The sequence below is a fragment of the Sinohyriopsis cumingii genome, chromosome 19 (assembly GCF_028554795.1).
Source record: "Sinohyriopsis cumingii isolate HCF-2022 chromosome 19, ASM2855479v2, whole genome shotgun sequence".
In the NCBI taxonomy this organism is placed as follows: Eukaryota; Metazoa; Mollusca; class Bivalvia; order Unionida; family Unionidae; genus Sinohyriopsis; species Sinohyriopsis cumingii.
In genome coordinates this window covers 41,048,077-41,119,945 of record NC_142979.1, presented here as the reverse complement: position 1 = coordinate 41,119,945, position 71,869 = coordinate 41,048,077, and the positions used below count along the sequence as shown (strand labels likewise).

Below are 71,869 nucleotides of genomic sequence, written 5' to 3'. Positions count from 1 at the left end.
GGGACATCCGTGAAATAAGCAACCGTTAAACTCGTACACGATCTTGGGGTTTTCTAAGTCCCAACCATCGACCGAATGCGTTCCAATGGTCTTTTCGCCCCCTCCATTGCGGGCATGCTGAATCCATTTGTCTTCCTTGTCGCACAAGTAATGTAACCAGCGTAGGGCTTTCACCGAGTATTGACGTTTGACATAGTTGGTTGTTTGAAGACTGATGACAACCATGGTGTTTTCAGGCATGAATCATTGCCGGTACACTAAGGAACACGCTTTGGCAATGGTGCAAGCTTCTTTCAAAGGATCGACCCCTCCATGTTCCATGAACAGTTCTCGAAATTTTCCACAGCATCGCCGTAAAATGTCCACATCGGAACGACAATACTTTAACATTTCTTCCTGAAAGTTGAAAGGGTCGGAGGCATGGGCCTGGTACCAAGCGTAGAAAGCTTCTCGTTGTTCGCTACGCATGTTGTTGGGATCATAATAGTGAGCCTCAGGCAAATGGGGTAGAACGGTATGTTGATTGGCTTCCGTACTGAAAAAGTGTGGAAAGTACCCTTTAGCCATTTCTGTCATTCCAAACGTTTTAGGCATTCGACTCAAAGGCATGGCCAAATAGCTCATCGAATCTTTAAACTGCACTTGTCCCACTTGCATGAAAATGATTTTGGCTCCGTTCAAAGTGACTTTAGGACGCTCGGTAGCATGTTCCGTATAGTATCTCAAAAGAAACTGTCAATCGTATCCCGAGAAATTGTAAGTCATCACCGTGGCATGACGATGACAATCTCCGTAACGTTCGATGTCCTCCTGGCTCCATGTCTTGTCGATGGGGTCTAAGACCCATTTGGCAAAATCGTCTAGCGTCTTTGGTCCTCGAAAGATTTTTTCATGCCCTCCAGGAATTTTGCTGCAGTGAGGGCAATGACTGAAAATAGGTTCTTGAATGCACTTCTCGCACGCTCGATGAGCCACGTAGAAATTAGGAATGTGAATGCCAGTTTCTTGCATGCATTCAAAATCGAAAAGATGAAATTGCCTTTCTTCTTGTGACCGTCCTCTTTCTCTGGTTGGGATTGGTATTTTTGCACGTAGCATTGGTGTTCGAACTCGACGATGTGGTGACAAATGTGACATTTTTTCTTTCTTCGACAAACGTATGCCTTAGTATTATAGGTAAGTATGCCTTGTCCACACGTAGGGCACAATCTCAGGAGTTGACAAGCACATTTCTTCTGTGAACCTTGTGTCTTCAAATGTTGTTGGTAACAGGCAGGGCTGACAAACGTGCGCAGACAAGCAGGACAATACACTCGTTCTTGCCCTTCGTTCAGACAGGGTTGAGAGGCCAAACATCCTGAGCATTTCGATCCACAATGCTTGTGTTGCTCTCGATTGTTATAGCCATAGTCACATTTCTCACAGTAATAACTGTATCCCAGGAATGGGGTGATACTGGTAATGGTATCGAAATGTTCATCATGATGACAGAGGTGAAGGTATTTTCCATCCTTAAAGTCTTTCACTCGAAACAACAGAGGCCCGCGCACTTCTTGAGGGTGCACTTTCAAGGTGTAGCGTGGAGCTAGGACATCTTGCAATTTTTGCATTTCAGGAATGCCACAGGGTGTGTCTTTGGGCAAGCCGGCTTGTTGTAACAGGAGTTCTGCTTCGTTTCGTTCTTTGGCTCGGTCTGATTGTTGAATAGTTTTCCAGGCTCTTTTCCATTCTGCCGTGTCGTTTTTGTTAGCATAGGTTCGTCCCACCACGATAGCCCTGGCTAAGTACATCTGGTCTTAAGAATTGTGAATTTGGACGAGGTTCTTGTTGGTGCTGCGAAGACCGTTCACCAATAACACCTTATTGCGTTGTCTATTCCCCTGAGGAGGAGAGCCGTGGGTAATGTCCAGTGTGGCTTTTCCATCGGTGATGTCAAACTGGTCATTAGATTGTTGCACGTGTTGAATCTTGTCCATGACTTTGGAAGCGGTCAATTCTGCAGGTCTGCTAAACTCGATCCAAACTGGGGATTTCAGGCCGTCGTGTTGTATGGAAAGTCTCAAGCGATCGTCTTCTTTGCGTTGACATTGTCGCTTGAGTGAGGTAAGCAAAGAATCCCACATCTCGGTAATGAACCCTTCTGCTTTCTTTAACGGTACTTCGGACTTGAAATGTTTAAACTTCACTGTGTATTTGTAAGCCATGGTTCTAAATTTTCTAGAGGGACGCTTTTCCGTCCCTCGAATGGAATAGTATTTTTCAGGGTTGACTAAGGGTGGTGAAAATTGTTTGGAGGAAAACTCTCTGGGTTTGTATTCTGGTTCACTCATGTCCTCTTCAAAATCACTGACATGAATTTGTGCCAAGACTTCAGCTCTGGTACGAGGCGATAGATCACGTTTCTGCCTTTTAATTTCTTCTTCTTTCTTCTCAAATGAATTGGATCATTTGATCTTGAGTGCAAAACGTCAAATGACTAAAATTTAAACACCATGGGCTACTTTATAGTCATGGCAGACCAACGTATATAAAGGGTATGTGTCTTGTCCTTTCACTATTCATTTCACTCTCAAACCGAGCACAACGATGGAAGAGACTACACAAATCGAACGTTTCATCAGTGTTGCGAGGGGTCATTAAAAATTTTTCTTCAGACCAGTCGTCAGACTACTCTCCTTCCTTTCGAGATAAAAGTCAAGATACTTGCTATATCTGTCAGAAGAAAGGGCATTAGTCTCCAGAGTGTCCAGACCGTCAAAAAAGCAAAACAGGGGCTAAAAGAGACAAAAGTCAAGATACCTGTTATCATTGTCAAGAAAAAGGACATTGGTCTCCAGATTGCCCTAAGAAACAACAGGAGCAAGAAGAAGAAGAGGAAAGTGATAGAGAGGAAGAAGATAAGGAAGAAAGCACACAGGTGAAGAAAAAGAAACAGGAGAAAAAAAGAAGGGAAGAAAGTGAGGAGGAAGAGGAGAAAAAGACTGTGACGGTGAAGAAATTTAAAAAACAGAGAGAGTGAACAAAGAGACAGAAGAAGTCTATGAACTTTTTAAAGTGCTATGTTGTGAATTGTGAATTGGATTGTAAATATTTATAAAAGAATAAATTAGGTATAAAAGGTAAGTGTCTTTGGGTTTCGATTTTAAAATAAGAACCTACACTCACACACTCCATCATTCACACGTACTATAGGGGTAAAATGGGGCTTTTTTGAGTTATTGGCAATTGAAAGACTATCTTTTTTCGATAGACATGGGTGGCCCTGAAAAGGGCTTTTGGGGGTAGGGGTGAGTTTAAACAATCAACTTTAACTGCCTTAAGCCTTTGCCACGGCCAAGGCCTATTTCTGGACTGCGTGCTGCTGCTGATGATGATGATCTGGTTGAAATCACTAAGGGTGGTACGGTAGGCTTTGTCACAGAGTTGGAGTGTTTAGCTCGGGAAGGTCGTATTCTCTTCGGTCGTAATAAAGAAGTCTGATACATTTGTTTCAGACTTCTTAACTCCTCTAAAATGTCTAACAGTACCGTGACCGTTTGACTTTCACACCCTTGTTTCTTTGCTGCTGCTGCTGCTTCTTCTTCTTGTTTTTTTTTTACCTCTTCTTCTTGTTGTTGCTGTAGGAGAAAAGCTTGTTCTGCTTCCTTTTGCTGTTGTATAAATTTCTCCAATTCTTCTTTCTGTCTCTGTCTAAAATTCTCCACGTGTGGTAGAGAAGGAGAAGGTGATGAAGGTTCTGGAACAAAATTCTTGCGAAGTAAGAAATCAACAAAATCCCAATTCACCTCTTCTGAAAGTAAGTCCGGGTTCCCTTGGGTAGTCTCCACGGCTGGTGCACCCCAATTTATCGTTTTCTGAGTTTCCGTCATGTTGAAAAACTGCCGCATGGATTGACTGCGCACAGGTGCTAGCGAATCTATATAGGACATGTGACGTCACAGACTGCTCTCTTCGGATTGGACATGGGCTGACTGAATTTTGTAACGCGTGTTTGGATTGGTCAATGAACTCAATCTGTTTCAATCCTTCCTCTCCCTATAAATAAGCACAGTTCAGTGCATTCCTTCACCTGTTCTCGGCACCCCAACATGTGGACCGACGTGCAATCATCAACTCTTGTGTCTTCCATGATGTTCCGGACGGACATACCAATGTATGTCCGATCCAAGTGGACAGTTGTCCATAGGACAGACACCAGCCTATGGATACGTAGGATATATGTGGAGAGGCAAGGATGCCTCAAGAGAGTTTTAGTATATGGCGCAGATTGAGAAGAAGAAGATCTCACAGATGCCCTTTATGTTAATATTAAGGGTATATTAACATAAAACCAAAGGCCCTTTTTCAGGGCCACTCATAGGTCTCGAAAAGAACTTGATTTTCATTGCCTACCCCTTTTTTTAAAAAATGTCTGTTGTCTATAGTGTGTGTGTGTGTGTGTGTTCTATCCCTCTCCCCTGTTCCATTTCCATAGACCCATAAAGTCGGGACCGTATTAAAATAGGGTCCCGACCCTGTTCCATTTCCCCTTGATGCTAAACAGACCCACGATTTATTCCCATGTTCAATTTCCCTTGACACTAAACAGGCCCACTCTGTTAAATTTCCTTTGACGCTAAACAGGCCCAAGATTATTTTTTTACCCATGTTAAATTCCCTTGACGCTAAACAGGCCCACGATTTTTCTCCATGTTAAATTTACATAGGTGCTAAACAGGCCCATGGTGGTTTTTAATGCTAATTCCCATTGACGCCAAACAGCCCCACTTCACTACTCACCAATTTAATAATTTTGACCCAACATATTTAGTTCATATTTTCCGTGCGTCTAAGTAAATCCATCAGATCGTTGTTGGAACATCTAAGTAAATCCATCAGATCACTGTTGGAACATGCAAGAAGTTGATAAATAAGACAAACGTCGAGAAAAGGAAAACAAATGAAGATATGACCATTTACTCCATTGGATGCGTCACTCGAACTTTTCTTATCTCATCTCCATTAATGACGCAAGAAAATTTAAAAGGAAGATTCAGGGACAGCTGATGCAGTAATGCTTGCTTGGATGGGATGTCAAGGTTTGTATTTAGAATCTGGCGCAGGTCGTCACCAAAAACAGAAAACCCCAGATGAATATTACTCTCGAATCAGAAATTTAATTTCTGGACACAAGAGAGTTGTGAGTTTGAGTCACCACGTTTTGGGCAAGAATTGTCGTTTCCTTGGCGCTCAGCATTTAGAGATAAGTGTGAGGATTGGTCGGCCTGACGTCAAACTGATGTGACTGGATGGATCATATGCCTTATGTCTGCAGCATGATGCCTCAGTGCTAGACTTCTCTGTAAAGTGCCACACTGCAGACATTGTAACAATGCGACTGAATTTTTTACACGCTACGTTAAAATCCAAATCACACACACACGTTTTACCTGACATCGACTTTCTTTAGTCGTGGAGAGATCAGACTTTCCTCTGTACTCCATTCTGTACATGTGATTGTTCTTCACAAGTTCGTTCTATCTAAATTGTAAAGACTCATTTTGTCCCAGAAAGGGATACATTAGCACATCGTGAGCAATTCTTCAGTTACAGAAAAATTATGCCCGGGGAGAGCATCCTTTTGACATGGACTGCGTAAAATTGATACTTGTAAAAGATACGTTTTATTTATTTACTTGTTAGGTCTTCTTCTGGTTTTTCCAAGACGATGAGCATGCTTTATTGAACGCACATATGCAAACACACACAGAGTAGTTTCTAAGTAGTAATGTGGCCCCAACTTACATCACTTCTTTTTACAAAGTCACGGAATAGCCATGTTTCGCCAGACCCTGAGAGCTTTGATAGTGCCCGTAACATTAGGGATAGGAAGAGTTATGTTTAAGTTGCAGTTCTAAGGAGTTGCGATCATAGAGGGTGGTGGGTAACCAACCACTCACAACCCAATTAGAGACACTGTGTGTACATGAGATATATTGGGAGCCATCATACCTAAGGGTCTAAGGAGGTGGATAGCAATCGATCACCAGCAATATGCCCATTTAGAGACACATTGCGTCTAGCATCAGAGGAACACAACACATGTGCATGTATGCCTTAGGGACAGGCAGCAAAGAATGAAAGGAAATGCTTCAGGTTCTATTACGCGGTACATGTCCAGTGAGAGAATGCGAGATAAGGCTGCTGAATTGCTTGAAATGCGGGACAGACACCACGCCCATCCACATCAGTATTCATTTTGTAGTGTCCATCAGACTGACAAACTTCAAAGCATTGAACTAAAGGCCAGATGACAATTTAGGAAGGTCCATTTTACCGACATATATAGTAAAGCTCATCCTAGCGTCAGGTCAAGCAGAGTGAAAAGAGTCTCTATTAAAGTAGAGCTTGACAAAAGCATATTCCTGCCAAAAAAGAGAAAAGCCAGGTACCACATAGTACACAGTAGCACATAAAGGTTGCCATCACGGGCTGACCCCCGTCTGAAACAACCATCAAAAATTTTCTATTTAGAGAGTTTCTATGTATCAGAGACACCATAGTCAAGGGATTGACAGGTCACAAAGATCAGATACGATGATATGCAAGAGGCAGTGCTGGCCGCCGGAGCAGAATAGCCAACCCTAGTTACCGGGCCCCACAGTAGTAGTCCCCACCATCAAATCTTCTAAACTACGAGCCAGGAGGAAAGTTGCTAAGGCCGCAAAGGACACGTCCTCCAATTTCAGATAGATGTTCCACACCAATGCAAATTCATCCGCTAGCTCTCATACATTAAGATAGTCGTGACGTAAAGGATAAAGTCGTGCTCCACTATCACGCTACGATACCACCTAGACATCAGCTAGAAGCCAATCTGTCTAAGCTGCTCAAAACCATAACCTCATGCGTAGACAAAAACAGGAGATTGGAAAGAAGTGTGTCAAATTAAACCTTCATAATGATGGAAAAGAAAACAGAGAAGGAAGCCGGCCTTTTATAGGCTAGCCGAGCAGAAGTGGCACTGTTAGCTGATGATCTTGAAGAACCAGTCACCAAGGTCGTAGCTGTGATCGAGGAGCGATTGGGAAATTTACATTCAGGGGCTCAGACTGTCAGTAAGGTTCAAGGAACTAAAAATATACATTTCGCAGCACCTCTCAGTTCAAGGTAAAGGCAAATCACCCATGGCCAGCTGGATTCCCAAAAGGCAGCCATAACTGCAGAAAACTGAGACACTTAATGCTTTGAGCTGTCCTAAACACCTTATCTCCTCCTAATGACCATCATCCAGAGCAGAGGTGGGCAAACTTTCCAGTGCAAGTGCCGCATACACAAATGTACACCATTGTCGCAGGCCACATTTTTCATTAGTAAAATAATTAATATTTGAAAAAGCAAAAACAAAAGGTTTTTCTAAATATCATCATAATTAATTTTCAGTTGTTAATATGTTGTTAATATTTTAAAACTTAAACTTCAAAAGAAGCACATTTATTTGATAAACAGTAACATAAACAGAGTCAGTGCGAATGATGACTTGTTCTTAGGCTGCAAGAAAACCCTTGGCAAGCTACATGAAAGCCCTTGGCGGGCCGCATGCGGCCCGCTGGCCGTAGTTTGCCCACCCCTGATATAGAGCTTACCAGGAGGTACATTGGTAAAAAAGTAAAGCGACCATTATCTCACAGTGGCCGAAAGACATGGTGCATAGTTTTACAACGAGCTACCTCCAGCTGACTTACTGACCTTTTATGCTGATGAGAAGACCCTGTGAGGTAGATGGGTAGTTTCCAGTAAGTACGGCTTGCTGCTCTTTTTGCGAAAAATCCATTGTGTTGTGGCCCATTACCTACACCTTCAGGGGACTTATCTAAATGGTATATGACGGGCTGGCGAAGGCTTTCTCATCGGATGAGTATAACGAAAAGATCCAGCAATCATATCAGATCAGCGGTGTGGCGATTCCCACCCTTCTACTCACCAGGCTTGCATAAATTCAACACCAGGGACCGCATATCGAGACAAGCTCCCAGGGTGGTTTACCCAGCCGGTGCGCAGGTGCTGCGCATAGGACGTGGATGACGTCGACCAGCCTTATGCTACTAAGCAGGGTCATCTCTCTGTTCGCTGAACCCACTCCATGCGCCGATACCCCTTTTTAAAAAATCAACAGCTCCTGGGCGTACTGGTACCAAAACAGCCACTCGGTCATAAATTTGTTAAGACATTATATGATGCCCTGGACTTGGTTGACACCATACTCACTGAAACTGCAAGCTGACATTCTGCCTGACCACAAACTGTGAAACCATGCCATTAAACTCCCACCCGATATTGACCTTCAGCAGTCTGGGACACACGAGTGAACCTCTTTAAAGAGTGTAACAGTCTCGGTGGCTTCCTTGTTGGTTAAGGGCTTGGTAACCATGTAGAGGCTGGCAACATCCATCACGGTCTGTGCGTACATCTACCCTGCATCCAACCTTTTTGTGCAGAAGGCATAATACGTCAGCCTTGTGTACCTCATTCGGGGGTTGAGAAGCTAAATCTTCAGGGTGACTATGGTAGACGGACGCAAGACTGCCCTCCATGACTCCAGCCTGATAATCCGCCTTCATACGGTCCACGCAGTCGACTGCAAACTTGGCCTTCATACTGACCAGAACATGCATGCGGTCGCTGATTGTCTTTAGGTCGGGTGCGGGTCCATATAAGGCTTATGCCTGTTCAACATTTCTCAGCTGAACGAGTATGACCGGTGGTGCGGTAACAAACGACGACCTTGATTATTCAGATTGCGCTCTTGTTTACTTGCTAGACCCACATAAAGGATTTCAGGATGCTTTATCTGAAGAGTTTACTCTACATAGTATTGCATTTTAACGAATTAAAGAATATAATCCACATATATAACAAGTTCAATGGTAAATGTGTATGCTTCGGGAAACGGGACATGCAACAGAACATGCCTTTACGAATACTGTAATTCGCATCTTCTCCTGTTACTTGTTGGTCTCAGTGCATGACCATGTCTTAAATGCGGAAATGGAGTAAAATCACTTAACCAGTTTTGCCGACCATGCAGATATGTTTGCGAGTATTCTCGTGCGTGCTGACGAAGATTTGCTAACGCAACAAATATGGATCCTGTTGATGTATAATTACCCGACAACACTGAGGAAAAGTCGATATCCTCAGATACCTAACAAGAATATTAATGACTCGAGCAAATGTTTGTCGGTCCATTTATGGTTTCAAGATTTGGACCATAATCATCATCCATATGATTGATACTACACATACCGGTAATTGGTAACAGCCATATCAAAAGAACCCTTCAGCCGACGGTAGCTGCACAGCCATGAGAAATACTGGTAAATGTATAAAATATACATCAATGTGTGCAGTCAAATTTATTTGATGATAATTGCAGCTTTTAATAAATATGTGATATCAGCCCCTCACCTGAAAATCAATATCATCACGGCTGAAGGACTGATTTATCGGCCTACTTACACATTTGCAATAGCAAACCGAATGATATACCGAGCACTCATAGTATACTTGTCTAAATAAAAAGCCAAATGAAACAAATTTATTTCAAAGTTTAATAAAGAAATTTCAATAGCTTGTCATAATTCATACGTGCATCTTATCAATTTTGGTGTTATTTTTGTTCATTTCATTTACAGCATGTGCTTTTAACAATAACTATACAATATAGGTCTGTATAAAAAGTATACATTCTGCAACTGGTATGTAATTTTTCAAGATAGAGTTTCATAATTTATTTAAATTTTCACGCAAAACTAATAAGTTTATTTTTTCCGTCATTTATATTAAACATGTAATTCCGAATAACATATTTGGTTGCAGATCTTTTGTCAAGATATTTGCTAGTACCGTGTTAATTTTACTTGTTTATTGAAACAATCTCCTAGTCAACATTTTCCCTCGTGAATAGACTAACGGAACTAATCCGGAGGCATGGTCTTGCAATTTCTCTTGAAAGAGTGCAACCAATGAATATTCCAAATTGTGTCATTATTTCAAGTCGTCGTCCAACGTCACGTTTCTTACATTGGCCTAGTGCATGATCAGAAATGGTTGTAGGATGAATTAGTGCTGCTGAATTAGACTGATGCTGCCAAACTGCGGAAGTTCAGTTTGATGTAGTTTAGTTTATATTTTTACATCATGCGTTTTCTAATTTAATTTTTTTATATCACCCATGGTGATATGGTGAAAAGACGTGTGGTGCTAGGGTCAGCAACAAATAACAGTGATAGTCGTCCAACCACAGGGGCTCGTTATAAAGAAAATCAAGGGATGGGGGTGTTATATTTTTACAGGTTAGAACCCCCATGCCTTGATTTTCTTTGTAATGAGCCCCTGAGGTCCAACTGGAAACAGATGCAAATATGTTTCCATAAATGTAAATACATCAATGTGCCATTTCAGTGGAGTGAATGTAGAGAATATGCTACACTTATTTTGGGAATGCATGTATATACAAGATTTATTTGGAATGCTTTCGGTTTTTCTCCAAGAAATAATACAGATTTCAGTGTAAATTTATTTAATGTTCTTTTGTTGTGCAAATAAATGACAACGATCTGGGTAATTTCATATTAATTTCAGCAAACATTCTATTTATGCATACAAGATTGCTGAAAACTTCCTTCCATTTAAGTTATTCACTGGACTCTGTGATCAATGCAACATAGATAAAATCACTGGTTTCCATCAAAATAAAGTAAGCAGGATTGAAAATACATGGAAGCCTCTCAAAGCTAAACACTCTAAATCCTTAGAATAAAATGACTTCTTTCAAAATATTTCTTTCTCCCCATCTTATGTCAACTTATTGTAGTTTAGAAATAGGATACATCTCTCTCTCATACAAAATAAGTGGAATCCATGTATAATGATGTACACATTTAAAAACTACTTATGTACTGAAGTTATATAACCTTGTTTATACGAGTACTTTTTCTTCCACAAAATAAATAAATGAACAAGAAGAAAATCCTTGTAGTCGATCACTATGGCTGCCAATGACACCATGTATTGTTATGCATATGTATATTGTGTTTAATTTTTTATCATTATAGACTATAAGGGTCATTTTGTAATCAACATATTACATCGATAACTTTTGTCTAGAATGTAAATTCTATATTAAGATAATTATTACATGTACTTGTAGGTAAACATGTTTATGTGGATTTGAGTTCAGGTCATTGGTTTTCCCCTCAGGAATTCCAGGACTACATGATGTTGATCATGTTCTTTACTAAAGTTTAAGTAAAAGACCTGACCTTGTTTATAATGTAGATTGTTCTGCAAATGAGCTTTTGACTCTCATCCTGGTCCTCTTATTGTGTCATAGATTTTTATATAAAGGTTCTGTTTACTTCAGAATTACTCCATATTTTAACATCAGTCTTAGTGGAATCAACTTAAGTTGTGTTGAGTTATAATTTGATTGGATATATTTATTTAAATTATTCATTGGAATTAAAAACTGCTCATTGATTTCGTAGTAAATTACTTTTGGATTGTTGTCAGTTCATTCAAGGACATTTTGGGTTATATCATTGTGATATATCAAGACTGTTCGCAACATTAGCATATTTAAGGCTCTTGCACATCAGCACATTCCAGATTTGAACTCATTTGGAACACTAATGGAATTCATTCAGAAAACTCCAGTGTATCCCCCAGGGGTGTAAAACTGAGGGTAAAAAAAAAAAACTTGTCAGAACTGGGGGTCAAATAAAAAATATGGGGGTCAAAAATGTACTGATAAATTTTCATCTGACTTGTACTTTTTCAGTTTGTAATAGGATACTGCAAGTTGCACAACATATTCTCTCTCTCTCTCTCGCTCTAAACATACAAACAAACCAACAAGCACAATTAACAAACAAATGCATTGTCCATTCAAAGAATAATTTTACTAGTTCATTTTTCTTTTAAAGTCATACTTTTGACAGTCTCCTTATAATCTTTTTGAAGCAACATTATAGACCAACACATTACATACAAGCCAATACAAAAAGCCTAATAAATCTTTTTAACCAAATGGCAGATAATTTTGTGCCCGAGACCGCTCCGGTGGCCTTGTGGTTAGAGCGTCCGCCTCGGATGCGGGAGGTCATGGGTTCGATCACTGGGCGAGTCATACCAAAGACTTACAAAAATTGTGCTAACAGGGGACTAGATTGGCGCTCAGCATTAAGAGGTTAGTGTTAGGATTGGTCAGCCTGGTGTCAGGATAATGTGACTGGGTCGGACATGATGCTACATGTCTGCGGCATGATGCCCCAGTGCTAGACATTACTATAAACTTGGTTACTAGAAATACCGAAACACACTGAAAAACCGAAATACTCACCAAAATACACATGCATTTACATGTTCTCTCTGTATATATCAGTTTCCATGCACAAATTATTATTTGTTTTTGTTTGAATAATAATAACAAAAAGCAAAATAAAATATGATTTATGTGATTTTGATACGAATTATTTACTTTTTTCCTATTTATAACACTATTCATGTAATGATGTCACTTGGTCGTACTTGATTCGACCGACCTATCCATCCCGGTGATTAAACTTGTTATGGAATGATCACAGGTGCTCGACGTGAGCTTGATGTTAAGAAAAAAATAATAATCTAAAGAAAAAAAATCATACAGAGTGACAAAAATACCTTAATATATAAGAGAGAGGGTCCTATGTCAGAACGGGTCATGGGGGTAATCTAAGGTATTTTTGTCACTCTGTATGATTTTTTTCTTTTAGATTATTATTTTTTTCTTGACATCAAGCTCGCATCGAGCACCTGTGGGAACGAACAGTCGTTATCATACCACCTTGTTCGGGAACGATCAACCTGTCCAAGAAAGTACGACCATTTGACGCGTGCTATAACTAGGAAAAAGTAAATAATTCGTATTAAAATCACATAAATCATATTTTATTTTGCTTATATTATTATACAAACAAAAACAAATAATAATTTGTGTGGATACCGATATATACAGAGAGAACATTTAAATACATGTGTATTTCTGTTTTTCAGTGTATTTCGGTGTTTCTAGTAACCCCTATAAACTGTCACACTGCGGACATCGTAGCGATATGACTGAAAAATTGTTACAGCTACGTTAAAAATCCGAATCATACACACATTTACTGCCTGTCATAAATGTGTACTATCATCGGTTTCATTGTACTTCGTCCTTGAACAAATTTATAAAACAATCAAGGAGGCTAATGATTCATCTTGTTTCTAATAAGTTACACTTGAACTTTACAATCTTTCTTTTATAGCAGCAAAGTTAAAAACCAACAAAATCTGTAATGACCTCCGACTGTAATCCAAATAAACGCATTTGTCTCGGCATGTTTACTGATTTCTTTGTTGTGAAAGAATGTCTTGGGTTATAATGTGTTCTCCAGATACCTTGTGGCGAACGAGGGCAGATTTTTAAACATTCTTAAACCCTGTCACGAATTATTCACTTTTTCAGTCTTCGCAATCACGCGATCATAAGTCACACCGGAATTAATGCTAATGGATGTGCAGTATTCCAGTCAAGGGAATTATTTTATCCATTTTTCATTAAAGTTAGATACACAGTTACTCTTTTGTGTTCTGCTTCTTTCACTTTCTTCGCTAATGATTCTTAGTACACAACGTTTTAATCTGGAGAGCACTTTCTAGTTCAACAAGCATTGAGGTTAAACATTGCTGAGCTAAATGGAAATCGCGTGAGAGCTTGCGATATTAGGGGAAGCTACTCCGTCATAACACTGTCTATGCTAGTTTGGTTCCTTATTAGGTATCTTCTCTGCATGGCACTCATGTATACGAATAGAGATTAGAGGAGCGCAACACAGGGAGTAAACGTTATGTTGGCACCCTATGACTCCGTTCCAGCAGATGCTGGTAAGGAGTTGGAGATTTCACCCTGTTTTTCGTCCTAAGTAAGTAAACATGAAGCCGTGTCAAACATGCCCTATTATTTTCAAGCTTTCTTTGACTTTCTCCCATGTGAACAGACTCCCGACTGGCAAGTTTTTCTGTGACTTTATATTTTCTGCCATTTACTCGCCATAGTCTTGAACGCTTATGATGGAATATAGTCGGCTGTAACTTAGTTAATGAAAGAATATATCCTAGTAAAAAGTGATATATATGGACAGTAACTAGAGTAGTGTACAGAATATAGATTTATATTTTTTTCTTTTAATGGTTTTAATGTTAGCATTTTAAAAATATTTTACAAGAAGACGATGCACATTTTAATTTTATCCAAAATATTGTTGATTTTACTTGAATAAATGTTTTGTGCCTACATGTTATTCGAGCATTCAGCTGTCTTGATCTTGGTCGTAATCACATTTAAAAATGACTACAATTTCCCTTTCAGCGTATTTTACCAGCATTTCTTTTGCAGCCCTCCCCCACTCCCAACGCACCTATAAGTACTTTTGTGACAGTCTTTTTTGAAACAGCACATAATACCATTGAAGTTTACCAAATGTTTGAACATCAACGAGACAACATTGACAAAAGGTCTGACATACCTAGATAGTTTATTAAAAGTAGACAGCATTGACAAAAGGTTTAACTTAGATGGCTTACTTAATATTCCACCACAATGCCAAAATGTCATGCTTAGATGGCTTATTTAATATTCCACCACACTTACAAAATGGACCTCTCCAGTGGCCGAGTGGTTAGAGCGTCTGCCCAGGATGCAGGAGGTCATGGGTTCGAACCCCAGCTGAGTCATACCAAAGACTTCTAAAAATGGTACTAACAGCTACCTCGCTAGGCACTCAGCATTAAATGGTTTTATTGTTAGGACTGGTCAGCCTGGTGTCAAGATAATGTGACTGGGTGGGACATCATGCTACATGTCTGCAGCAAGATGCCCCAGTGCTAAACATCACTTTAAGCTGCCACACTGCAGACATCATAGTGATAAGACTGGAAAATTTTTAAAGCTACATTAAAAATCTAAATCACACACACACACACACACACACACACTGACAAAATGTCTTGGCTTGCTTAATATTCCACCTCACTGACAAAATGTCCAACTTAGGTGGCTTATGTAATTTTCCACCACACTGACAAAATGTCCAACTTAGGTGGCTTATGTAATTTTCCACCACACTGACAAAATGTCCAACTCAATGGCTTTTAATATTCCACCACACTGACAAAAGGTCCAACTTAATGGCTGACTTAATATTCCACTACACCGACAAAAGTCAGACTTGGATGGCTTACTTAATATTCCACCACACTGACAAAATTTCTTAGATGGCTAGCTTAATATTCCACCACACTGACAATAAAGTCTTCATTATTATTATTATTATTATTACTATTATATTCCAACACACTGACAAAATGTCCAGCTTAATGGCTTAATATTCCACCACACTGACAAAATGTCCAACTTAATGGCTTAATATTCCACCACACTGACAAAAGTCAGATGGCTTACTTAATATTCCACCACACTGACAAAAGTCAGATGGCTTACTTAATATTCCACCACAGACAAAATATCCAATTTAGGTGGCTTACTTAGTTGTCCACTACACTGACAATAAAGTCTTTATTATTATTATTATTATTATTGATATTATTATTATTATTATTATTATTATTATTATATTCTACCATATTGACAAAATGTTTGAATTAGAAAGCTTATATACCAATAATTTCCCATTTGTTCCTTCATATACTGTTAAGCCTGTCTGTAAAAGACACCACTGTACATGATACAGATAGAGAGGTGTGCTTTATGTGAAGGTTGCTTTAAATGATGGAACTTTGACTGCAAGCATATACTTAACCAAATTTTCATTGTCTGATGATATAAGTAACATCATTCAGATTCAGAAACTGAATTATAAAAATTATCCATTGAATACAGTCAAACTGTATATATATTCTTGTACAAATAGACATCATCCATTTATTTTGGGACAGGTGACCTTGTATAAAGCATATATAACTTGTGCACAATGGGTCTAATACATAGATTGCAGCATACGTGAAGGTGCAAGTTAATGTAGTGAAGGACTGCTGAAAAATTAATGAAGGTATTGACATTGTCATTGTTTAAACTTTTTTCAGTTTTTCAAGCAAGTAGTACATCTTTCAGTTGAAAACAAGAAGGCATATCACATTTATGATGATTACACTGAAACTGAATTTAAAGATAAAACTAAATCACACATTTGACTTGAAAAAACTTGTTTAACTGGTATTTATTTCTTACTTTTGCCAGCAGATGGCAATATGAATATTTTAATTTACTGAAATTTCATTGTATTGTTATTTAGAGTGTACTGAGAATTTTTTTAATAAAGAAAATTGAACAAAATATATGACTTCTTAAAAGTTGCTAATTTCATAAAGTTCATTCAAAATTTCTGGTCACTAATTGCTGTTTTTGATCATAAAACAGCTATATACATGTACAATGGTTTCATTTGCCAATTTTGATTGTCATTTTATTAATGTTCAGCTTTAAGTGACCTTGTATTTTGCATTTTCTGTCTGAAAAAAAGGGACCTATGCATGTCTCTGTTATAAGCAGACCATGGGTTAACAAGGTACAGTATAAAAAGGGAGCTTTTTATTATGATTCTTGAAAATGTCCTTGAAGTAGATCTGTCTTTAATGGACAGGTGTCACTGTACAGGTATTTTTAGCCATGATAAATTATCAGATTTGTTAGAATAAAGATTAATTATTATAGATATCTCTTTCTCATTCAATGCCTAATGTCCGCTTCATTCAACATGTACTAGCATGCATAAGAAAAGTACAAATACATGTATTAGATAAAATTAATCAGGAAACATTAGAAATACCAAAACAACCTAACCATATCTGATGTTCAAAAGTGTTTTTTTTCTTCTCAATAACATTTAGAGTCATGTAGAAGATAGATCACTATTGAAGAACATTTTTTTTGTTTTGTTGTTCAGGAGTGAGTAGTTTAGAAATATTTGTAGATGAATTGCACAAAACACATTAAACAGTTGATTTCTGTAATTTTAACAATATTAATTCAGGATTCATTGTAGACATGACCCATGGTTGTCATTGCTGGTGCATGAAAGTTCTCTCTGGGGCACATAAAAACCCATGAAAATAAGTTTACAGTTATCTTTAGACAGAATCCAATGCGTCCCAAGCTTCTGAATACAGTGCCAAAAAATTATAAGACGATCAGTTTCATTGGCTGAGAAAAATGTCTTATTGATTTTGATTAGTTTGGGCACCAATCAAGAGCTCATGGTGGGTCATTGATAGAAAATGTAAACCATGAAGATGAAAATCTTAAACAGAAATAGTATTGCATTTGCTTCGTAAAAAAGTGCAGGGAGGAAAAAGTGTTGACTCAAATGTGCAGAATAAATGGTAGAATGAATGGTTACTCAAGCATGATGAATTCAGCTCCACAAATTGAAGGATTTAGATAAGGAATTTATAATGATCACATGTGATTGAGTCATGGATTTATTAATTTCTGCAATAAGTATTAACTTTTCTGGCATTTTCTTTTCTGGCATTATATATTCTTAATCAGTTGCTGAATCAGACTTCTGCAGTTGGCTACAGTTCCTATTTCAAATAAAGTAACTATGTACTGAACATTCGACATAATTTTAAGCAGACAAGGAAATATAGGGATGGATGGTTTAGGGAACTTGTGCAAGGTACCTGGCATCGTCAGCTTTTATTGGGTCAGTTTTATCCACTCCCATTTTGTCCAGTTTCCCTACCCCTTCTCTCACCCCCATTTTTGTCAACAATAAAATAACTTTTGAAAAATTGTTTTATTGTATTACTGCTGGGAGGTGGGGGTGGCATCCAAACTGGCAAGATAAACTTTTTATCTAAAAATCGCATACCCATCCATGGTAAAGGAAATTGCAGAAACCTTGTAGTCTGCCTTTGCATTGACTAATAAAGCATACAATACCAGAAAATTAAATATTCATTGCAGAAATTAATAAATTCACAATGCAAGTGCCTGTGATACTGATATGTGTTTGAATTTCTTCACTAAACTTAAAACTAGAAGGATATTTGCAATTCTTTCCTTTTCTTTTTCTCCAATTGTCATCACTTTATTTTGACAAGGGAGACTCCATTCGGTCTGACTTCTGTCATTTCCAGAATGAGGTCTGATAATACTGTTGGTACTGTATAATACTGTTGGTACTGTATAATACTGTTGATACTGTATAATAATGTTGGCACTATATAATACTGTTGGTACTGTATAATACTGTTGGTACAGTATAATACTGTTGGTACTGTATAATAATGTTGGTACTGTATAATACTGTTGGTACCATATAATATACTGTTGGTACCGTTTAATACTGTTGGTACTGTATAATACTGTTGGTACTGTATAATAATGTTGGTACTGTATAATACTGTTGGTACCGTGTAATACTGTTGGTACTGTATAATACTGTTGGTACTGTATAATACTGTTGGTACCATATAATACTGTTGGTACTGTATAATACTGTTGGTACTGTATAATGGTACTGTATAATACTGTTGGTACTGTATAATACAGTTGGTACCATATAATACTGTTGGTACTGTATAATACTGTTGGTACTGTATAATGGTACTGTATAATACTGTTGGTACTGTATAATACAGTTGGTACCATATAATACTGTTGGTATTGTATAATACTGTTGGTACTGTATAATACTGTTGGTACTGGTACTGTATAATACTGTTGGTACTGTATAATACTGTACAATAGTCATGAAAATGTAACTTGTTTCAGATATTTCAAGCAAGGCTGCAGCATGATCTGGCTAGGAAAAAGTTGCCAGGAGCTGTACAGTATGGAGGATCTTGAAGACTTTGTTCTTCGAGCATTGCTAATATGCACAGGTATGCAATCTGATCACAGGTGCAGATTATTGTTACATCATGGAGAATTATTCTCCATTGTTCTGGCAGTAAGGACAGTTGATTTGTTTGTGTAGATTTTATATGATCAAAATTACTTTGTTAAACTTAGACATAGAGGAGATCTTATATTGAAAAAATGTACTTATAATACCATGTACTATTTACTTTTAATAATGGTATCTAGTACTATTCCTTTTCAAATGTGCAGTAATTTTCAAAAAACATGCAAACTAATAATATAATTCAACAACAGTTTCCTTTGTCCTTACCTCTAAAAGCGAATTTTCTTCCTTATCAGCAATTAAAGGATTATTTTTTTATTAAAATTTTGTCAACTAAGATAATGTACTCATTGTCCTGCTTGCTGACTATATTATAAACAGACAAACAGTAGCAAATGACATGGGAGGACAACCCTACCCAGACTGAATGGCTGTCTTTACAAAAGTTACTGGGGCCCCGAGTGGCCGAGTGGTCTAAAGCGCTCTTCGTTACGGATCACTGCCATCTCACCTCTGTCTGCGGCGGTTCGAGTCTAAGATTCAGCCAATGTGGGCATGTGAGAAAGCTTGCCAGTAGCTTCTCGTGGGTCGGTGGTTCTTTCCGGGGTTTTCCGGGTTCTTCCTCCACCATTAATACTGGCCGCCATGTATAGCCTATCGTGCTGAAAAATGGCGTTAAACCCCACAACAACAACAACAACAAAAGTTACTTGGTCCAAAGTGAATCCATCTTTAGGATCCAATACACAAACGTTTCTTGTAACATTATTATTTTTGATAAGGTGGAATATAATAATAGTAAAAATAAAAATAATAATAATAATAATAATAATAATAATAATAATAATGAAGATTTGTAGCTCCTATTGAGTAATTAGTTTTAAAAATAGTAATTTACTGTAAATGTGATCAGCAGTAATTAGTTTTCTCATGTTAATTTAATGTAAAAATTGATTTGGAATGTACTAGAATACTTAAAGACTTTTCTAACTATTCTGATTTTAGCTGCACATTTGGATATCAGTCTGTTCATCTTTTATCCTTTTGTCCATTATCCTTTTATTTGCTGCATGATAACTTCTGTTGTGCATCACCTTCTTTCACTAGACTTACAAGGCAAGGTCTTTGTGATGAAAGAAAGAAGTCTATCAGTTGTGGAGTCAGAAGATCAAGGATAAAGATCACTGTGACTAAACAAGGATGGTTTCCACAGAATGACATCAAACACGAACTTTGCACATAAGTTAGGTTGCAATCTGCTTACTTCTGGCACAGTGACAAGTGTGAGGTGAAGTTGTTTACGTTTGCAGCATGCACAGTGGAGAGAAGATGCGAGTTTCATGTTCTGAATTTTCTTTACATGTTGTAGTTGTGGCAAACATGCAAGATATAAGGACAAAGCTGTTGATCAAAAGTGGCTGCTCCCTTGTGTGAAAGGATCAACCTGAACTAGGTGAAAGTAACTAACTTTATCAGTTATTCAAATAGGGAAAATGAATTTGGCAAAGTTGGCAATACCATTTTCTCAAAGTTCAATGAATACAAAAGCTATAAAAAGTATTTTAAAAAATTACCAGCTCCATTTTTTTACAATTTACTTCTGAAGTCCAGAAAGTGAAAATGACCAAGTGAATATCTGCATTATTTTGATGGGTGCAAATCTGAAGAAAGGCCAAGCTGTATACTCTTTAACTCAAATTACATCCATCAATTGTACATTAAAATACAAGGAATTAAAAGCTCCTTAATAATATATAAAATATTCAAGGTCTTTAAATAGCCAAGAAAACCAGTGAGGAAAAGCAGAGAAATTCTTTTTCTTGAAAAATTAAACCATATGCAGAGTGTGAAACTAGAGTGCACCCTTAAGGAAAAAATATCAGTGTTGGAGTCCGAGGACCAGAGGTCAAGGTCACTGACTTTAATAAGTGATGGTTTCTGCACAAAATTTTTAGTTCATGACCATGACCATTACCTAAGTTTGTGGATTACTTAAATGTGGGTAAGAAAGAAATATTTTGATTTTGGGAATAATATTTTTAAAGTTCAGTATTAATGAATGAAAGAAAAGATGTTTATTTTGCATAATAACTTTAAATCTAGACCTTTTTGATTTGGGGGTCAAAGGCCAAAGTCATTGTGGCTCAGGATTTTCCTTGACCAAACATGGAGGATGGCTTGCACTTGTGTTAGTAAAGAACATGTAGATTCTGTAGTCGGGGGCCCCGAGTGGCCGAGTGGTCTAAAGCGCTTTCCGTTACGGATCACTGCCATCTCACCTCTGTCTGCGTAGGTTCGAGTCTCGGATTCAGCCAATGTGGGTATGAGAGAAAGCTAGCCAGTAGCTTCTCGAGGGTCGGTGGTTCTTTCTGGTGTTTTCCCGGGTTCTTCCTCCACCATTAATACTGGCCGCCATGTATAGCCTATCGTGTGCTGAAAAATGGCGTTACAACAACCACAATAGATTCTGTAGTCAGAAGGTCAGAGGTCATGTTCTTGGTTAGTTTAATAAGAAAAAATTTGTTTCTGCACAGTAAATTTGGTTCATTACCTTGACCAGAAATCCATGCTCTCCTAGTGCTTACATGGAGGATTATTAAACACTGGGTTGTTTTATTATATGTAAGGCAGAGTGTATCATGTTATTATGATATTTGTTTATTCATCTGTTTTCTGTTTTGTTTCTTGATAATAACTAGACTTTTCTTGCAAGAACCATTATGAAACTTTGTAATGGCTTGCATGTATGATAAGGAAGAAGCCTATAAATTTTGGGGTCAGACAGTCGAAGATCAACTTCAGGCCATTAACAGGTATACATTTTTCAACTTTTCAGAAAACAGAAACCAAATCAGCATGATTGGCATGGCAAAGCTGATCTTAATCTTCCCCATCAGCATCACGTCAACCAACTCTGTACATGGCATAAAATAGCTCAGATTCATGATTTTCAACTCAATCAGTAATATATCCTGAACAAAATTTGAGAGATTTTTTTGGTACATGTCAGTGACAGTTGGTTCCCAAGTATAACTTTAATGCAATGGAATGTGGACAATCAAAGAACGCAGTTTGCATAATCATGAAAAGTGCTTGAATATTAGAAGTTGCCATGAAAAGTGCTAAAATTTGAGGTTGACTTTATACTGGAAAAGTTCTTGAAAGTTAGTTGTTGCCATGAAAAGTGCTCAAATTTGAGGTTGACTCTATACTGGAAAAGTTCTTGAAAATTAGTTGTTGCCATGAAAAGTGCTCAAATTTGAGGTTGACTCTATATGGGAAAAGTGCCTAAAAGTGCTCAGTAGTCTCTAAATAGTGCTAGAATTTAGAAATAAATTCATTTAGTTGGATAATATTGAATTTCTGATATGGCTGACTTGCTTATTCACTTCTCATTGTGTCACTTGTGTGCTTGTTAGTACTCAGCCTCATTGGAATCCTAACCATGTCATGATGCTTATATTTGTAGGCGCTGTGTTGGCTGTCTGTCAAGGTCTGTATAAAAGGCATTGGTCAAGAACTTTGTGGTATGGGAAGTTTATTTTCAGGCATGATTTCCACAAGTGCTATATAAGTGTAAGGGGTCCAGTTGATAATAAAGAGATACAAGTACATGTTGAGTTTATCAAAAGGAAATAATTTACATTGGATCAATGGATGTAAGTGCTCTGAGGTTCATTGATGAGTGAAAAACACAAAATAAATAAAATATTGATAATACAAATGAATTTATAATATTGTTCGCTTAAACATGAGAGACTCTGGTGGGAGTAAAAAAATCTCCAGCAATTAAGACTGCAAACTTCCAAACTGATGTAGATGAAATGGCTTCTTCCCCATATCCCATTTGCCCCAAATGTCCCAGCTACAGTGTATTCACTTAGGCCTGGTTCTGCAAAAATATTTCAGAAATCTAAGAAGAGATCTTAATTCCAAAAAATTTGGACTTTACACATCATAATCAACATTCTTCCTAACTTTTGACACACTGTTAATAACAGTACTTGAAAATTAAATTTGGCTCCTTGAAAAGTTCTTGAATTTCATGTCGAGATATCTGTGTGAACCGTTCATCCAGGACATTCCTGATGTTCCACAAAACCAATAACTATGAAAGTATTTGGTAAACATATGCAAACAGCTTGGAGAAAATGGGCAGTCACTCGTGCACAATGTAGTCCAAAACTTAACACATTAACCCCTGGAGGTTTTTGTCATTTTCGCCTGAAAATCGAGTAGGAAAAACATTTTGAAAGCTATTTCTGAATAGATCCAAAAACATCAAATCCCCGGTGATCTTTCAATAACATACTGTCTAGTTGTGTTAGAAACATCGTTTTTGATTGGCTATTTGACTCTCACATTAGCAGAAGGGTAAAAGTTGGATTTCTTTTTTATTTTTTTTTTATTTTTTTTTTTTGCTGGATGGAGCCATTATTTTTGTATCGAGACCACTCTTTATTCCAAATGCACATCTTATCCTACTTTTTGCAAAGGCTCATCTGTCTTTGCAGTTCATACTGGCTTGCCTTAGATCTGAGACCAAAAAGTCTAAAATCTGGACACAAAATTGGATTCTGACCACAGGCAAATTTTGGGTAGAAAAAAGTCGGGTCAAGAAAATGAGGTTTTTTGATTGGTATTTTGTAGCGCAACTAGATATTCCAGATTGTTTGGTATCATTGTAGAGCTATGTCTGTCTACCTTTCTATAATACCACCACTTTAGCGTATCATGCATGACCATGATGCTACAGAGCTCGGCAGTAGGCTACTACCTCCTGCCCCATTAAGTCGTCGCTAGGGGTTAATGTGTTAATAGCAAACCCAGCTGATGCAAATCTGTTTCTGTTCTAGAGTTGTCAGCTTGTGCATACAGTATGAAATTTTACATTCTTGAAACCACTATAAATAATGAGGCAGAAAATTGGGATAAAAGTAAGTACTTCTCTTCAATCACACATTTGCCCCACAACCAGTCATGTGAAAACGTTTATTGCTATCTCAAAATAAAATGGCTTTTTGCCCATGAAAACTTTGCACTGTGAGCTGTGTTCAAGACCCCATGCAAGACCATTGAAACATATTGGTCAGTTATCTCTGGAGTCAACCTTGCCCTACAAATGGCATTCAAGTTGACAAAACTATTTTATAACATATATTGAACAAAACGGAGGATTGCAGAGATAGGGGTTTTTAATTCATTTGGTACAGGAGTCGTTGATATATTTGAATCAAATTCATGAGTTCAATTCATGTTTGTGAGAATTTTTGTTTGGAATTATTCACTTACTGAATTCATTTATTCATAAAAGTTTTATAGACTTGTTATTTTTATGAATTTCATTCTAAATATCTGTATCTACTCTTTATTTTGGCAGGATATTAGAAACATCCAACAACCTTAATTATTTAAAGTTTTTCCAATAAAAGTACAGCAGACAAAAATGGCTTCAGTCCAACAGGGAGATACATTAGAGGAACGCCTGAAAGACCTAGGCTATAAGAACTGGCTGAAAGCAGGAATGTGTTTGATTCGTGTAAAGGAAGGACTTGAAACTTTTGTGGATGCAGAGAGTAAGATGCTGCATCAAGACATCTTGACCAATTGTATGCCATGTGGACAGTGCACTCAAGATGGAGTCAAACGTAAAAATAAACAAAAACTGTGTCCTTCTTGTGACTCCTTTAAAGATGAGATTAAGGATCGGCACAGATATTCAAGTCCTAACTGGGACAACACAGATGTAAAGAAATGGCCACAAGACCACTGGTCAGTGTCCAAGTGTTTTATGAATCCAGGACAGTCTGGAAACCATTCAACATCAGATACAGACATTAGTGGACTTCTTAATTTTATTATAAATTACAAGAAGTTGCAGGATACAAAGTATGGTGATATTCAAAATAACGCAGTTACAGTGAGTTATTCTCTTTCTCTTTCCTAATCCTCATCATCCATCAATCCATCCATGTTGCTATATTGCTTTATAAGATGGGGACCGCATTATCTATCATTTTCAGATTCATGTGTCGTTGAACAAATTTTGATGGATGTTGTGGGCTGTCCATGGGGTCTTGATAGAACGGCTATATTTGGATGGACCTTATGGGCTATGTCTATGGGATCTTGATAGAAATGCTATATTTGGATGGACCTTGTGGGCTATGTCTATGGGGTCTTGATAGAAGGGATGGACCTTGTGGACTATGTCTATGGGGTCTTGATAGAAAGGATGGACCTTGTGGGCTATGTCTATGGGGTCTTGATAGAAAGGATGGACCTTGTGGGCTATGTGTATGGGGTCTTGATAGAAATGCTATATTTGGATGGACCTTGTGGGCTATGTCTATGGGGTCTTGATAGAAAGGATGGACCTTGTGGACTATGTCTATGGGGTCTTGATAGAAAGGATGGACCTTGTGGGCTATGTATGTAGGGTCTTGATAGAAATGTTATATTTGGATGGACCTTGTGGGCTATGTGTCTTTGGAGTCTTGATAGAAAGGTCCGACCCAATGTATCACCCAGAGGTGTAAAATTGAGGGTAAATAAAACCCCTGGGGGTCAAATAAAAAATGGGGGGGTCAAAAATGTGCTTACAAATTTTCATCTTACTCGTACTTTTTCAGCTTGAAGCAGGTTACTGTAACCTGCACAACATATTCTCTTTCTAAACATACAGTGGTTTAATTTCTACTTAATCACGCCAAGAAATGGGCCAGTTTTGGTCAAAAATCTCGTCCAAAGTGACTGCTTGTGGGACTACCATGTGGTCAGCTGAGTATATAAAAGAGATGGAAGGATTTAAAAGCAGCTTTTCTGACTGTGTTGTATGATTAATCGTATGAGATTGTTTTCTATTTTAGGATGAAACTAAACTCATTTCCATTTTCTAGGTCAGTTTAAGATGGCTTTGAAATGTGTCATACATTTCTAGCCACATTTATGTGTAAATTTTACAGTCTATATATTAAAATATATGGCTATAAAATGTTTACTAAAGAAACTTTTACAAGTATTATGACACTGGTAGATATAAAATCCTGTAAAAAAATACTTTGGGGGCCCCGAGTGGCCGAGTGGTCTAAAGTGCTCACCGTTACGGATCACTGCCATCTCACCTCTGTCTGCGTTGGTTCGAGTCTCGGATTCGGCTAATGTGGTTATGTGAGAAAGCTTGCCAGTAGCTTCTCGTGGGTCGGTGGTTCTTTTCGGGTTTTTCCCGGGTTCTTCCTCCACCATTAATACTGGCCGCCATGTATAGCCTATCTTGTGCTGAAAAATGGCGTTAAACCCTATTAAAAAAAAACAAAAAAACTTTGTATCTTGTTTTAATATGGGCAGACCAGGCATTCTCTACTTTCCAGTATAGTCTTTTATGATCTAAAACATCAAAGAAAGATGTTTCTAAATTTGTAATAAGGATGTAGCAGGACCATAATCTATAAATTAACTTTCTTACACTATTACAATAAGATCAAATGAGTGCAAAAAAATAGATTTCAGGCAAGTCTATTAGAGATTAACAAAAATCAAGAGCTTTACAAGTATAGTAAATTTACGTCATGCACTACATCGACAATTATTAATGATGTATGAAAATGCAAGTTGATTTGCTTACACAGTCACCGAATGAGTGCCTTTGGGTTTTAAATAAAATTATTTTTCTGCCTTGACACTAAACCTGTAAGCTTGCTGAATCAGTGGCTTAACGCCTACATATTTTGACTCTGAGACTTTCATTGATTTGCTTCATGAATTACAACTTAATGAACACAGCCACCAGCAAGCTGAAAAGCCCAATTAAAAGATTTACACCCTCTACATGAATTCAGCTGCTGGAGATAACACTGCATGTCTGCAGCACACTTTGTACTTTTTAGGTAGTATGGTGGGGCTACAATTAGGTGTATGGCAGTTTTCAGTTGACGTGAAGTTATAGTGGGACCACTACGGGTGTGGCGATAAAACGGTGTGTATGAAGTGCACTTTGTACTCATTAAGAATATGTGGTGGGGTTAGGAATATTTGTATGGTGATCTGTGACTTAACATAAAGTTGTAACAGGACCAATACAGGTGGGGGGAGAACACTGCATGTATGCAGCACACTTTGTAACCATTAAAGACATGCAGCTGAACATGAAATTTTAGCAGGACCGATTCAACTTTATGGCCTGTGGAGAACACTCCATCCATTATGGTCTTTTTGAAAGTTAAATATATGATGAAAGGGTTCGTGTTTACTATCAGACACTTTATACCTTTCAACTTGAACTACAGGTTCGTGAAATCAGAAACCATCTCATACATAGTGGACATGTACAACTTTCGGAAGCTGATTTGAAGTCTTACACAGGTGACATGCTAAAGCTCTTGACGGATGAGAAACCTGATGGACAGCTTAAAGGAAACCAAGAAGCAAAGAGGGCATGTTTACAGATTCAGGAGGTTTGTATTCACAATTGGCATTCATCTAGAATAAGATCATATGAAATCATCAATAAATTTTGCATCCAAATTGCATTACATATTTTATATCATGCTTTTTTGGCTGGTTATATTATGATAACACACACACACATTCCCCCTCCTAATCTGTAGAAATTCACCAAACTTTGCAGATATTTTGCACAAGTAATATCCATCAATGGCGGGCATATAGTATTTGGACCCCTCCATCTGGGCCCTGAGAGGGAGTCGATTATCCAGTATACAAACATTGAACTTACAATGAATCTTTATTTTTCTTGATCAAACATTATACACGCAGTAAGATCAATGGACAGTAGGTCATCACACAGTTTTGATGCTGAGCTTTGATGTTATTTGAGCAGTTGTTTTAAAATAAATATTACCACTGAATAAAATGTTTATTGCTGTCACGAAATTCAAACACTATTATTATATTAGTGATATTCGCGAGTTCAAACCCCAGCATGGTCATACCAAAGACTTCTAAAAATGGTACTTGCAGCTTCATCGCTTGGTTCTCAGCATTAAGAGGTTAGTGCCAGGACTGGTTGGCCTGGTGACTTAATTATGTGACTGGCTCCAATATGATGCTACATGTGTGTTGCAATATGCCCCAGTGCTAGACATCACTATAAACTGGCATACCTCCAAAAATAAAAAAATAGACATTGAGAAAACTGCTGGGGAGTAGGGAACTGGGCTGTTTAATGACTGAATCATCATTTTATAATCATGTTGATAATAATTGTTAATAGCGCACTTTTTCTAATGAAGTTGTTCGTTATTCTGTCAATAACATTTATTTTCAAAATGTCCAACATGTGAACGATCGTTCCAACTAGTCTCAACAACCATCACTTGTACGCAAAAACATCTGTGTAATATGTCACTGCTTTTTATTTTGTTGATTGGTCTGGTTCCTGGAGTGGTCGGGAGACAAAGGAGCAGGGAACTAGACCAACTGTTGATACACCAACAAGATTCTTTTTTGTGTGAAAAACTAGTGACATTTATTTCATGTGACAATTGTCAATGTTGAAACTCAATTTTTGTATTTTTCAGTTGGTACAATATTGATGTCATGATTTCATTAGCAGTAATAGTGAAACTTCTTATCATCTTTGAGGATATCTTTAAGTACCAGTTCAGGAATTCTCTGAAACTTGCTTGTCCACAATGGTCCATATCTGTGAAACCAAGCTTATTTTTAATACAAAGTATTCATTTCGCTCGGATGCTTTGTTATCTTCGATCACAGTAATGAATGAGTCTGTTAATTTAAGGTAGTTTATATTGCATACACAATAACATATATAACAGTGTTCGATTGATCAACTGAAGTGAGTTCACCCGACATATGACCGGGACCACTAGATTTTAAGTATGTAGGATTTGCGTACCTCTTAACTTTTCTTTTATTCCACCTCCTTTATTTAATTCAAAAGACATAATTAGCATCATAATACAAAGGAGGCCAGCTTTTAATTCACTGGAACAATTAACACAAATACTTCCACAAGTCATTTAACAAAATGCGGTTGGCACTTAATTAGGTTCTTAGAGAAACATTTGCAGACATAGCTGTTATGGTAGATTTACACATTTTATGTTTAAATACACATTGCATTTAATTTATGATGATTACACTTAAGTGGAACTGAAAGATGGAATTAAAACATAAATTTCACTTAATGCAAAATATTTAATTGGCATTTCAATATTAATGTAGTGCCTACACTAGGCATGACATTTTCATTGATCCAAATTTCCTTGATTATCTTTAATTACAATTTACTAAGAATGTCGTTTGGAAAGAATATGTTGTATTTCTAATATGCAGATTACAGATAGACATATAATTATCATATATCTGTGTGCTATTTGCACTGATGGCAAGAAAACAAAAATACTTTGAAACAGGCTACCTGTTGGTTGTCAGTGACTTTTACTCAACATTTTTTCCATTTAATGGTGACTCCATTTAACTCATTATAGCCACATGGTGCTTTATTTTGCGTGGCATGAATGCTCTGAAAAAATCTTATTTCACCGCTCCCTCGATAACTCGCGCCAGGATAACTCGCGATCTCGCTTATAACGTAGTGTACGTCTTGGCTCCCGATTTTTTCCAGAGAAAATGTATTTAAAATATCTTTGAAATATGCTGAACATGAAAAAATTACGATAAGAATTGATAAATTAAACCTTGATACATTGCTCGTTTTATCATCGAAAATGGTGATTAATGTCCATAAAAATATAATCCATATTTTGAAATTTGGAAGTTCTAAAGAAGAATTAATTTCAGAGATCTCCAAAACGCTTAATTACGCGTATTTGGATGCCAATTTTTGATTTGGGACGCAGAAAATCACTGAGGCGGGAGTCCTCCATACGCATGTAATAGGTGCGCGGGAAAATTCAAAGATTTGCTGGTCCTGTTTCAGCCACCTGCTTTGTGGGAAAATGTGTTGATCAGTTAACTGTGCTGATATTTACAATGACAGAATTCAGTGACTGAAAGACTCTTTGATGTACTGTTGCCATTTTATAAGAGTACATTAAAAAAAAAAAAGAACATGATGCAACAGCTAGGTGGCTAGTTCAAAGGCTTTGACTAGCGGCTGAGTGAGAAAATGTACTGATATTTAGTGATTGAATTCAGAGGCAGAAAGACTCAGTTTTAAAATCCTAGCGAGACCTCTGTTTAAAGATATCATATATTATGTAAGTTTTTATGATAAATAGTTGTCAGTATACTGTAAATAAACAGTCTGGTAAAATAGCGATCAATGAAAACTTCTGGTAAATGCTAACAGGTGGCAACAGAGAATGAAATAAACACCAATTAAACGTATTCCTGTGTGAAAGTCACGTTCTAATCCTTTAATTCCGTTTCAGTGTAAACATTATAATCACAATATATTCTGTTCATTGAAAACATGAAAAGAGTCAATCGACCATCACATTGAAACCCGTGAGTACTTCTGTGAGAACCTAATTACATGTACATGCCAGCTTTGTTTTGATCAACAACTTGGGGAAGTGTTTGTTGCATTAAAAAAAAATCGATTACAAGAGACCTCGGGTGCTGGATTAAGGGTCTTGGAGCTGCCTTTGACATAAAGCAAAACAGTAACAGAGACAACGACGATGATAGTGACTTCGAATGTTTCAGTGAAACTGATGTCATTAATGCCGAGGCTGTTTGGGAGAAATTCGTACAAATTCATGGTCCTGAGGTGGGCGTTTCTCTTGATGATATGGAGGAGTGGATTTGTGCTGACAGTGATTGCTCCGCAGCCGAATACATGTCAGATGAAACTATAATTATTTCTGTAGCGAACAAATTTGCAGCAGAAGACGATTCTAACTGGAGTAACACAAGTGTTGAAAGTGATGCAGACGCAGATGTTGCACCCCCACCCCTCTGCACAGGAAGCAGTCAAATATTTTGATATTGCCATAAGGTGGCTGGAGACCCAAAATGTTGACTACGTAAAGCTCGTGCAGTTGAGAAATCTGAGGGATTTTGCTCGGCGGCAGAGAAACCAAGGAGTAACACACCAAAAATAACTGATTTTTTCAAAAAGTGAATTGATATTTGTCAAGCGTGGCACAAACGGCAAGTATTAAGTTGTTCTAATTTACGTTGTTTTAAATTTGTAGACCAATTAAATATGTTAGTACTGATTAACCCTTGTTTTTTTTGTTTTCCATTTTACTTCTATCACATTCAAATCTATTTATCTATCTATCGTTCGATCGACACTGTTTCTCAAAAAGAGTCGATCTTTTGTATATAAAAAAACGTCTAATTTGGATTAAACAATAAAACTAGAATGTATCCTATTCAACATAAACATTAGTGACGTAGTACACAATGTGTGAAGTGGTACACATGTTAGCTCCAATAATCCGATATATTTCATAACTTTAAAAAGTATTGTCATCATCACTATCAGTAGCCAGTAATTGGCAAACTAAATCGTAATGAACCATGCCAGGAATCAGACATTTTGGGTTTTCTAGGTAGCTCATATTTTAAACACGCTTTTGTAAAACTTCCTTCATGGAAGGTTCAAATTATACCATAATAATGTGTGTTCCTGGGCACCCTGTGCCAATTAAATTTGGTTTAACAACCATAAATGTATTGCTTGAAGAACCCAGATGTGTAAACATTTGCCTACCCGAAAAACAGATAAGTCACTTTTATGTAATTTGCAAGTGTCTGTCATGTCATGTGAATCAGTTATGTTACTTGTAAGTAATTTACAAGTATGTGACCTGTCATGTGAATCACTTATGTTACTTGTGTAAAATTTGAAAGTATGTGACCTGTCTTTATGGTATCACGGTACCAATTGTTTTTCCATATACCTCAATGCTAATGTTTTGTGAAATAAATATACTTTCTGTCCTACTTTGGCATGCATGTCACACGCTGTCATATAGAACAATGCTAGATTGTCAATTTGACAATGACATAACCAGGTACTCCATTGCATTTAAGAGAGATAACTCTACTGGAACTAGACAGGGGTAAGAGTTATCTAGTCACAACAAGCACATTTTCAGTCATGTGTACCATATTTTAAAAAAATCATAAAAAATACAAAATATGATCTAGATAGAAATTAACACAAACTCACATGTTGCCAAGAGGCTCAACTTTTTTTTAAGCCAAACAGAAAGTACAAGTCTTACATAATGCACCAATCACAGCTAGTTTTGTTCTTTAATTCTGAATACAATGTTCCATACACCTTAAGCTCCGCCCACCTGGACTTGCGCAATTGGTACCGTTATACCTATAGTAAACCTTAATTTTTCCAATAATCTGTGAAATAGTTTGGGACTGTATAAGTAACAAATATACTTAGTCTCACTTGTGAAAAACAATTTGATGAGGTACTAACCTATGTCTTATATGAATGTGTATAGAAATGTCATTGAGCTGTTTGAACTATTGTTTTCATACTTTTGCTTCACCATCAAAATCATCTTTTGAAATAAAATGAATTCTTTCAACTATGAGTTGTATCTTATTCATATCAGCAATTATTGAACTTCACATAGGTGATATGGGATAAATCACATTATATCATATTATGTAATAACTAGGTCAAAGGTCAATGTACCAAATAGTATGCACCTGTCCTACTTCAAAATGTACAATTCACCTAAAAGAAAGGAATTTATATTTGTTTGGTAGGTGCAGAACTTAACATCAGAGACAGGTGGACATGACCCAATCTTATTATAAAGTATAAGCTTTGACCACTTTACACTATCTACAGATACAAGAGGTCACTAACCACCAGTCCTCACACAAAGGTCCACCTACCCATCCTCTTTGTAACACAAATAGTAAGCTTTCCTCCTTTGTAATGTGAATAAAATTGTTTCAATAAGCCAGTCAGTCACCAAATATAGTAAATCGCAGCTTCTAAGTGGTTATGTTTGGATTGGGAGGTGAAATTAGGGGAATAAAGTACAGAAAAATGCCAAATATAAACACTAAGTATAGCACATCAAATGGAGTTAAAAACAGGAGGAAAGTGTTTATCTAAAAGGGAGAGGTAGCTTATGATAAAGGAATTAAAGGTGGCAAAATCAGCAATGCGAAAAATGAGAAGTGAAAGTTTGATGACCTTACCTTGGACAAATATATGGGGCAGGGCCCAACAGGTCCAAGGACAGCCCAAAGGCAACTGTGCTATAACATCCCTTACAGGACCCAAATTTCAAGTGAAGTTGTGTTCATTTCCATCTAATATAAAAGGGTGAATAATTTAGATAATATAGATACATAGAAAGTATATTTCTTCTACATAAGAATTTAATAATAATTGGCATAAGATAGAGAGAAACTTATCTCAGAGCCAAGCAGAACATACCTTATCAGTTTTTAAACTTGTAAACTTTACTGTGAGAAATTACCAAATTGCTTCTACTTACATTTGCATCAAGATTGAGGGCTAATATAATACTTCACAAATCTTCTCTTTATTTTCATAATCAGTCACTGAAAATGTGAGATTTTATTTCCTTGAAATGTTATGACTGGTGTAAGGGAGATAACTGAATGATATACATAAGGTGTGGTAACCTTGAATACATTATCCATGTAATATAGATGAGTTCATCAACAACCTGTATTAACTTCATTGCAATTAAATTATCTCAAAATACATTACTGACAAAGTGAGAACCTAACATTTAGACTCCTATGTTTAGTGGAGACCTCAAGAGTCATGTAATTTTAATTTCTAAGATGACGCAGCTCTTTCATATCACATAGTTCATATTTTCTACAATGCCGGCATGTAGAGTGCAGCCTTCCATAACCATGCAGATATCATCTCATGCCAATTTGGATTCTTGCGATGGGATGCAAAGTTTCAAGAACAGTGTGGATTTGAATGGAATGAATACGCACTGTGTGACTAAAATGGTTATCATTCTGTAATGTTGGACCAAACATGGAAATTCCACAGGAGCAGCTTGACAGAAAGAAATAGGATTAACTGAAAGTCAATAGTAGATTATAATTGGGCTTATACAAGTGCCAATGGGAAATGCTGACTTAAGGAAACTGTTCTTGTTTGTTGGTATTCACTGCTACTTCAACAAAAGGGAATGCAAGAGAACTGAACTAACTACATGAACAATTTCAAAGCAGGAGAGTGTAAAAAAAAAGGGACAATTAGAGCAGGACAATTCAAATCAAAATGGGAAGGAATACCAAATCCTTAATAAATTACCTAAAAATTACTCATGCCAGAACATCCCACATGGTACAAGTGATCTATCTACAAGTGTACTTAGAATGTTCTCTATCCTGGTTTATGGCATGCCTTACAAGAACAAGATAGTTGTTTTTGTACACATGATTTTTCATCTTTTGCAGGTACAATAGCCAATATTTGGCCAAAATCAACTATATTATGTTTACATAACTTATTTTGTTGCATGCATTCCAATCTAGGAGGTAACAGCACATACATAAAGGCATCAGGTAACACAAGTCTATATCTATCATAGCTATAGTTATCAAAAGTCCCCATCCAAAGCCATCTTGTGCTATTTTCTAAAGATTTCATACATTTTATTCTTAAAGAACTTTCAATATTTGACCAAAAGTGTTCAGCATACATTTGTTTTCCTACATCAAACTAGTATAGTTCATAAATGCCGCCCACATGTATGCGTTTCTATGGAAACACTGTGAGGCTATTCTTTCCTTTAGGTATCACGGTACCAATTGTTTTTCCATATACCTCAATGCTAATGTTTTGTGAAATAAATATACTTTCTGTCCTACTTTGGCATGCATGTCACACGCTGTCATATAGAACAATGCTAGATTGTCAATTTGACAATGACATAACCAGGTACTCCATTGCATTTAAGAGAGATAACTCTACTGGAACTAGACAGGGGTAAGAGTTATCTAGTCACAACAAGCACATTTTCAGTCATGTGTACCATATTTTAAAAAAATCATAAAAAATACAAAATATGATCTAGATAGAAATTAACACAAACTCACATGTTGCCAAGAGGCTCAACTTTTTTTTAAGCCAAACAGAAAGTACAAGTCTTACATAATGCACCAATCACAGCTAGTTTTGTTCTTTAATTCTGAATACAATGTTCCATACACCTTAAGCTCCGCCCACCTGGACTTGCGCAATTGGTACCGTTATACCTTATGTGAATCACTTAATTTTTTTGTAGGTTGTGGAAGCAAAGTTCCTCATACACCTCGAGGATGAATACAAAGTTCGGCTGATTGCTTTAGAAGGTCAAATGGACCTCATAGAAAGTGCGATACAAGAAACAAATGGGAAACTTAAAAAATCTGAGCAAGATTTTGATGAGTTTAAGAAAGGCGCCAACATCCAGGGTCAAGAGATTGAGAAAACAACAGAGGAAGTCAGAGGTCTGAGGGAGAAATATGAGCAGTTCCAGTCAGTGCTTGACAAGGTAAAATTTGCAGAGAAAGATTAGGAAACCTGTAATTAAAGCATTGAGTGTTAAAGATGAAGTCTATTTTATTGGGTTGCATTTTGGATAGAATTACACTGTAATTAAAGCATTCCAATTTAATGATGAAATCTATTTTATTGGGGTGCATTTTGGATAGAATTACACTGTAATTAAAGCATTCCAATTTAATGATGAAATCTATTTTATTGGGGTGCATTTCATGTTTATGTTTGATTAAATTATACAGCTCAGAATAAGAAAAAGTAAAAATTTTGCATTCTAGTCCTCATAAGATTTTAATGATAAAGTCACAAAACATTATATCAGATTTGAAATGAATGCTAAATAGTCAATTAACCAGTATTAATTTTTGTGTTCTTAAACTATTCGTTGGTTTGATATGTTACTGTCGCATATCTTTCATGCTTGAATGACTAAGGATATGCAGTGGCTTAGTGGTTAGCATACCTGACTGACAATCAGAAGGATCTGGGTTTGAATCCTGGCCAAACCTGTCCATATTTGCTGCTCATGGTGTGTATCTGAGCAAGACAGTTTATTCCAATGGCATGGACACAATATAACATTTCATGTGTTATTGTGCTATTAAACACCAACCAGTCTGTATAAGATTTTGTGTGTTAGTTTGTTATAATATTTTGTGTGTTAGTTTGTTATACTATTTTGTGAGTTGCTGTGCTGTTAAACACTAACCAGTCTGTATAATATTTTCTGTGTTACTGTGCTATTAAACACCTGTCATGAGAATCTGTTGCATCTTATTGTACTGTTAAACACCTGTCAGTATTATCTTTTTTCTGTGTTATTGTGCTTTTAAACACCAATTGGTATATTTTTTGTTATTGTACTATTAAACACCAGTCAGAAGAATCTTTTGTATTATTGTGTTGTTAAATTAAACACCGACCAGTCACCATAATATTTTTCATGTTATTGTTCTGTTGAGTGTCTGTCAATATGTGATGTGCTGTGAAACACCATTAAGTCCATATAATCTATATATAGTAATCGATGTGTATATACATCCATCATTCCAGCTTTCATAAACTTCTATTAGCACAACTAATGCTCCAGTTTTAAATGGATTGCAATGAAATCTGGTAAATGTTATGTCCTGGATGGATTGCCATAAAATCTGGTAAATGTTATGGCCTGGATGTATTGCCATGAAATCTGGTAAATGTTATGGCCTGGATGGATTTCCATAAAATCTGGTAAATGTTATGGCCTGGATGGATTGCCATAAAGTCTGGTAAATGTTGTGGCCTGGATGGATTGCCATGAAATCTAGTAAATGTTATGGCCTGGATGGATTGCCATGAAATCTGGTAAATGTTATGGCCTGGATGGATTGTCATGAAATCTGGTAAATGTCATGGCCTGGATGGATTGCCATGAAATCTGGTAAATGTTATGGCCTGGATGTATTGCCATGAAATCTGGTAAATGTTATGGCCTGGATGGATTGCCATAAAATCTGGTAAATGTTATGGCCTGGATGTATTGCCATGAAATCTGGTAAATGTTATGGCCTGGATGGATTGCCATGAAATCTGGTAAATGTCATGGTCTGGATGGATTGCCATAAAATCTGGTAAATGTTATGGCCTGGATGTATTGCGATGAAATCTGGTAAATGTCATGGCCTGGATGGATTTCCATGAAATCTGGTAAATGTCATGGCCTGGATGGATTTCCATGAAATCTGGTAAATGTTATGGCCTGGATGGATTGCCATGAAATCTGGTAAACGTCATGGCCTGGATGGATTGCCATAAAATCTGGTAAATGTTATGGCCAGGATGGATTGCCATAAAATCTGGTAAATGTTATGGCCTGGATGTATTGCGATGAAATCTGGTAAATGTTATGGCCTGGATGGATTTCCATGAAATCTGGTAAATGTTATGGCCTGGATGGATTGCCATGAAATCTGGTAAATTGTTATGGCCATGATCTAAGATGTGCATTGTACCTTAATGATGTATATGACAAAATTATATGAACCAAAGTCACAGATTGGCTGTGAAACTTGGAAATGTTATCTTTACAGTCTGAAGATGTGTATATGGACAAATTACTTCTGTGGTTGTTATGGAAGTTGTTGGCCATTTCAACTTGGACCCTGGTGTAGTGAATGACAGGATCTTGTGAACATGATTTTTCTAATAGTTGTTCCACTTTTTTGACTTATAACTGAATGCAGTGTATGAGAGAATTTTGTGAATGCAGTTACTCTTCCATTTTGTATATGCCCTCTATAAGGCAAAATGTATCCTGTTGTGATGTTTTCCATCTATCTGTTACTAATTTCATTTCCACGTAATAACTCCAGGTGTCAGGCATCTACAGTTAACAAACATGGATGATTTCCACTGGGATAAGTTGTTGTTGTTGTAGGGTTTAACACCATTTTTCAGCACATGATAGGCTATACATGGCGGCCAGTATTAATGGTGGAGGAAGAACCCAGGAAAACACCGGAAAGAACCACCGACCCACAGGAAGCTACTGGCAAGCTTTCTCACATACCCACATTGGCCTTGAGATAAGTAAAAACCATTTCAATATTGTGGACAAAAAGGTCAAAAGTCAAGATCATTATGACTGAAAGAAGAAAACTGGTTTCTGCAGAAATACTTGGGTACTCCACCATCTGTAGTTACCAAACTTTGTGGATGGGATCTGTCTGGGCAAAACAAAAAGAACTCTTATCAGTTTCAGTGTGAAAAGGACAATGGTTAATGTCAGTGATTAAAAGAAGAAAAATGCTTTCAGTTACATAATAACATTACTACCACATCACATATGCAAATGAACTCTGTGAATGCTTCCACTAGGGGCAAAATGAAACACCTTTGCCATGTATCAATACAATTCATGATACATAGCCTATAGTATGATACAAATAACTTGCTGGTCTTTTTATCTGTAAAAAGTCTCTTGCCATTGTATGAGGTAGATGGCTGATGCATGGGGTGGATGGCTTTTGCTTGAAGTGGATGGCTGATGCATAGGGTGGAAGACTGATGAATGGGGAAGGTGGCTGATGCATGGGGTGGATAGCTTTTGCTTGGAGTGAATGGCATTTGCATAGGAATGATGGCTTTTGTTTGAGGTGGATGGCTGATGCATACAGTAGATGGCTGATGGATGGGGTGGATGGCTGATGCATTGGGTATAGATGGCTAAAGATTGGGGTGAATGGCTGATCGTAGGGTTGATGACTGATGCATAGGGTGGATGGCTGATGCATAGGGTGGATGGCTTTTGTTTGGGGTGGATGGCTGATGCATAGAGTGGATGGCTGATGGATGGAGTTGATGGCTGATGCATATGGTGGATGGCTGATGCGTTGGGTAGATGGCTGAAGATTGGGGTGGATGGCTGATGCATAGAGTGGATGGCTGATGCATGGGGTGGATGGCTTTTGCTTGGAGTGGATGGTTGATGCATGGGGTGGATGGCTTTTGCTTGGAGTGGATGGCTGATGCATAGGAAGGATGGCTTCTGTTTGGGGTGGATGGCTGATGCATAGAGTGGATGGCTGATGGATGGGGTGGATGGCTGATGCATGGGAAGGATGGCTTTTGTTTGGGGTGGATGGCTGATGGATGGGGTGGATGCTGATGTGTTGGGTAGATGGCTGAAGATTGGGGTGGATGGCTTTTGCTTGGGGTTGATGGCTGATGCATGGGGTGGATGGCTGATCATAGGATTGATGGCTCATGCATGGGGTGAATGGCTTTTGCTTGGGGTAGATAACTGATGCATGGGGTCAATGGCTTTTGCTTGGGGTGGATGGCTGATGCATAGGGTGGATGGCTGATGCTTGGAGTAGATGACTGATGCATGGGGTAGATAACTGATGATTGGGGTGAATGACTTTTACTTTGGATGCATGGCTGATGCATGGGGTAGATGGCTGATGCTTGGGGTGGATGGTTTTTGCTTGGGTTGGATGGCTGATGCATGGGGTGGATGGTAGATACTTGGGGTCGATAACTAATGCAATAAGGTGTGTGAATGATGATTGGGGTAATGGCTGAAGCATGGGGTAAGAAGGAAGCCTTTTATTTAGGGAGTCAAAGGCTACAAAAATTACAGTCGCTGTCACTGAGAAAGTGGTTTCTGTACAAACAATTCAGTTATGTACATAGTGGATAATACACATGAGGCAGGCATGTAATGTGATGTTCACTGCACCCTTGTTAGTGGATTGGTGTGAAACTTAGAATGTATTATGCTTACCATCACAAGATATTCATGCTTGCCAATGATTTTACTTCATTATTTTTAGAAGAGATATAGACCTGCTTTCACTTCAGACTGTCTTGATCATGGCGTAGGTCTGACGTGTGTGTGTGTCAGTGATGTGTTTATGTGAACATTTTGCTTAACATTCCTCTACTTTGTTTCTTCTTTAGCTTCAGGAAGATCAAAATGCTGTTCAGACACTAAAAGCAGGTGTTCAGTTCCAGGAAACTTGGATCAGAAATCTTGAGGATACATTAGAAAGCAGATTCGGTTCCATGACATGTGAGTACATGCAGACGAAAGAAAAACTTGATGAGCTGCAGAACCGACTTTCTGAAGTAAAATTCCATGTGGAGCAGCATGATTCCCAGATACAGGACCATGATTCCCAGATACAAGACCATGATTCCCAGATACGAGACCACGCTTTCCAGATTCGAGACCTTCAGAGCCGGGTCAGTGTCCAAAGAAATACAGAATGTGACAAAGGTTAGTTTGATCAGTTATGTAATATAAATTGGAAGGTCATAGTCTTTCTGTTAAAAATTGCGTTTTATGATGAAGTGATACATAAAATGTAGTTTTTCATTATAAAGCATTATGTCTTTGACTTTTTTATAATCATTTCTCCACATGAATCATGGAAATTGTCACATAAAAGGCCACTTGATTTGTCACAGGAAGGTGCAAAATGATCGTATAGGTTTGTTACTTTTAATGAATGCACAGGACAGTTAGAGTCTGCAAAATTGCCAGCAGACAAAAATTTACATCTGAATGCAGAAATAAGCAACAATAGAAACCAAAATCTGTACAAATAAACTCAGAATCATTAAAATGTGCTGTTTTATGATGTTACACTGAAGGCTGATGGACCATTTTATGTTGCTGCTACAATATCCCCCCCCCCAGTCCCTGCAATGTTCGCTGTATCAGTCCACACAAAAAGCATGTTTAAAAAAATCTTCATTTTGCTATGAAAACATTGTATTTACAATTTACATTTGTAAAAAGTTGCCCATTGTAACAATTTGGAACTTATTTTTAGCAATGTAGTAATACAGCCATGGAACAGATTGATACAGAATGGAGAAACAAATCCACAGAAGTGTTTTATTAGATATATTTTGGTTATTACATTTGGATGGGAAATTCGTAAAATGATGCTGATCTACCATCTGATATATGTGCCATTCGTAAACAATAGAAAAGGCTTTTTATTAACTCCTTAAAAACCACTGTGCAGAATTTGATCAAATTTGAAGAAGCATTTGAAAATAAATTTGACTAAGTCAGTTTTTCATTAAGACCTTTCAAGTTTTTGCAAATGAGGTTTATCTTCCATTCAGTCACCATTATAAAAATATGAACAAAAATTATATAGCTTTTTAAGATCCACTGAGTAGAATGAAACCAATTTTAGTAGAAAGCATTCCATATAAAGGCTTAGAAATAATCATGATCTGACACTAAATACAGTTTTCTTCCTCCACCAGTTATACTGGCCGCCATGTATAGCCTATTTGTGCTGAAAAATGGCATTAAACCACAACAACAACAACAACAAATACAGTTGACCGTGTTATATCCGAATTTGTGTTATAACAGAGTGCGCTATAGCGGGGTCACACTGTAATCATGATCTGACACTAAATACAGTTGATACTACTAAACATAGAACAAAATTACCTTCAAATGATTTGTTAAAAGAAACGGAACATAATTTTACTTCAAATGATGAACAAAATCCAATTAAAAGACCTATTAATTTTCTCCAAATGATGTCAGTCTGCCACCTAAATTAAATCATTGAATATCTCAAAAGCTCAGTGGTGGAATTTGACAAAATTTGTACAGAAAATATTGTAGTATAAAGTCCTTTGAAATTGTTTGAATTTTTTTCTCCATTGAATAAATTCTTAGATCATATTAATGTTTGGAAAATTAATTCTGCCTCCCTCCAAATCCAGCCCTCCCAAAAAGACCCAAATTGTTTTTATCCATCCATGCACTATGTAGACAAAGGGAAGAAACTTTTACCATTACCTCCCCCTTACCCCTACAATTTTAAGCTGTTACTATGTGCTTTCAACATTGTACCTCAAGACTTCCCAGAATCATTGAATATTGTCATGATTGTCAACTTTTGTATCCAGAAGGTTGGTACATTATGGCTTTCCACTGTATTTGCTAAATGTTGCAAGCATTAACTTTGATTTTTGATCTATATTTATGTGAATTTTTGTGCAGTTGCAGACTTGTAGTTTATTCTGACCTTATCTCCAGCACAGTATTATTTGTGCACATTCCAAGTCATTTGCCACTGAGTTCAGATAAAAATAGAATAATAAAAAATTAAAATACTATGGCAGTGAATAGGATTACAAAGTGGATAGGAATGTATTCCATGCCATCTAAGCTCATGCATTACACTGTTGCAACATATTCCATGCTGGATCTGGCATCACTAGCCATTTTTCAACGTGCCAAAAATCGGGCAGTGATCATGCTTTAGAGTCTACGGCCAGGATTGGCATGGTCATCTGCAGTGTTGTGCACTGTCCAAGTTTACAGCCAGGATTGGCATGGTCATCTGCAATATTGTGCACTGTCCAAGTCTACAGCCAGGATTGGCAAGGTCATCTGCTATATTGTACACTGTCCAGGGGCCAATGCCCTGATTATTTCAGTTAGCTATATTTAGACAAGACACTTCTTTTCACCTGATGTCAATTTGCTTGGTTCTCCTTGCTTTCACCTTCTTGCCATTAGTCTTTGATGGTTGAATAGAGGTGGTTCCAAGGCAGACAGCACAGGAACTGTCTCTTCAGCTTGCCTTACCACCTATACCATCATTCATGCCAAATCGTTCTCAGCCTAAATGATTGTCAGCAAAAATATGAGAAGCCAAGTAATGCCGAAGAAAAAGTGTTTCAACCTCATGTAAGTGTCATTTGACGAGCTACTTAATTCAGTTGGTAATTCATAAAGGTGATGAGAAACAAGGTTTCTCCTTCCCCAAGCCACCTAACAACCATCATTGACTCACCACCTCATCACGTTCAGAAAGCCTTCCAGTTGATGCTAATTAATTTTCATCAGTACTCCATCAACCTATTTCACAAAATGAGCTGGTGATCTGGATTGTTTCAGATCAGCATTGGATTTCATTCAGCCAATGCAACACTTGGTATAGTCATAGACCTCAGTTATCTAAATGAATACATTGCCACAGTGAATGATCTGCATGATATAGCAAGAAGTAAAAACTGCTCAAACAGTCGCAATCACAGCTGTTTCATCTCTGCCTTAACAGGCTTCTGTTTTATGCTTGGCTTTTGTCTGGAGAGCCTTGTTTTGAAGAAAACTGCACGAGCGAGAAGGCCGTCCACTTTGAAGGCTTATGTAGGAAAGTGACACATTTTCAGGGACTGTTGCAAGGTCAACATCGTCAACTCTTACAGTGCCTCTGTCCCCCATTTTGTGTGATCTTTTTTTCTCAGACTTATTGAGGACAGAAATGTATCGTCAAAGGCTGTGCACAATGATATCTGACACTTTCCAGGAGTCATGGCATAATAGTAAGGTACAATCTATCGGACCTGTTTGCCAGCATGGACTTGAATAGATGAAATCCTTGGCTTTTCATGATTTTCAATATGGCTAAATTGCATGTCCATTTAATGGACTCAAACTATCTCAGGTTCAGTGATGAAGGCAATCAATGAATGGTCATTCTCTCTCTCTCTCTCTCTCTCTCTCTCTCTGTGACCACTCCAGTGGTCTAGTGGTTAGAGCATCTGCCTTAGATGCGGGAGGTCGTGGGTTCGATCCCTGGCCGAGTCATACCAAAGACTTAAATAAATGGTAGTAACAGCTGCCTCGCTTGGCGCTCAACATTAAGAGGTAAGTGTGAGGACTGGTTGGCCTGGTGTCAGGATAATGTGACTGGGTGGGACATCATGCTACATGTCTGCGGCATGATGCCCCAGTGCTGGACATTACTATAAACTGTCACACTGCTGACGTCGTAGCAATATGACTGAAAAATTGTTAAAGCTGCGTTAAAAATCCAAATCACACACACTCTCTCTCTCTGATCAATACACATCAAGAGAAGAAAGTCATGGAACACGAATACATCTCATTCTTCTGATGATGGCTATGAAAGAGGATATAATCCCGGAAGCTCTATCATCATGGGTGAAATGGGTAATGCACTTTTTGTACTCTGGAGCCTCAGAGATTCGCCTTATGAATATTTCAGCTCATGTGATAGAGTCATCTTTGTAAGTCTCATGATCAGATGTAACATTTTGATGTTGGCTGGTTTGAATTTATCTCTGTGCTCTATCTTGGAAAAGAAGAATATGTTGGATCAAGTGGCTGAGACAATCATCAGGTCCAGTTGATGTCAGCACAACTTCCTCGGGTTTAGTGCTCCATTTTATTCACTGGGAATTGTTATTGGTAAGAAAATTGTTATTTTCTTTTAACCATGTATGGTCAGTGCAAGTTACTTGATCTTTATTTGTGCTCTTTTCATGTTGGGAGAACTGGTTATCATTCATATGAGGAATCCAGCCATTCTGGTCTTGAAGGGCACCTAAGATATGATGTTCGTCCTCTTCTTGTGTATTGCCTATTGATACTAACGTTCATGTGATCACAATTCTTCAGAGGGGAAATAAAATATTTTTGAAAATAATGTTTCTGCAAGAATATTTAGCTTATCACATTAATGTTTAATTCACCTCTTTCCTCCTTGTAAATGCAACCATCCTAGTTGATGTATTGCTCAGCTTAAGACTGGAGCCACCATGTGGTGGTAAGGAGGAAGTAATTGGTAAGAGTTCCTTCCCTTTGTTTATGTAGGATATAAAACAAAGTCAGATATTTTTCCTCCATTAGGGAGTGCTGGAATGGGGAGAGCAGAGTTTATTTCATAACTTCCATGTGATCAGGGACATATTCTTAGGGAAACAATTTATTGTGGTCTTTTTAGCTCTACTGGTTATACACCAGAAGTGCTCATGGAATGGGTATGTGTATTGTTCATTATGTGCCTGAATGTTAACACAAGTTTATTATCACTGTACCTAAACTATTGCAATAAATCTTTGCACATACATTCATCCCCTGGTCTAGTTGGTCCTAATCAAAATGGTGCTGCTCACATTTGTAATGTAACCATCACAGTGACCTTTTTGAAAATCTTGTTGCTTCACCTTCCGAATTGATTGATGGTCTTATCAATATGGGGTTTTCACTAAAAGACTTCCTACGATGTCTTGTTGGTCCTTACTGAAAATGGTGCCAATATGATGTCCAGTATGTTCACCACAGCACCCATGTTGAAAATCTTATTATTGCTACTCTTGAATTGATGGTCATATCGCTATGCTAAAAGACTTCCTATGATGTGTAGTTGGTCACGATGAAAAAGCTGCTGATCTGAAGTCAAATATGGCCTCCATGGCAGCCATCTTGAAAATCTTATTTATATTCCTTCTGAATGGATGGTAATATCTATTCCTTATGATGTCTTAAAAATCTTGTTGTCTCTTCCATGCCTAAATGGATGATCATTATGAATTTTAGAAGTGGTTTCAACACTCGACAGTTACAAGGAAGAAATGGTCTTATCTTGAATTCCTGGAAATTCCTTTTGCCCAGTAGAATGTCAGTCCCTGCAAGGAACTATTGTTTTTATTTGATCTATGGTCATCTACCAGAAGAACACATGACAGCCTGTTTATCATCCATTCATTTCCACAAGTTATTTATCATTACACCCTAAGCTAATTGTAGAATTGCTATGAAACTTTACACACACACACACACACACATTCATCCCAAGGTCTAGTTGGCTGTTAATGTAAAAAAGTGTTTCTCAGACATCCAGTATGGCCTACTAGATGGAAAGTCGTATTGACATGGGGTTTTCACCTGAAGACTTCTTATAATGTCTGGTTGGTCCTAAATGAAATGGTACCAATCCCACCTCAAACTTAGATATTACATCAGCAATCTTGAAATTTCTCATCCTAAATGGAAAACCATAGGTTTTTCACTAGAAAGCAACTAATGGTGTCACGTTGTTTGCCATTGTGTGTTTATGTGTGCGATTTGGATTTTTAACGTAGCTTTAAAAAAAATTCATTCATATTGCTATGATGTCTGCAGTGTGGCAGTTTATAGTGATGTCTAGCACTAGGGCATCATGCCGCAGACATGTAGCTTGATGTCCCACCCAGTCACATTATCCTGACACCTGGCCGACCAGTCCTAACAGTCTTAACATTTCATCGTTTTAGCATTGGGAGAGTACACTTGCTTAGATATCAACAAATGTTAAAGGCCAATACCAGACTGACCTGTTTCATGGCACCTATGCTCTTTAGTAATGTCCAATCCAGCCATAATCCATTAATTCCTTTAATCCTTTATAAATAGCTACTGATCACACATAGAATCCATTAGTCAATGTTTGGCTATTGTCAGTCAGGTTAGCTCACAGTCATGTGATCACAGGAAGTTTTTCCTGGACATGTACTTCACTGGAAGCAAGGTGTAAACATAAACTTTGAAAGATGTCTGTTCCAGAATTTTTTTAAATAATAATTTTAAATATGCAAATTTCAGTGAGTGATGACATTGACAGGAGATGGCTCTCGTCATGGGAGGAAAACCATCCCAGTTGGGTGTTTGAAAGATAGTGCATCGTATATTTGTGGCATCATTCCATCTGTCTGTCTGTCCATCCATTAAAGTGGGAGGTGGCCAAGTGATCAAAAGCACTTGCCTTCTCAAGTTTTGATAGTGTCAATCAAGACTGGTAATGTTGTTCAAACTTTCCTGAATATCTTTAATGTCCTGCAAGGACACCAGGACACCAGGAATGTGAAAGAGCATATAGTAACACCATTTCCATCCATTGGTACTTATGTCTGCCTATCACACTATGGTATGATATTTTGCTATGGTCATTTTCTCAGGTTGTGAACCTCAAAGTCATGCTGATACGTATGTTGATGCATTTTCGGGTGTGCTACACCATTGTTAAGTTTTAAGAAAGTTGGTTACTGTGAAATAAATTTCAAATGACTTATGTTTTGTGTTTAGATTATTCTTGTGAATATTGTTGGTGACAGATGCATCTTGACCTAAATTTCACACGTGACTTAAGGTTTTGCATCTAGGCTAATTTTTACATATTGTTTGATACAGATTGATGCATCTTTATGTGTAAACTAATTTGCATAAATTCCATTCTCCTAAAGTTAGATACTTTGACCTATTTGTTATGCCCATTGGTTATGTTAAAGCTTAGCGATTAGGAAAGGTTGTTAGGTATATTTGTCCATAGTCAACTTTTTACATGGATGCATCTAGATGATTATAAGATTCTTCCAATTTAAAGTAGGTTACATTGCCCACTGTTTCACACTTCATTCATTGCCTTTGGTTAAGTTTACATTTTGGACAGTTTCTTATGCACTTTGGGCTGAAGAGTCAAGCAAAATGGAGTGAAATGGCATTTGCATTCTGGGAACACATTTCTATTTGTTTCTAAAATGACAGGCTTCACTATTTCCATATCTATTGTTTTCATCTTTTACAGAAATGGCTAATATGCGTGAAGATCTCAAGGCATGGTACAGATCTCTCAGTACAGTCCCAATCTCCCCCCTAGAAGAGGATGAAACTGCTCCTCTGAAAGAGTTATTCACTGATGTCATAATAGAACGCCAGATAGATGAAAAAAATTCAAGGAATAAAAAGAAAGAAAAACTTTCCTCTTACAAACAAATATTTTTAGACAAAACTAATCAAAGAATCATCCTAACAGGACTTTCTGGAAGTGGCAAGTCGACATTTTGTCGAAAATTACTTTTTGCTTGGTGTATGGAAGAGCCAAACAAACAGATTGATACTACTCGGATGAATGACTCGTCCAATTCTGACAGCCAAAAGGCAACTCCAGATAAGAAGGCTGAGATGACTGACTCATCCATTCCTGACAGCCAAATGGCAACTGCAGATCAGAAGACTGACTTAAATGTTCCATGCATTCCTGAAATCATTAAAGACATGAAAGATGTGAAGAATGACTCGTCTGTTTCAGAGAGTTCTGAAGCTGTTGCAGATCAAGATATACTCTTATCATTCACTCTTCTTTTTTATGTCTATTCACCAAAAATATCAAATGAGAAAACATTGACCGAAGTTGTGTACAATCATTGCTTGAAAAGAGAATCAGACCACTTGAAAAGAGAATCAGACCAACTCTCAACATTTTTACAAGAACACCCAGAGAAAATTTTGATTATTCTTGATGGCATGGATGAAATGGAAGACAGCATTTCTCCATTCTTGTCTGACTTGTTAGAGAGAAAACTGCATCCAAGGATAATTGTACTGATGGCTATGCGGCCCTGGAGGATTTCTAAACTAAAGTTAAAACCAGTGTCCCATTGTGATTTGCTGCTTGAGATACAGGGATTTAGCAAGGACAATGCCTTGAGATATGTTCAGAAGGTGATAGATCTAAATAAGAAGCACATGACAATGGAAAGGCTTTCTCCAGCACTAGAAGAACAGGAGGTGTTGACCTCTTTTAGAAGTGTACCCCTACTTCTTTTGTTTTTGGCACATGTTTGGTGTCAAGATCAGTGTCTCCCAAAACGAAGGCAAGACTTGTACAAAAAAATACTTGACTGTCTCATAAAGAGGTGTCTGAACAAGACAGGAGATAAATACATCAGTATGGCAGTGATGGATCAAGATGACATCAGCATGAAGAAAGACAAGTTTTGGGGGTTGTACATAGATAGTATATGTAAGGCAGCATTTCATTTTCTACTACAGGGGGTAAGTGGCCCATCCATCATAATGCGAGAAGAGGCTCTGATGGTCAAGCTTGGGAACAATGCTCAATTAAAACTCCGTGCACTCTTGGACTGTGGTATACTGTCAAAGCTAGATGCTTTCTCTCCATTAGAGAAGAATGTTTCTGTTACTTTCCTTCATTTGTCAATTCAGGAGTATCTGACTTCCATGCATTTAGTCTATAATGAAGATGCATTCAGGACTTTTCTCTTATCATTGAGGACATTAAATGATGTCCTTAGGTATGAGAATCTTTTCATTTTCATCTGTGGCCTTGATGCAGATAAAGGCCATACAGCCTTCAAAAGAGTATGTGAGGTGTGTGATGATGATACCAATGTCAGAAAGTACAGACAAGGAAGGGATGTTGAACAGTACATGCAAATGCATTTATCAGTGTGGAACATGAATGAAATGTACAAAACTTGCTTAAATGAAATGGACGGTCAAGATCATGTTGAAATACCTGATGTTACAATGCGTGATAAAGATGAGTTGTTCAAGTGTCTTATTTCAAGACTAAGATCATACTGTGTAAAGTCTTTGCACCTGGAGCACATCACACTGCTTCATCATTACCTGGTCAAAATGAGGAGTTTGACTAACCTGACCTCCCTTAAACTGTCAACTGTAGAAATATCTGATGAGTGCGGTAGACTCCTGTGTAATTGTATCAGTTTCTGTACTCACCTGGAGTGGTTGGAGCTGAAAGTAATGACACTAAATGATGGTATACTTGACTTGAGGAGTCTGACTCACCTGATTTATCTCACATTGAAAGAGGTTACCATGTCTGAGGAGTGTAGCAGATGTCTGTGTTGTAGTATCAGTGGCTGTACTCACCTGGAGTGCCTGGAGCTGAATGTAATGACACTACATGATGGTATACTTGAATTGAAGAGTCTAACTAACCTTACAGTCCTCAAACTGTTGTATGTAACCATGTCGGAGAAGTGTAGTATATCTCTGTGTAGTAGTATGAATGGTTTTACTCGTCTGGAGAGTCTGGTGCTGATACACATCATACTATATGGTGGTGTACTTGACTTGACGTATCTGACAAAGCTGGCATCCCTCACACTTTGGTATGTATCCATGTCTGAGAAGTGTAGCAGATCCCTATGTACTAGTATCAGTAGCTGTTCTCACCTAGAGAAGCTGGAGCTAAAACACATCACACTACATGATGGTGTACTTGAATTTTGGCATCTGACTAACCTAACCTCACTCAGATTGATAAGTCTAAAAATGTCTTTGGATTGTAGTAGATCTCTGTGTGGTAGTATCAGGGGTTGTACTCACTTGGAGGAGCTGGTCCTGATGTACATGAACCTATATGATGGTGTACTTGCCTTGAGCAATCTGGCTGACCTGACCTTCTTGACACTGTCGAAGGTAACCATGTCTATGGATTGTAGTAGATTGCAGTTTATTTGCATCAGCAGCTGTGCTCATCTGAAGAGTCTGGAGTTGAGACAAATCATGCTACATGATGGTGTACTTGAATTGAGGAGTCTGACTAACCTGACCTCATTCACACTGGAGAATGTAACCATGTCTGAAGAATGTACTACATCTCTGTGTAATAGTATCAGTGGTTGTACTCATCTGGAGAGTCTGAAGCTGATGACGATCACACTACATGATGGTGTCCTTGATGCAAGGAATCTTATTAACATGACTTCCATCATACTGGCAGATGTAACAATATCTAAGGAATGTGGTAGATCTGTCTGTAGTAGTATCAGTGGGTTTATTCACCTAAAGACTCTGGAGCTGAATTTAATAACACTACATGATGGTGTACTTGACCTGAGGAATCTGACTGACCTGATAAGCCTCACACTGAGTGGTGTAACCATGTCTCGGGAGTGTAGTAGATATCTGTGTAGTAGTATTGGTGGCAATAATCAATTGTCACATCTGCAGCTGAAAGACATTACACTACATGATAGTTTATTTGAATTAAGGACTCTGAATAAACTGACATTCATTACACTAGGCAATGTAATCATGTCTGAAGAGTGTTGTAGATCTCTTTGTAGTAGTATTAGTGACTGTGATCACTTGGATAGTCTGGAGCTGAAAAACATGACACTACATGATGGTGTACTTGAATTGAAGAGTTTGACTAACCTGATCTACCTCTCACTGGATGGTTTAACCATATCTAAGGAGTGTAGTAGATCTCTGTGTAGTAGTATCAGTGGCTGTATTTACCTGGAGAGGTTGTACCTGATGAACATCTCACTACATGATGGTGTACTTGACTTAAGGAGTCTTACTAACCTGACCACCCTCACAGTGTGGGAGGTAACCATGTCAATGGAGTGTAGTAGAGCTCTTTGTAGTAGTATGAGTGGCTGTACTAACCTGCAGTTGCGGGAACTGAATTTAATGACCCTACATGATGATGCACTTGCCTTGAGGAGTCTGTCTGCCCTGCCATACCATGTACTGTCGGGTGTAACCATGTATGGGGAGTCTAGTGGAGGGCTGTGTTGGAATATCAATGGATATACTCACCTGGATAATCTGCAGCTGGAAATCATACATGATGGTATACTTGAATTGAGGGGTCTTACTAACCTGACCTCCCTCACACTGGAGAATGTTACCATGTCTGAGGAGTGTAGTAGATTTCTGTGTAGTAGAATCAGTGGGTTTACTTGTCTGAAAACCCTATATCTGAAGGACATCATATTGCATAATGGTATACTTGAATTGAAGAGTCTGACTAACCTGACCTACCTCACACTGAGCCATGTCACCATGTCTGAGGAGTGTAGTAGATCTCTTTGTGGTAGCATCAGTAGCTGTATTCAACTGACACATCTGGAGCTGACAGACATCGACTTATATGATGGTATACTTGAACTGAAGAGTCTGACTAACCTCACTTACCTCATACTGAGCCATGTCACCATGTCTGAGGAGTGTAGTAGATCTCTATGTAGTAGTATCAGTAGCTGTATTCAACTGACACATCTGGAGCTGACAGACATCGACTTATATGATGGTATACTTGAACTGAAGAGTCTGACTAACCTCACCTACCTCATACTGAGCCATGTCACCATGTCTGAGGAGTGTAGTAGATCTCTATGTAGTAGTATCAGTAGCTGTATTCAACTGACACATCTGGAGCTGACAGACATCGATTTACGTGATGGTATACTTGAAATGAGGAGTCTGACTAACCTGACTTTTCTCACAGTGGGGAATGTACGCATTTCTGAGGAGTGTAGTAGATCTCTATGCATTAGTATCAGTGGCTATACTGACTTGAAGAGTTTGGAACTGATATACATCAGACTGCTTGATGGTGTACTTGAACTGAGGAGTCTGACAAACCTGACTACCCTTACACTGGGGTACGTTACCATGTCTGAGGAGTGTAGTAGATCTCTTTGTGGTAGTATCAGTAGCTGTATTCAACTGACACATCTGGAGCTGACAGACATCGACTTACATGATGGTATACTTGAATTGAGGAGTCTGACTAACCTCACTTACCTCATACTGAGCCATGTCACCATGTCTGAGGAGTGTAGTAGATCTCTATGTAGTAGTATCAGTAGCTGTATTCAACTGACACATCTGGAGCTGACAGACATCGACTTATATGATGGTATACTTGAACTGAAGAGTCTGACTAACCTCACCTACCTCATACTGAGCCATGTCACCATGTCTGAGGAGTGTAGTAGATCTCTATGTAGTAGTATCAGTAGCTGTATTCAACTGACACATCTGGAGCTGACAGACATCGATTTACGTGATGGTATACTTGAAATGAGGAGTCTGACTAACCTGACTTTTCTCACAGTGGGGAATGTACGCATTTCTGAGGAGTGTAGTAGATCTCTATGCATTAGTATCAGTGGCTATACTGACTTGAAGAGTTTGGAACTGATATACATCAGACTGCTTGATGGTGTACTTGAACTGAGGAGTCTGACAAACCTGACTACCCTTACACTGGGGTACATTACCATGTCTGAGGAGTGTAGTAGATCTCTTTGTGGTAGTATCAGTAGCTGTATTCAACTGACACATCTGGAGCTGACAGACATCGATTTACATGATGGTATACTTGAAATGAGGAGTCTGACTAACCTGACTTTTCTCACAGTGGGGAATGTACGCATTTCTGAGGAGTGTAGTAGATCTCTATGCATTAGTATCAGTGGCTATACTGACTTGAAGAGTTTGGAACTGATATACATCAGACTGCTTGATGGTGTACTTGAACTGAGGAGTCTGACAAACCTGACTACCCTTACACTGGGGTACGTTACCATGTCTGAGGAGTGTAGTAGATCTCTTTGTGGTAGTATCAGTAGCTGTATTCAACTGACACATCTGGAGCTGACAGACATCGACTTACATGATGGTATACTTGAATTGAGGAGTCTGACTAACCTGACTTTCCTCAAAGTGGGGAATGTAACCATGTCTGAGGAGTGTAGTAGATCTCTGTGTTGTTGTATCAGTAGCTGTATTGAGCTGGAGATGATGGAACTGTGGAACTACACACTACATGATGGTGTACTTGAATTGAAGAGTCTGACTAACCTGACCTCTCTCACACTGGGGAGTGTAACCATGTCTGAGAAATGTAGCAGATCTCTTTGTGGTAGTATAAATGGCTGTGCTTGCCTGAAGAGTTTGGATCTGAAAGACATCACACTACATGATGGTATACTTGACTTGAGGAGTCTGACTAACCTAAATTTTCTCACACTGGAGAGTGTATTCATTTCTGAGGAATGTAGTAGATTTCTGTGTAGTAGCATCAGTAGCTGTACTCACCTGGAAAATCTGAAGCTAAAGGAGATTACACTTCTTGATGGTGTACTTGACTTGAGATGTCTACCTACTCTGACCTTGCTTAAATTGAGGAAGGTAACCATGTCTGAGGAATGTAACAGATCTCTGTTTAGTAGTATCAATGGCTGTAATGACCTGGAGAGTCTGGAGCTGAAACACATCACACTTCATGATGGTGTGCTGAACTTGAGGAGTCTGCCTAACCTGGCCTGCCTTAAGCTGTGGGAGGTAACCATGTCAGAGGAGTGCATTAGAGATCTTTGTAGTAGCATTGGTTGCTGTACTTACTTGGAAGAGCTTGAGCTGAATGTAATGATGCTAAATGATGGTGTCCTTGAATTGAAGAGTCTGACTAACCTGACCTTCACACAGGGGAGTGTAACCATGTCTATGGAGTGTAGTAGATCTCTGTTTAGTAGTATCAGTCGGTGTACTCACCTGAAGAGTCTGGATCTGAAAGACATCACACTACATGATGGTTTACTTGAATTAAAGAGTCTGACTAACCTGACCTCTCTCACACTGGGGAGTGTAACCATATCTGAGGAGTGTAGTATATCTCTGTGTCGTAGTATCAATGGCTGTACTCACATTGAGAATCTGAACCTGAAAGACATAACACTGTATGATGGTTTACTTGAATTGAGGAATCTGACTAACCTGACCTCTCTCACACTGGAAAATGTTACCATGTCTGAGGAGTGTAGTATATCTCTGTGTAGTGGTATCAGTGGCTGTACTCACCTGGAAAACCTGGAGCTAAAGGAAATTACACTTCATAATGGTGTACTTGACTTGAGATGTCTACCTACCCTGACCTTGCTTAAATTGAGGGAGGTAACCATGTCAGAGGAATGCATTAGAGCCCTTTGTAATAATATCAGTGTCTGTACTTACTTGGAAGAGCTAGAGCTGAATGTAATGATGTTACATGATGGTATCCTTGATTTGAGGAGTCTGACTGACCTGACATACCTCACATTATGTAATATAACCATGTCTGAGGAATGTATCAGATCTCTGTGTAGTAGTATCAATGGCTGTACTGACCTGGAGAGTCTGGAGCTGAAACACATCACACTTCATGATGGTGTGCTGAACTTGAGGAGTCTGCCTAACCTGGCCTGCCTTAAGCTGTGGGAGGTAACCATGTCAGAGGAGTGCATTAGAGATCTTTGTAGTAGCATTGGTTGCTGTACTTTCTTGGAAGAGCTTGAGCTGAATGTAATGATGCTGAATGATGGTGTCCTTGAATTGAAGAGTCTGACTAACCTGACCTTCACACAGGGGAGTGTAACCATGTCTATTGAGTGTAGTAGATCTCTGTCTAGTAGTATCAGTCGGTGTACTCACCTGAAGAGTCTGGATCTGAAAGACATCACACTACATGATGGTTTACTTGAATTAAAGAGTCTGACTAACCTGACCTCTCTCACACTGGGGAGTGTAACCATATCTGAGGAGTGTAGTATATCTCTGTGTCGTAGTATCAATGGCTGTACTCACATTGAGAATCTGGACCTGAAAGACATAACACTGTATGATGGTTTACTTGAATTGAGGAATCTGACTAACCTGACCTCTCTCACACTGGAAAATGTTACCATGTCTGAGGAGTGTAGTATATCTCTGTGTAGTGGTATCAGTGGCTGTACTCACCTGGAAAACCTGGAGCTAAAGGAAATTACACTTCATAATGGTGTACTTGACTTGAGATGTCTACCTACCCTGACCTTGCTTAAATTGAGGGAGGTAACCATGTCAGAGGAATGCATTAGAGCCCTTTGTAATAATATCAGTGTCTGTACTTACTTGGAAGAGCTAGAGCTGAATGTAATAATGTTACATGATGGTATCTTTGATTTGAGGAGTCTGACTGACCTGACATACCTCACATTATGTAATATAACCATGTCTGAGGAATGTATCAGATCTCTGTGTAGTAGTATCAATGGCTGTACTGACCTGGAGAGTCTGGAGCTGAAACACATCACACTTCATGATGGTGTGCTGGACTTAAGGAGTCTGCCTAACCTGACCTACCTTAAACTGGGGGAGGTAACCATGTCAGAGGAGTGCATTAGAGATCTATGTAGTAGCATCGGTTGCTGTACTTACTTGGAAGAGCTTGAGCTGAATGTAATGATGCTAAATGATGGTGACCTTGAATTGAAGAGTCTGACTAACCTGACCTTTCTCAAACTGGAGAACGTTACCATGTCTGCGGAGTGTAGTATATCTCTGTGTCGTAGTATCAATGGCTGTACTCACATTGAGAGTCTGGAGCTGAAACAAATCACACTATATGGCGGACTACTTGACCTGAGGTGTCTGACTAACCTGACCATTCTTAAACTTGGGGAGGTTACCATGTCTGAGGAGTGTAGTATATCTCTGTGTCATAGTATCAATGGCTGTACTCACATTGAGTGTCTGGAGCTGAAACAAATCACACTATATCGTGGTGTACTTGACCTGAGGTGTCTGACTAACCTGACCATTCTTAAACTTGGGGAGGTTACCATGTCTGAGGAGTGTAGTATATCTCTGTGTCATAGTATCAGTGGCTGTACTCACATTGAGAGTCTGGAGCTGAACCAAATCACACTATATGGTGGTGTACTTGACCTGAGGATTCTGCCTAACCTGACCATTCTTAAACTGGGGGAGGTTACCATGTCTGAGGAGTGTAGTATATCTCTGTGCAATAGTATCCGTGGCTGTACATACCTGGAGGAACTGGAACTGAAACACATCACACTACATGATGATGTACTTGACCTAAGGTGTTTGAGTCATCTGAGAATGCTGCAGTTCCTTTCTGTAACCATGTCACCTCATTGCAGGCAAACATTACTGGCAAGTTTGAAGAACTGTAAGAGACTAGAATTGCGTGAAATACTTGATTCTGATATGAATACTATAAAAAATTAGGATAAATAACTGTCTTTCTTTCTAATAATGCCTAATTAGTATAGAGTATAATTTTAATAATTTTAATATTAGTAATAAAACACCTGTCACTATTTTGTAGCTTACCCATTTTCCACAGTTGATAAGCATGGCCCTGATATGCACCTTCCTCCAGTTTTTAGAATTCATTAATACATGCAGCAGACCAGTCAGACTTCATATCATAGGCCTAGGAGCAATTCGGTCTTTTCTGGTTGATATCACAAGTCACCTGTGGAGAAAAATGCTTGCCTAGAGAAAATACATGCAGTGCTAATAATGCTTTATCAGGAAACATGACATTCCTACTTCTTTATTAGTGAATAAGTATACTTCAGTCCATTGTTATCAGAAAAGATTATGTTGATATTCCAGTGATAATGGTTTAGTGTGTTATGCACCATGAGTCAGCTGTAACCCACCCAACTCCTCATGGGTTCAGACATTACTTGTGGAAATATGTAAATTTCTAACTGGTCATCAAAATTATCTATTGATTTGATTTCACTTGAGTGTTTACATGTTGTACGGAGAGGGTTAGTTCCACTGTCCCTAAAACGCCAGAGAGGGATGAGATTTGTTCTCATTCTTTGGTAAATGCACCAGTTGGGGCAACTGTTGTCACTTGCTGTGAGGAGTTCAAAATGTCTTTTCAACAGTATTTCTGGTAAGCAAAAAAGGTGGGAAACTGAATTGATCAGAGATCTTTTACCCACCCTTCACCTCAACAGATTTCTGCAAGAGGACAACTTCAGGATGGAAACTACAGCATCATTTCAGAATTCTGTCATACCTGCAGACGTAATTTTCATTGATCTTCTGCACATTTCCACATACTGCTCTTTCCTCTGGAGAAGAAATATCTCCAGTTTACCATTGGACCAGAGGTATTTCAGTTCCAAGCTGTGCTGTTTGGTCTACCCTCAGCACACAGGGTCTTCACCAGAGTTCTAGGATTAGTAGCTGCACACTTGAGGTATATATGGATACCACTCTTACATCAATTCGGCCAACCCAGGGTGTTATCTCAGTGGAAGAACCTGTTGTCACAATACAACAGAACTCTCCTTCAAACCAGTCCTCAGGTTTTCAACCTCCACACTTTGACTCATCTTATGTGATCTGTTTGTCTGACAAAGTTGTCGAGCATAGTTTGCCGACTGCATCACACAGGCCTGATGATTTTTTAATTAAAGGCCTGTGATGCAAAGTGAAGTGGAGAATCTTCAATGATTGTTGCATATGGAAATGTGTTATGCTCACATAATCACAGGATATTGAGATATGGTAAAGAAAATAATGATAATGGAATATAGCCTTAATTAAATGCAGTTTTCGTTGCTGTCAACAGTTCATTAGGAACAATGCTCCCAGCAGTTTAGGATAAGGAAGCATTCATGTAGTCAAGTCTATGATATGCAAATACGACAAGAAAATGAATTAAAACTTTGATGTAATGATTTTTGGATTTGATGAGGCATTAATAATTATAAACTTGTATACAGTTTACTTGTACATGAAATGTTGCCGTTATTATTGATATTAATTACTTACTCACCTCATATACATACACATTAAAAGGCATCTTATAAAAAATATTGATGTATGATATTGATTTTCCTTTATATTTTAGTCATTATTGAAATGCACATATTTGTCAGAGAATGGGTTGTAAAAACAGATTTACTTGGAACTATTAATACAATACACATGCTATTTTCCAGTAGATATGTATTATGAAAATGTAGCAGTTAGGTGGGGCTTTCCTGTGTATCATTATCTTTTTGTAAAGGTAACAATTAGGTGGGCATGTCCTGTGTATCATTATCTTTTTGTAAAGGTAACAATTAGGTGGGGATGTCCTGTGTATCATTATCTTTTTGTAAAGATAACAATTAGTTGGGGATGTTCTGTGTATCATTATCTTTTTGTAAAGGTAACAATTAGTTGGGAATGTCCTGTGTATCATTATCTTTTTGTAAAGGTAACAATTAGATGGGGATGTCCTGTGTACTAGTACTTTTGTGTAAATGTAGCAGTTACGTGTGGCTGTCCTGTGTATCAATACATTTGTGTAAATGTAACAGTTAGGTGGGGCTGTCCTGTGTATCAGTACTTTTGTGTAAATGTAACAATTAGGTGAGGCTGCCCTGTGTATCAATACGTTTGTGTAAATGTAACAATTAGCTGGGGCTGTCCTGTGTGTCGGTGCTTTTGTGTAAATGTAACAATTTGGTGGGGCTGTCCTGTGTACCAGTACTTTTTTTGTAAATGGTCCTATTATGTGGGTCTGTCCTGTGAATCAATACTTTTTTGCAAATGTAGTAATTATTTAGGTCTTCCTTTGTATCAGTACTTTAGTGTAAATGTAGCAGTTATGTGGGGGTATCCTATCTATCAATACTTGTGTAAATGTTTGGAAGATAAAATCTCGAAGGTCTATCACTAAAATTATAATAAAGAACATGGCAAACATAATGTTCTTGACTCAGACCAAGATAATATCCTAATAGTTAACTCGCACTCTTATAAAAATATTAGCTATGTATTAGTTGTTTATTGAATGTTTTTATTTAAAAATCAAAGATTTTGGTCAGGTAGCCAAGGAACTTGATTTCGGACTAGGTCAGCTACTAGATACAGTTTTACAGAAGGCATAACATATACTGATTTTTTTATATAAAACCTAGCTAACAATTCAGATTAAATATACATAACAATCTAAAAGCTTCATTAAGCTTAGGATTGCAAATAATAGGTTTCCTGTTGAAACCAGTTGATGGGCTAATGATTCCTGTAACAAAATATATTGTACACTCTGTCGGTCACAATAAATGGTAATTGATGTCACTATCTACTGTCGTGTTCTTGTTCTGAAGAAGGACTGAACCTATGCTAGACAGGACTGCTGTTTATAAATATGATTAATTATTGAATATAACATATGAGGGTTGAAAATTATTTTTGCATGTTCTTGGATTGCAGTTTACTTTTTTGTAATCTCTGTTCAGCATGATGTGATGATAACACGTACTACATGTACGTTCATGTAAACTGTACAATCTGAGTGTAATAAAGTCTTATCTTGGTTACAACGAAGACATCAATAACCATGTAAATGAGCAATAAAGATTACAATCACCATGTTGGTTCTTTCTTTCTCCTTCTCAGACAGCTACAAATACAAGTTCAGAATACATAGTCTTATTGATACAACATTAATTTCATCAATCTCTTTCTTTCTTTACCTCTCTATCTCTCTCTCTCTCTCACACACACATTCTCTAATAACAACGAGTATTTTTTTAGTTCCTTATTTTATTGTAATTACAGCCATGACAGTAAGGTTGTTGTTAGATTATACGTTGCATGTAACTATGGTTATCCTAATCACATGGAAAGAACGAGGTATCTGTCTGCAATAAATGAAGGATTCTTATTTTATGGGGATTGCTTTTATTTCATGAAGTAAAATAGTGCATCCTTGTTGGGTTGCCTTTCTCAGCATTATAAAGAAAGGTTTACTATGCCAGTAGAATGTTGTACGCAGCATGTACACTGTAAATAGATTGGTATCCCAACCAATATTGGACTTTTTCCGGTGTAATACAAAATTACGGTATGAAATAATGGTGTAACCTTGCTTGGAAGAAGTAAAAGTACGTGTTTTAATAGATCATATGTCACCCTTTTTGCTTTCCATCCATGCAAGTGGTGAAGGGGGTGCTTTCAGAACATCTTGAAGCTAAATGCATGCTTTTAACGGAACTAATGATAATTTACTTAAAAAAGATTGCTCTCGTTTGCTCCATGCGTATTCTTCTGAAGCCAGACATGGACTGTATATTGTCTTTTCAAACAGGACGCACTTTGTAGGGGCGGCTCTACACCTATTTTCGCAAATTTTCATTATAGTATTAGCAGTTAGAATGAAGGGTGGTACATCGAGGAGCATACTCTATAGATTTTCATAAACTTTTGCTTTCAGTTTAACTTTGTGACATTAAATTTATGAACCTCTGGTTAAATGTTAAGCCTTATCTTTATAATAAACACTGATGGTCAAGATAAAGTCATTCTCGTTGAAAGTAAAACTATTGTAAACAACGGAAATATGTGAAATCTTCAGTACTTTTGACGCAAATGTGGCATTAAACATTGGCAACGATGTTCCTTTTGACCCTTTAATTCGTCAAATTATTCAGGCTATTAAAGAAAATAGTAACTTCGGTATAACAAAAATTAACTTACGCTGGTTAATCGTGAAAATGAATGATAAGTTTAAATTCTGAAAGAGCTACGGGGGGGTGGGGATTCCTGTCAAACTGACAAATTATTGTTGTTGGTCATGTCACTGATCCAGTTAACACTACAGTCAAATGTTTTTACTGATCGTCTGAAGGAAGCTAAAGTTCTAATTTCAGAAAGTTGTTTTTGTAGGGTTTCACGCCATGATCAGCACAAGACGGGCTATACATGGCGGCCAGTATTAATGGTGGAGGAAGAACCCGGGAAAACCCCAGAAAGAATCACCGACCCATGAGAAGCTACTGGCAAGCTTTCTCACATACCCATATTGGCCAGAGACTCGAACCCATGCAGACAGAGGTGAGATGCCAGTGATCCATAAAAGTGAGCATTTTAGAAAACTCGGCCACTCGGGGCTTTATTTCAGAAAGAACAATTCGCTTGATTAAAGTAACTATAGTCATGTTAGCATTCTACCCATCGTATCCAATTGAGACACATGTTGCATCATTTTTTTTAGAACAGTTTTAACAAATATTAAAATTCCCATGTTAAATTCCCCTTGTCACTAAACGTTCCCACGACCTTTGTGACTGGGATTTACATTGTCCCTAACGTATCCCACTATACTACCACTAAATTCACATTACATCCTTTTCAAAATGCTGTGCTTGCTAACATTTTGAGTTATGCACCACATGTTTTGCCCCAGTATCTCTGTGGTTGTATGTTGTATGTATTGCAAATCATCCACATCATGCTTGATTTTATGTCGTTTAAGTGAAAAGCTGATAAGAGCTTTTGTTGCATTGTTGTTTTTAAATTGCTGATTATAAATAAATCTTGTCGTGTACATGGTATTAAAAATATTTTGTGCAGGCGTTCCGTGCAAATCGATCTTGTTTCATCATCTGGTGGTTGATACTCAATCTGTCAATTGTATCCCATGTAATTTATTGCAATAACTAGTATCATGCTCTAAAATAACGACTCGGTAAAAATAAAGGTAAATAACAGGTAAAGGCTCTTTTCAACAATGATAAAAGGAATTACAGCAATGTGTGCTTCTTATTCATTTGAATCATGACAAATCTCCCTTGACCTCCTGCTCCTGATATCTTATACGTTTCCAGCACCCGTCTTAATTATTCAGTATATGTCAAAGTTTTTGCTTGATTGCTGATTAAAAATTCGGTCCCACTTTCTTTAGCTTGTTCTAAGATGCAGTTAACCACGTGAGCGCTTTCTAGGTTAGTAAGCCTAATGCACCGTTTTGTTGGCATGTTAAGTCTGCTTCCAAAAGTTAGCTGCGGATCGACTGGATAGATGGACGGGGATTCTGGTTTTTTCTTCCCATGTTGTATTTTCTTTGTTTTTGATGACTCACTTTGTGCAATGTTAAAAGTTTCTTTACCTTTACTATTTTTTTGTGTGTAGAAATTGCCGTACTTGTTGGTGATATTGTTGTAGTTGTTTTAGTTGTTGCTGTTAGTATTGGTGGTTGGGGTGGTAGTCGATTATCCTCGGCATTACTGCGTGCCAAAGAGATGATTTGTTCAACGTCTGCTGATATTGTTGCAGTTGATCCAGATGCAGCTGTTGTAGCTATAGGGACTTCTGATAGCGTTTCCCTTTGTTTTTGTCCTTTTGTTGTTAAATTTTCATTCCGTTTATTCTCCATGTTCTCTTGTGACGAGGTATCCTCCATTCCATCTATTCCTTTTTCCCTCCAATATAGTTGTCTTTACCTCTTTGTCCACCGAATGGGCCTCCTTGTCACTAGTACTTACCGAGGTAACTGATGTTATTAACGGAGAACTGAGGTGGGCCTCTTTATTTTCTTTTCGATTTGGGGTATTTATTCTTTATGGCGTTCCATTAGCAGGGTTACTAATGGTACCAACGTTGATATCTTTTCGAATTTGTGATACATCCGTTCCCTCCGCTAAACGTCTACTGTTTTCTGTTGTGTGGGTGTTCTTCTCCTGGGGCCTCTTCTCCAGTTATTACTGTTGGAATTTTCTTCATCGCAAATTAACAAGAGCATTGTTCTTCTTGCTTTTGTCCGTAAACTCCAACCATTGGCGATATTGAGGCCTAGTCCAACTATCGCATTAAGGGCCTGTTGGGGAATCAGTCTCTCCATGTCTAACTCGATTACTAATAAAAATTAAAAAAGATTTGGGAGGCACCAGACAGATGCCCCTCCACCCCTACTTAATCAAAGAGAAAGTAGTTTTATGTGTTTATGTTTCCCCCAATGATTTGTTGTATCTGTTGTTTTTATTAAAAAGAATTTTACAAAACAAGTTTTATTTAGAATTTTGTCGGGGTATTCCAAATGACCCTAGTGTGTCTAAAGGGTTGTTTTCCCGAAATAGATTTCCATCACCTAATTTCGGTTTTCCTTCCCTTTGTTCTTTTGGTGACCTTGCTAGTGGTCTCTTACGCCCCGTTTGTGTTATATGTTGGTGCTATTTGTTGTGTTTACTATATGTTGTTTTTATGTAGGGACTTCAGCCGTGTTCAAATCTCAACCCAGTTGTCCTATCACCTCTCTCGGAGGCTATATAATTTTGACTTTGGACGAGATAGCGTTGCGTTGTTGTGAAATTAAAACCCTAGTGGTTTATATGTTTGCTATATGGTGTCGCTCTCGTATTTTTCAATTAAGACAACTGTGCTCGAGGTGGGTTCCGTATTTTATTTATTTATTGTACTTCTCCCCTCTTGAGCAGGTTGTCTTCTAGTTATTTATTTCCAAAATTTCTAAAGGTTTAATTTGTTTTTATTTTTTATTTTTAATTTTTTTTTAAATTTTGTATATAAATAGAAGAGTGAGAATACAGTAGGAAAAAAAAGTAAGACTAAATGTTAAGAGTCGGTTTTTGTGTTATGTTGTATTTATTGTAATTTCCCTTTATGGGAAATTTCCATTCTCTTCCACAGACCTGCTCACTTCGCGTGGCGCCTTGTGATATAACCCTGTGGATCATTGACAGTACTTGCTCCATAAAGGGCCCTGTCTCTGCCCCTACTTCCCCCTAAATGGGAGGTTTGCAATTTGCAGAGGGTCGTCCGTCAGTCTCTTCCAATTTTTATAATTTGTCCACATTTCATCATGGTGTCTACTATGTAATTTGTCACTGTGTACAAGGTTTTCTTGTCAAAATTACCGTCGAAATATAATAGATTCTGCGTCTTGTATGTAGTCTTCTCTTTAATTTCGTCAATTATCTTCTGTCTTAAAGTCTGTCTTGTTTCACATTGTATTATAGTATGTATTTTAGTAAAATTATATTTTTTGTACAGTGGGCATTTCGGCGATACTCTGATCATATGCCGCCTCAGTGCGACTTCTCCGGTCAACCATGCATTATGCATGTATTTGAAACAGAGGCTTTGCATTTTTTAGGACCCTAATTTAACCCAGTTTCCCCATGCTTTATCCCAGTTTACATATATATTTTCTAACTCTACTTTACTCTTAGTTTTCCCGGTTATATCTTCCCTAATCCAATTGTATGTCCTTTCTTTTTCTAATTTCCACTGTTCTGTTCTGTCTCTATATTTCATAAGTATTTCTCTAATTTCCCTAAACCTTTTGGGTGTTTCCAGTAGTCTGCTTAGTTTATTATTATTGTATATGTCTTTCCTCTGCCTCATTAAAAAACCAAACCAATAGACGTAAAGTCCTTCCCATGCCATATCTGGCATGGGTTTTAAGTCTTTAAACCTATTTATTATATTTGTTTGTAATAGTATGGTTGGACTAGTAAGTGCTAAACCCCCCTTTTTCCTTGCTTTGTAAAGTATCTCTTTTTTAATATAGTGAGTTTTGAAATCCCAGATATAGTCAATAATTTGGTTATCTATTTTTTTAGCCCATCATTTTTAAAATCAATTGATTTAGTTACATAGTTGATATTTGAATACATATATGTCTTTGCTACTTGTGCCCGTTCCATGAGACATAATGGCGTTAGAGCCCAGATGTTCACGCTTTTGGTTATTTTGTTCTTTATAAGGTTATAATTTTCTTTATCTTCATTATTGCCAAAGTATATTCCTAATGCTTTGACCGTACCTTTTATTAGATTGGGGGGTATCCCAAAGTGATCTCCACTCCAGTTGCCTATTTTTAAAATTTCAGTCTTTCGGTGGTTGATTTGGGATCCTGAGGCTTTACCGAATTTATCATATTCACTCGTAAGGTACTTGAATGAATTGGCATCCCTTATAAAGTTAGTGCAATCATCTGCGTGCTGGAGCATTTAAATTTCTTCTTTTATGTTCGGGACTTGAATTCCTTTAATTTGGTTGTTCTCACGTATTTTTATAGTTAGTATTTCAATAGCTATCACGTATAATAGCATCGATAGGGGGCATCCTTGCCTCACCGATAGGGGCCCCGAGTGGCCGAGTGGTCTAAAGCGCTCTCCGTTACGGATCACTGCCATCTCACCTCTGTCTGCGGCGGTTCGAGTCTAGGATTCAGCCAATGTGGGTATGTGAGAAAGCTTGCCAGTAGCTTCTGGTGGGTCGGTGGTTCTTTCCGGGGTTTTCCCGGGTTCTTCCTCCACCATTAATACTGGCCGCCATGTATAGCCTATCGTGTGCTGAAAAATGGCGTTAAGCCCCAAAACAACAACAACAACAACAGCCTCACCGATCTTTTTATGTCAATTTTATCTGTGCTGGCTCCGTTAACCTGCACTGTTGAGGTAATCTCATTATACAATTCCAATTTCGGAAGTTTTTCCCAAAACCAAATTTCTTTAAAACTTTCTGTATATAGTTTTGTTCTAATCTGTCGAAGGCTTTCTCCTGGTCGAGTAGTACCATAGCAACCCTCTGACCCGAAGTATTTATATAGTCAATTATAGTTCTGCATGTTTGATTTTTATTTATTATCTTCCCCATGTCTTTTTTTACCCGCTCGGCTAATATTCTACAAAGAATTTTATAGTCTGTGTTAAGGAGGGAGATGGGCCTCCAGTTTTTTTTTTATATCTTCCCTTTCTCCCTTTCCCTTATAAATAAGTGTAATCGTGCCCTCCCTCATGCTTTCAGTCATTTTATCATTTCTTAAGAGTATATTGTTATACAACCAGTCTAAAATGGGCGACAACTCACTACTGAATTTCTGATAGAATTCTGCAGTGAGTCCATCTCTCCCTGGTGCTTTCCTTGTGATAGATTTTGTATTGCTGTCTTAATTTGATTTAGCGAAACGAAATCGTCACATAAGATTTTATGATCTGGCCTTATCGTTTCGCATTTTACTCCTTCCAAATAGTCGTCAATTATTTTCCCTTTTATTACTTGTGAGTTGTATAGATCGCTATAGTAATTATGTATGTGGTTTAATATTTCGTTTTTATCTGAAGTTATTTTATTCTCTATTTTAATTCTGTCTAAGTTTTTCTCAGCACCTCTCCTTATTTCCTTTCTCTTGAATAGTCCCTCCGCTTTTTTTATATACATTTGTGTATTTGCCCGCCCGTATTTCTCTCCCTTTAATTTCTTCTTCCTTCATTTTGTCGAGTTTTTTGTTTAGAATTTCTTCTGTTTCTTTCGTGATTTTATTTTTTAGTTTATCTTTAAGTTTATCTAAAATTGCTTCCTTTTCTTTTTTGTTCCTATATGCTCTTATTTGTGAATGTCTTATCGCAATTTTTTAAAGTTTTTTTTTAAGATCTTCCCATTCCTTGATAATATCATTGTTCCCCTTATCTTTAAAATTTAGTATTTCATCTTAAACTTCTTTTGTTAGGTCTTGTGAATCCAAGATTCGACAATTTAGTTTCCATGTTCCTGTGCCCCATCTGGATGAATTTTTTTGTTTTTATTTCTAAATATATTAATTTGTGGTCTGAGATTTTAAAGTCTTCAATTCCTGTTTCTTTGTATATGTTTTTATTAAAAATGGTTCCATAAAATGTATCTATCCTACTACCTTCACTCTTTTATATTCATATGTATATTCCGTTTTTAAAATATTGAAATATCTATAAATATCTACAAGTTTGTGGTTATTTAAGAAGGTTTCTATTTCTGGTTTGAATCTAGTTAAAATCCCCTCCTATTATAAGTTTTTCCATGTTATATTTTTCAATATATTTATTCAAATTATTAAAGTATTCTTGTTTTTTATATTTATTTGCTGGTGCATATATGTTTACTAGTTGTAATTCCCCAATAGTTATATGTATTAGTCTTCCTTTTAAAAAAATCCTTCCTCCTTCCTTTCCCACTGTATCCCCTTTTTATTTTTTAATAATTACTGCCACTCCTCCTCTAATATCATTTTCTACATAGTTATTTAAAATTAAAATCCCATCCATTTGTTCTTCACATAATTTGGTTAATTCTTTCGTGAATCCATTGTGCGTCTCTTGTATGAACAAGATATCGTAATTTGTTATTGTACTCAATTTAGTAATTTTTTCCTTGTTAAGCCCATTTGTATTAATAGACAAAATCCGGAAGTTCTTTTCCTCCATTTTTTGTCTTTATTCCATGTTGCCGCCGGTTGTAATTCCCTAATAATATTCAATGTATGTGCGTTTAATATTAATAATAATAATAATAGTTGTATTAATACTAGTAATAATTCGCAAAAAATATTTAAGCTAAAGTACTGTTTTGTGGGGGAAACTGGGTCCCTCCTAAACTATTCTCAATTATTGTTTGTGACTTTTCCGTATATTCTGTCCCATCTGCCGTGTTTTCCGTTTCCGTTTCCATGCTTTCCGTCGTGTTCTAGTCTGTCCGTATATCCGTATTTGTCTCTGTGTCAGTGTCCTTTGTCGAATCTCCGGTCTCTGTCTCTGTCTTCTCGTCTTCATTTTCCCCTCCGCTCTCGCTCTCCTCCTCATTTCCTCGTTCTATTTGGTCCCTCTTTTTTTTCACTGTGACATGTCTATAAATGTTCCATCCTCTTGTGAGGGCGGTGTGGGCGTCCTTGCCTTCCTTTTGTGAATTCTTCTGTGTGCCTGGGGTGTCGAACAATCCAAGGGGGATTACTAATAATTGTGCTAATCGCTTCTCTCTTAGTTGACACTGAATGAATAATGGGTACGATTACTTGCTTGCTTGTTTACCTATTTACTTACTTACTTACTTACTTAATTAATTAATTAACGTCGCTTTGGCTAATAAGGCATATGCAACAAGTTTACGCCCCCAAGTGGGCTAATTCATTAATCTTGGTATAATTTTGATCCCTCGTGGTGGAAACAAAAAGTGTCGTTTTTGCACAATTTAAATAATGACTGTGCTGTTATGAAAGGGTAGATCTACAAGGGCAATAGCTGTATTAAATTATATTTTAGGGTAGAGTTATTTATTAAAACATAAATATTTTGGGTCAAATAGCAGTAATATTTTATCCACATTGTGCAGAGGGTCTGATGGCAGGGTTTTGTTCCACATTATATTATCTAAATTGAGGTCTTAATGACATATTCCTATCTATTTGGTTGCCGCACGGTGTATCTGGGCTTAATAGTCCTGGGTTTTATACCACTTTATGAACGCAATTGAAGGTCTGGAATAAAAAGTCCTAAACTTTTTAAGTGCCGCATTGTGCACATGGGCCTGTTTGTCTTGGATTAATGACCACCTTATAACACTAAGTTTTGGGTTCTAGATAATTGGGTATCATGGTATGAAATGAATTAATAAGTGATGGCTTATATTTTACCACCTTTTACATATTTAATCCTAATTTATTATTTCAGTATCATTTTACTAGCCATCGCCATCTGTAGTGAAGTTTTCAGAAGATAGGTATTTTTTTTTAGTGATTAGCATATTCTACCAAGTTTTGTTATCATTGCATTGCTTATAGTTAATGCTCCTATACGATTGTACTTTGATAAGTACTGTACTGACTTTGTGGGGTTCCTGTTCCATTGTATTGCTTATTAATTTATGTTACACCGTCACCATTTGCATTGCATTAATTTGAGGTATTACACCCAGTCCAGCTGCGGCATGAGTGTAGTGTCAACAGATGTTAGACCCGAGTCTGCGCACCGACTGAACCGGGCCCTATGCGACCCGAATTCTCTCGTCTCCCATCGGTTGACATCACGCAGGCCTCCTTAGACAGGGCCTGCTTAGTCCCGAGTATAATTTTGCTAGTACGAGTTATTGGGGTATGATAAAAATTAAGATAAGTTATAACTGTTTGCTGTAGTCGTGGCTCGATGACTGGAGAGTATTAACTTGACCTTTTTTTCCAATGTTCTTAAGACATTAACACATGTATGCTTTCTGGTGTCCGGCAATACGAGCAATTTATATTCGAGAATTATTGTTCGACAGATATTTCACAAAACTCTTGCTGATTGGTTTTTCCAGTTCTTAATCTATTAATGATTTTTTTTGTCATCATCTTTTACTAGTTTTCGAGATCAATATTTCTTTTAATTTCATTTTGTATGGAGTGCAGTGTGCGTCCTCTATTAGTGCTTCTTCATTCCTGTTGACGTTTGTTATCAAGTTTCTTTCTAATAATACTGTATATTTCATGCACACTGTATTGGGTTTGGGTCCTGAAGTTTCTGTTTGGCTACTTGATCTGCTTTTTCGTTGCCAGATATTCCGATGTGGGATGGGTCCCACATAAATTCTAATGTTTGGGGTTTTCTTTTCTTTCAGGCCGTTAAATATAAAAGCTGGTTCCTGTTAGCCAGACTGATGATGACGATGATGATGATGATGATTCTTGAAATTAGGTCACATGTGCCAATCTGGCATGCGCGACCATTTTAATTATTCGCGGGTGAAGGAAAGAGGGCCTCTTATCACAGCGCTGTGTGCTGTTTAATTAGTCCGGTTTTGGGACATTTATACCCCACGTGACATACGATGGACGGGAATAGAAACACACGTGCCCATCGTGTTAATCTGCTGTTAAGACTCTTATTGGGAACCTCCCATTCATAGCGCCACTCCGGTTCCGTGCTTACATGCACACCTGTTAATTTAGACAATTGGAAATAGTTCGTCATGTAAGTGTAAATGTCCGAGTGAGAAAGAGGAGGAGAGGGACTCGACAAGCGCCAACTTCAGTACTGAAACGCGAATTTTTAGTATAAACAATAAAATTTAGTCCTGTTTTTATAATGGACAATTTAAATTGCCAATAATGTGCAAGCCACCTGTGTAATTAGCCAAATCCACTAAGCCAAATAAATATCATTAATGATTCACATTGAATTTTGAGTACAAAGTGTACTTTTAATTTCCAAAATAGTCCCAATCAGTTGAGTCTAAATGACATATTATGTTTGTATCAAGTAATATTACAAAAGACTAATTTTGATAGTGGTGTATAGTTAATGGTGGACTGATAATTATTCATGGGGTAATGCCTCATCCCCCATGCATTTATGTGGTCAAAGAGCACTGCTAATTTAGCCTCAGGTCGTGGTACTATTTTTAAGTCCCTAACGACCTGAATGGTGGGCTATATTGAATGGGAATGGACCCAACACACACTCATGTTCCATAACGATTGATCAGTCTGTTCCACCGATCCATATGTCTACCAAAGCAGAATTAGACGCCCATCGCGATTGATTGGACTATGACGTCTCATCCGGACACCTGAGTTTTGACGGGTGGAAATTGTTCCACATCTCCGTCATGGTACGAATGTCCGGGAGATGCAAGGAAGGAAAGGAACCAGGCAGAAGGCGCAAACGCACAGAGTCCCAAAACGCCATGCCGTACTTAATTAAATCAAGTCCAGTTATTTTAATGGACTATAAAAGTACTAATAATGTGTAAGCCACCTCCGCAATTAATCAAATCAAACAAGTCAATACATTTCTTGATGATTCATTAATGAAATTAGAATTTTCTGTATACAGCGTACTTCCATTTTCTAAAATAGTATCAATCATTTAAGTCAAAATGACTCAATAATTATTTATTTTCACGCATAAGTAATTTGGATAATTTCGATAGTGCTAACCAAAGGATCAAATCAGATTACTGAAATTAAGATATTATCAAAAAGTAGTTCTTAAGCCAAAATAAGAACTGCATTATTCAACCAGGCAATATGGTAATTACCCAACCTAATCATGTCGACTTCAGGAATAATGTCCAGGAATATACGGAGTGTGGTCTACATTCGTACTCGGGTTGACATGTTCCTCAATCGCAGGCAGCAACATGGGTGCACCTCCTCCAAATGAAGTCACCATTTCCTTTTCTCAGTCATGACATTTAGGCCTCAGCGTTAATACTGGACTAATGGTGTAACTAGTCACTATTTAGAATCCAAGCTTTAGTCTTCAGACTCAGTGGGTAGGTTGTTAGGTCTCCGCAGGCGTCTTACACATGCATATGGCTATGCTTCCTTTACTTCTGTTTTAATGGTTAGCCATGGCCCATGTGCAGCACGCTTTTTCCGCTCCCATCTCCTCCCTTGTCGATATAGTGACCTGCGCTCCGGTGTTACTCCTGTGACGTCTCCTGGCTGAATGATGAATGGAATCGAAAAGGTGAACAATATACACACCACACCACAACCAAAACATGAACCGCGCGGACCCAAAAGAAACAATTACTTTAAATTTGTCCTACAAACAGACTCTACTACCAGCAATACATACAGCCCTACGTCAAACACACACTATCATACAAATAAGAATACGAAGTGTTTATAGAAACACACTTCTACCCTTACATACAAACACACGAATACACGAATATGGCAATCGAGTATTAGGTCTTTCCTAGATTGTTGGGGTAGCCCTAAAAAGGGTTGTTTTGTTTGTTAGGGTTTTTGGCAATCTCTTATCACCTAATATTACGTCCTCGTCTCGTTGCAAGTTATCCCACGGGATAAGGTCTGCTTCTTCGGAAGGAGAAGGATAACTACTTGATGTCCACTCTGCAGTCGACAAAGCCTGTTTCTTGCTCCTGATGTTGCTGTTGCTGCTGCTGCTGCTGCTCTCTCTCTCTCTCTCTCTCTGCAGTTGTTTCTGGAGTCTGTACTTTTCTGTCCTCTCTTTTTGCTCCTTTCTGATTTATTCTCTAAAGACCTCTTCTATAAGGCATTGTAGCACCTTAATCATTTTTAAATTTTCTCTCTCTTACGGCTTTCGCATTGCGTTTTGCCTGACACGTAATAAGTTCACGCGTGTTCAGCACTGCTAATTTGGAAGTCATCTTCAC

At 37.7% G+C, this 71,869-nt stretch overlaps 1 protein-coding gene across 2 annotated transcripts; it reads left to right on the top strand.

The window, feature by feature from the left end:
• The first annotated feature begins 13,823 nt into the window (after positions 1-13,823).
• LOC149775556 (uncharacterized) lies at positions 13,824-59,563 on the top strand. Of its 2 annotated transcripts, XM_089943783.1 has the most exons (7): positions 13,824-13,982; positions 18,857-18,966; positions 24,370-24,909; positions 27,275-27,442; positions 35,213-35,461; positions 39,913-40,231; positions 47,367-59,563. In XM_089943783.1, exons 3-7 carry the CDS (start codon positions 24,436-24,438, stop codon positions 56,399-56,401), a joined length of 10,245 nt encoding a protein of 3,414 aa, XP_089799909.1. In that variant the 5' UTR covers positions 13,824-13,982; positions 18,857-18,966; positions 24,370-24,435; the 3' UTR covers positions 56,402-59,563. The 2 variants fall into 2 exon arrangements, with proteins under 2 accessions (XP_089799909.1, XP_089799910.1); XM_089943784.1 differs by lacking the exons at positions 13,824-13,982; positions 18,857-18,966 and adding an exon at positions 20,041-20,448.
• The last annotated feature ends 12,306 nt before the right edge of the window (positions 59,564-71,869 follow it).

Excerpts from the sequence above, each read along its gene's own strand:
- LOC149775556 (XM_089943783.1), top strand. The coding sequence starts at position 24,436 with ATGGCTTCAGTCCAACAGGGAGATACATTAGAGGAACGCCTGAAAGAC. Across the intron at positions 24,910-27,274 it reads TTCAAAATAACGCAGTTACA|GTTCGTGAAATCAGAAACCA; the intron begins GTGAGTTATTCT and ends CTTGAACTACAG. Across the intron at positions 35,462-39,912 it reads TCCAGTCAGTGCTTGACAAG|CTTCAGGAAGATCAAAATGC; the intron begins GTAAAATTTGCA and ends TTTCTTCTTTAG.